The sequence below is a fragment of the Akebia trifoliata genome, chromosome 1 (assembly GCF_017979445.1).
Source record: "Akebia trifoliata isolate Shusen 1 chromosome 1, ASM1797944v1, whole genome shotgun sequence".
Lineage (NCBI taxonomy): Eukaryota > Viridiplantae > Streptophyta > Magnoliopsida > Ranunculales > Lardizabalaceae > Akebia > Akebia trifoliata.
This window is the reverse complement of record NC_141375.1, coordinates 30,084,853-30,149,736: the sequence shown is the minus strand read 5'-3', so window position 1 is coordinate 30,149,736 and position 64,884 is coordinate 30,084,853. Positions and strand designations below refer to the sequence as shown.

Below are 64,884 nucleotides of genomic sequence, written 5' to 3'. Positions count from 1 at the left end.
GATATTCGTACGGGTTCGTGAATATTTTCATTTAACTTTCATGAAAAAGCACATTTGCCTGTATCATTCGTAACACCCTTTTGTTTCACACCAGTTGTGGATTCAAAAAGCAACTCACTTTAGGTTTTCTTAGTCTTCTAAATGCTAATTACTGATTTCTTTACTGTATAAAACTTTCTTCATCCCATCTTTTGAACTCATTCATTTACCGTTCATCAGTCTCTTGGACTACAAAATGAAAAATCTTCCAATTCAATCTCAACGTCGTGGGTTCAAGACCTTATCAATAAAAAATGAAGGAAATTTTTTTTAACAATTTGTATTAATGGAGGAATAAGAGCAACTCTAATACAAATAGGCATATCTGTTAAGCTTTTTATTGTGGAGAATGATTTTGCCCATTCAAAGAATCTTCATTCCAACCGTAATATTCAAAATGACCCTCTACAAATTCAACTATAGTAAAGTGTTTCACAACTGTAATCGTTTTTTTTACTGTCAACAAATATAGAGAAAGAGAGAGAGAGAGAGAGAGAGAGAGAGAGAAATTTACTATTGTCTCTCCCACTCTCTCAAAATATTTCAAACTAGAGAACTAAAGTCCGAGTGTGTTGGAGTGCTTTTGAGTGATTCGGACTATATAAAGTGACAGTTGGGAGAAGATACATAGCCCAAACCCTAGTGTGTTGGAATTGCTCTGAGACCTTGATTGGATTCTGTAAGATATAAGCAATAAATTTTCTACAACATTTAATATATTCTTAATAATGATGAGATGTATTTTTATATTAGTGTGACCCACTAATTAAAAATGAGTCGTGATAATATGAGGCCTTACTCTCACATATGCCCTCATCACATAATCGTAGATCATTTGCCTTGAGATTTACAAGAAAATATTTATAATTATACGTATCTTGAGGTAAATGATCTCTGATTTTGTGATGGGGGGCATATGTCAGAGGGGAGTCAAAAAAATCATTATTCTTTAAAAATTCATGTGAGAAAATAAAAATAAACTTGAAATGAAATGACCTTTAATTCAAAATTTTACATTTTAAAATTAAAGAGATTAATATTGTATTATAACTATGGGTCTTGGAACCATAGATTGTTGGTTGACATATTGCAGTTAATGGCCACAATCTACTAAAAAGTTTAAATTTAATAATATTTTTAAAATTTTATATTAAAATATCATCATGATGACCGGTCTACTAAAAATAACAATGGTTAAGTAGTGAAATATTGTACATCACGGTGCATTATAAAACAAATGACACCAAAGACAATGATGTTCCCTTCATCACTTGTTATTATACTGTATTAGGTATTAATATTTGTTTCCATTTTTTTAAAGAGGATAACTAGGGTACTCTATTCCCTTTGGGGATACTGTAATATCATCTTCTCAAGGCCATGAGTCATGATCAAGATCTAAAATCCCATTTTGATACCCAAAAAAAAAAAAAATTTATGAGAAAAATCGAGAGAAGACTTCGATTAATATTTTCTTGAAACATTTAATATCTTAGGACTATTGTTTTGTTCTTATATCAATCATAATAGAAATATTTCGAAACAACACGAAACTTTGAATCATAGTTATGATCTTTGAAATTAAACACCGACCAAATCAAATCATGGGGTCCATCCAACAATTTGACGTATGACACTCCCAAGTATTCGCCAAGGAGGATATTATGTTTTCTCTTTTCTTAAGAAATTATATTGCGAAACCAAAAAATTTAAATACTCCGAAAGAAGAAGTTAAAATGTGATTTTTAAGGTACAGATAATTGTTCTATTTTATAAGTATCCCTAAGAAATTCTTCAATTTGGAGTTTTACTCAAGTAAAGCAAGTTCTCATATAAGTGCCAGTTAGCTTAGTTGGTAAGGTTATGAGCGGAGTCGGGATTTTCTTTATGCTAGGGCAACTAAAATCCTTGTCAAGGGCAATAGCGAAGAAATTTATTTTTCTCTACTATTACTAATCACATTAATATATAAAGTGATTATAGTTTATAAAAATTCTTGTAAGGGTAAGTGCACCCACCGTAAATCCGCTCTTGGGTAAAGTCTCTTTGGTGATGATATCATAGACCTGGATTTAATTTTTCATTAATGATCTCGATAAAAAGGAGGAAAAAAAATCTCTTATTTCTCCCAGACATATACTCTTATTTGATGGGTTATATACAATTTTATTTACTGTGTTACAAAAGTAAATTCTCATTTTTCAAAAGGGAGTTATTATTGACACACCAATTTCTTTATAAATCATCAAAGAATTGCATATAATTGGTGTGACATTAGTAAAAGTTGGTGTGGAACTCTCTCTTTTAAAATCTAAGATTTACTGTCTTCCTTTCTCTCACGTGTGCATCTGCATTGATGTGAGGTCACTGATTTTCAACCGTTGGATTCTCAGATTCTTGATTGGGTCTATAAATCTTCACAGCCAAACAAACCAAAGGCAAATAACGGGGGTTAGTGAGATGAATGCGACTTGAGCCAAAGACATGAGGCCAAGCACATAACCATCTTTCTCTTTAATAATTGCCAACAATGTTTAAAAGAGAACTCCTCTATCTTTTCACGAAATTACATAAAGAACCCTCCCAAGTCTCTGTTTTAAAAAGTTGTTCCTCTGACCAAATTGCCCTTGAATTTGTTCAAAATTTATAATCCTGTTTGGTAGCTAGTGAGTATATAGGGCTGTAAATGGGCTCTGATCCAAATGTTACCGAATTGGTACGGATCTGATAAGAAATTTATTAGACTCGAATCCGATCCAGACCTATACGAATATATTATTTTGAGTAGATACCTGACCTCGATATTATATCTATTGTTTTGGATCAAAACCAAAAAAAAATTAATATTTTTGAATCAGTCCAAATTCAAGTTTATTCGAGTTGACATCCTTAAATGGGTCAAATAATGTGCACCACAAAATAATCTTTTTACCAGTCTTGGACAAATCATCAAGTTGTGTTCGAATTGACTTGAACAAATCTATTAGGCTGGGTCAAAATTTTGTTTACTGCACAAAAATAAATTTTAGAATAATACTGAAGAATGCAGATGTGACAAGGGTGTAGAATTGCAAATAATTTTTCTTGTGTATCTTAAAGAAAAAGATATATGATTCTATGTCTTTGTCACGTCAATCACGTATGATTTACTGTATGCATTCATCACGACTCATTTTAGAAAGCTGAAGAGTTTTGTTTGACTTGACTAATTCAATCTAGTCAAGTCAAAATAGCATTGCGTGTCAAAATCAAAAGATATTGAAAAGATGACACAAAATTTTAAATGTAATCAAGTAAGTCCATTTGATAGATGACACACAAATATGATCAACATTAGCCACCCATAGAGTTGAACACCTAGTGATGTTTAATTAAACTTTCAATTTTATTTTTATTTTTATTTTTTTCTTATGTTTTATTCAATTATCTATGAGTATTTAATGACTTCAGTAACTTGATCCTGGTGGGATTTAAACTTAGGTCTCTGATATCATCACCCAAAAAATTTACCATCTAAACTGCACTTGCAACTAAACTTCTTATAATAATGGCGTCATCATCTTCATTGTCACTGGTGCTTTATTAATGGGATTGATTTTTTATTTTTTTTGCTTTAGTGCAACTTGCCATCCCACTCGGCATGTGTACAACATTGAATAGTCACCTTTTAGTAGAAGGGCATATAGAATTTTGAAGGTATAACCTAGAGAGCAAACTCAGCCAGCTTTACTAACTCAGCTAACCCTTGGTGATTGAATGTTATTGGATATATATTATGTTGATAGTAGGTATAAAATTATGTCAAATCTTTTCACAAGGATTTAAAATACCTATTGTGTTATTGCATGCGGAAAAATATATTATTTCAAGGTAAAAAATGAATAGGGTATTTTGAGCAAAATTATAATTGACAATAATAATTGAAGTCGCATCCTTGAATGACACTTTGATAATGAGCTCGGATTTGAAGTGAAAATTTTTCATTATTATCAAATAATTTTACTTGATGCTAGACCGACATATCATTTGTCTTATCCCAAATAATGTTACAGAGAAAACTTACATTGTATGGATTGTAATAAAAATTAGGCCAATTTTTTTTCATATAGAGACAAACTTGGTTATATCTCTACTTGGTGCAAAATACCCCCGTGTTAATCAACTTGATTCATTTGATGTTGGACGTCATCATCATCCTTAATGACTTTTCTCAAATAACCATTTAAATTTTATATCAAATTAAAGTTTTCCTGTGCCTACATCATCTTTGGGATTAAGGGGGTAAATGAGAAAAAATAATAAAGTTGTATAGATATTATTGAAAAAACGGTAGAAGAGAAAGTAAATAAATTTGGAAAGATATTATTGGAAAAAGAGAAGAAGATGAAAGATAATAAAATTGGAGGGGTATTATTGAAAATGGGTAGAATAGAAAAAGGCAATAAAGTTAAATGAGTATTCTCGGAAAAGGAATGAGAAAAATAGTATGTTGAAATTATTCCTTGAGACTTGGGAAGAGATTAAATATCAACCCTTACTTATGAAGAGATAAACATTGGGAAGTGAATCGTTGTATTTTATTAAATAGATTAGAGTTCGCCTGTGCCTACGATACGAGCATCCTCTTTGGGGATTAAGAGGGTAAAAAAGAAAAAAATATAAAATTAAAGAGGTATTATTGAAAAATCATTTAGATTAAAGGGGTAAAAAAGAAAAGATAGAAAAATTAGAAGGGTATCATTGAAAAAGGGGAGGAGTGGGATAAATGGAAAATAAATGTTAAAGGTGTAAAAGAGGACAAATAGTAAAGTTAGAGGGGTATTATTGAATAAGGTAGGGGTGGAGGAGGAGAGGCAATAAAGTTGAAGAGATGGGAGAAAAGCAATAGTGGGGGTTACTATTGTTGGATGAGACGTTTATCTCCCACAAGTAGATTCCACTATTGTGTTTTGTAATATAAATTAGAGTTTGTTTGTGCCGCACGGACTAACATCCTCTTTGGGGTTTAAGGGGATTAAAGAAGAAAATTAATAAAATTAGAATGCTATTATTAAAAAATCTTTGAAGTTGAATGTGTAAAAGAGTAAAGATAGTAAAGTTAAATGGGTATTGTTGAAAAAAAATAAAAAAAGAAATGAGGTGGGTGAAGAAGATATTAAAGACAATAGAGTTGAAAGTGGAGGAAAAAAGTAATAGTGAGGTCATTGTAATTGGATGAAACGTTTATCTCTCACAAGTGAGCTTTATCGTTGTGTTTTATTATATAGGTTAGTTCATTATAAAGTATCATTGAAAGTATAAAAGTTGTGATAAATCTAATTCCTCTAATGTAACATCATTATTTTTGGCAAAATTACAAAAAATTCAAGAGCATGTGTTAATGCTTAGGATTTTACCCCCATGGAGTCGGCTCGACACTAAAATTAACATGGGTTTTCTCCCTTTAGTCATGTGTCCAAAATTCAATGGCTTGGTGACTTACCCTATTGAACGTTGAAAAACTTCCATGGGGTTGGGATATGCGCTATAAGGACTATTTCCATCCCAAAAATTGTGGGAAAACCTTATGAGGGTATAAAGCTAAAGCCAACTAAATGGTTAATTTTTTTCATAAAAAGAATAGTTATATGAATTTAAAGAAAGGGTATAAAGGTAAATTCGTATCATACCCGATGAGCAGATATACCCATTTTAATAAAAAAACAAATGAATACGAGAATGGGTATATGGCCCTTTTGATAAATATTTAAAAAAGTGGTTGACTAGGCCAGAAATTTTGGCAAAATAATAGACCCGTTTTGGAAAAAAAAAAAAAAAAAAACTAAAATCAACATAGGCAATAATACAATCAGTAGCTATACAGCTACTTGATACTTTGGGAAGAATCAGAATTCGCACAAATTCCCCTAGTGTTGTCAAATCAAATCAACGGTGATAAGAAGTGGGACCTAACGGCATGTGCTGGTCCTCGAAGTACTGGACCATATCGTAAGGCACGGAAAAGTGAGGGGTAAAGGGACATAAATGTAATATATAAGAAAGCAATGGGCATTCTTGCACATTAAATTTCATTAATTCACACTAAGGACTCTACCTTTTCTTCTTATTCAAATTGCCGCCCCCACTTGTTCTTCTATCTTTTAATTAATAATTAATTAATTAATTTTTTTGTGTTAGTTTTTCGTCACTCTGTAAGTTAAATTCTCGTTTAAGCGACCAAAAGGTGCGGAAGAGAGAGAGAGGGTTTTTATTTGCAGTGCGAGAGGACTTTTACTTCTCTGTCTCTCCGTGTTCGTTATGTTGAAGGGGAGTTTTGTTAGAGAGATTAAAAAGAGGAGATAATTAGGGTTTGCGGAGAAAATTATCAGAATCAATTAAGCATCATCAGCACGATGTCTAGGGTTTCTTGGTCATTGCAGATCTTCGATCGAGGTAATAATGTAAGTTAAAATCTTCTATTTCTGTCTGATCTGCATCTCTTGGCGCGCATCTCCATTCCTCCAAATCCAATCTCGAAAACCTTGAAAACTTACTTCTTTCAATTTGTTTTGTGAGGTATCAAGTTGAATTATGAGCATTTGAATCCATTTCATGCGAATTTTTTTATTTTTCTTCTCTCGATTTGTGGAATTGGTCGAAGGGATGGAGTTCTGATTAGGGTTTTTGGATGATTACAAGTGTTTCATCTTCCATGGATTCATTTTGGTAAATTGGGAGAATGAGTGAGGTCTGAGATGTTTCAAAGGGGAAGCTTTGATTCTGAATTATATTGGAAGGGAAGATCTTGAAACCACAGATTATCGAGAGGGTCTAGGGTTTGTAACTATGATCAGACAATTTCTTGGAAAGCTACCTCGTAAACCCTCATCCAAATCGGTGCCCAACGGTACCAGCAATAACAACGATGGAGGGGTTGCCGTTGCCCCACCATCTATATATCCGACTCAAGGACCGAACACCACTGTTTCTGGTCTTAACAACTCCAAGGGCACTTCAGCCCCCACGAAAGGTTCGAATTCGGGTTCCGGTGCTTCCCGTTCCAACAATGTGTCTTCCGTCCCACACTCATCTGGTACAAACAAATCGAATCAAGGGAAGAAATCTGCAGCTATTGCTTCCCAAACAGTCCCAATATTGACTTCTACTGCCTACGAGGCACTCCCCAGCTTTCGTGACGTTCCAAGCTCCGAAAAGCAAAATCTATTTATACGAAAGCTGAACATGTGTTGCATTGTGTTTGACTTCAACGATCCCTCAAAGAACCTCAAAGAGAAAGATATAAAGCGACAGACTTTGCTTGATCTTGTTGACTATATTACAACGGTCACCTCCAAGTTCAGTGAGATAGTAATGCAGGAGATTACAAAGATGGTAGCGGCCAACTTGTTCCGTACATTTCCATCCTCGAACCATGATAACAAGTTGCAAGAGGCCTATGACCCTGAAGAGGAGGAACCCACAATGGAACCAGCATGGCCCCACCTTCAGATAGTCTATGAGTTCCTCCTAAGGTTCGTTGCTTCTTCCGAGACGGATGCCAAGCTGGCGAAGAGATACATTGACCATTCGTTCGTTTTACGGTTGCTTGACCTTTTTGATTCTGAGGACCAAAGGGAGAGGGAGTACCTGAAGACAATACTTCACCGTATTTATGGGAAATTCATGGTTCACCGTCCATTCATCAGGAAGGCCATCAACAACATCTTCTACCGTTTCATATTTGAGACGGAGAAGCACAGTGGGATTGCGGAATTACTTGAGATTTTGGGAAGTATAATCAATGGGTTTGCTCTGCCACTGAAAGAAGAGCACAAGCTTTTCCTTGTACGGGCTTTGATACCACTTCACAAGCCTAAATGTGTATCGGTATACCATCAACAGCTTTCTTATTGTATTACTCAGTTTGTGGAAAAAGACTTTAAGCTAGCGGATACGGTTATTAGAGGCCTTTTAAAGTATTGGCCCATAACTAATAGTTCAAAGGAGGTTATGTTCCTTGGTGAGCTGGAGGAAGTTCTAGAAGCTACTCAGGCAGCGGAATTCCAGCGCTGCATGGTGCCTTTGTTTCGCCAGATTGGACGTTGCCTCAATAGCTCACATTTCCAGGTATTTACTCATATTTTGTTATTTGTTTATATGGTTTCAAGTCACAGGTTTAGGGTTCCCTGACCCATATTTGTTATTTTTCATTCATTTGGTCTTGTAAGTTATTTATATTAAATCTTGACACTTTATGATCATGCAGGTTGGAGTTTCTTAGACAGTTCTTACATACAAAATTGTGGTTACTAGTATTGATTAATCTGAATGCTTGTGGATTTCTTGTAGGCAATGTTGTTAAATAGCACATGCGACCAGCACTTGCAGTTCGCATATGTGATTTCTCACATCGCATAGAGGTGGCATATGCTGCAGAAAAGAAAAAAATAAATTTATTACCATTGGACAGTATACCATTGCACACAAAAATATGCCATTGTATATGCTACTTTTTTAATGACTGTTGGATAGCATGCCATCGCATACTTGTCAGATAACATATTTTTGGATATGTGATGGTAGCATATGCGATCACATATTCGGATATGCAACCGCATTTGATAACACTGCTTGTAGGACAGAAAATAGTTTCTTTAATCACATACTTCCCATTTGATATGCTTCATTTTACTAATTAGGTCTAAGTCTGATGATGCTTTGTGTGATCTTGTGTACGTTTCTGCCCTTGATTTCAAGCTTGTAAGATGGAGGATGTGATCTTTTTGATGATTGTAAATGATTAATTCGTAGGACCAATCAAGGTAACTGAGGTCAGATCATTAATTTGAAGTGTACAATTCCTTTTCAGTACGATAGGCACTTTAAATCTAATTATTTTGTTGTTCCCTAGACCCGTTGTTTTATTTGCTTCCCTTGCAGAATTTTCTGTCTATGGCCAAACTTGTTCATGTCTTGCTGGTCAAAGCCTTAGCTGCATTGGTGGTAAGCCCAAAACAAGGGGCGCTTGGTAAGGGTCGAAAAATCTTGTATAATGCCTTGATTTCCAATGAATGCATTGATTCAAGAAGCCAATAAGGGGTGATAGGGGTTGTCTAAGTTGGACTTGGAAAAGGCTTATGACCATGTTAATTGAGACTTTTTTAGATACTTGATGATCAAGATAGGTTTTAGATAGAGATAGATAGGCTGTATTATAAAGTTGTGACCTTGGTAAATGAGATTTCGTCATCGTCCAAGAGATTTGAGGCAAGTGGGGACTTTTGGGAAGGGCGATGGTAAATGGGGACCTAATGGGATTTAGGATGGGCATGGATGATCCAATGATATTACTTATTCATTTCACAAATGATGCATTAGTTTTTCTTGACACTTTGATTGAGCAAATGCATTTTTTCAAAGATATTGTGTGTTTAGTGTTTTTTGAAATGGTCTCAGATCTAGCTACCAACTTGCATAAGACCAATGATGTGGATAGCCTTGCCGATGGTTATCTCAATGCCTATGATCAAATTAAGATGTGTTGAAGAAAGAAATCAGCAGCATTGACTGAGTCAAATCAGTTTGATCGAGTCAACTCAATCCAATCTTTGACTAGTCCTCACGACCTAGTCCATCTTCTTTTAGGACTCTCTCTGTTATCGAGTTTCTATTTTTAAGTTGTTTAAGTAGTCCTAGTTAGTTTGTATTTCAATTTTAGGAAGTTTCTAATTTGTTTTATGTTTTTATTTTTTTCTAAATTCGTTTTTATTCTTTGGGTTATAATTAGAAGTGCTTTTAGATTTCCAAATTGAGTTCTAATAGGTTTTGAAGGTGATTAATATGTTATAGATATATTAGAAAGTTACTTTTTAGTATTTTAGAAAGTTTCTAAGTTGTTATGAGGGAGTTGTCTGTATAAGGGGCTCCAATAAACAAATTCAGTAGTTAGTTTTTTTGAAGATTGATTAATAAAATAAAGGAAGAGATTTTTTCTCCGTTTTTTTTAGCATAAGATCCTGATATTGGTTATAAATTTTTGTGTTTGCGATTGATTTCCATCAATCTCAAACCCAGATTGAAGTTTCTAGTCTGTTTTGTTCAACAAAGAGATTCTTCATTGCTCCTAGTTCTTGGGATTCCATCGTAGAACCTGATTTTTATCATAAACTATAGATTTGTGTGTTCTACCCTACCTCAACTAAGATATTTGGTGTGGGCTTTATTTCTAACGTAGAAATCTTGGTAGCGATATCATATGCAAGTGGGTACTATACTGGCTTTATATCTGGGTCTTTCCCATGGGGTGTCATCTTGGTGAAAAATTATAATGATTTTGCCATCGAAAGACCAAGTCATCAACTAAATGCATGGAAAATGTTCTTTTCTAAAAAGGGAAGATAACATTGATTAGAAGCACTTTTGTTAGCATTTTGATCTGTTCCTTATTTTTATTCACAATTACTAGAAGTATGGAGTTAGACTGGCTAACTTTATGTGGAACTTTCTTTGGTGCGATAAGACAAGCAAGTGTAAGTTCACTTAATCAAGTGGAAGGCCATATGTCGACCCAAAGAACAAGGGAGTTTGAGTATTCAGCGATTCAAAAAGATGAATGTCATGTTGTTGAGTAAATGGTTGTGGAGGTTCAAGGTGGAACATCAGTGTTCGTGGAGAAGGGTCATCAAGGATAATTAGGGTTGAGAAAATCTCGGTTGGGAAATTGGAAAGGTGCGTCTAAAAAATGAATGTGAAGTGTGGAAAATCATTATTAAGATTCTTCTAGAATTCCCCAAAAGGATATCATTTAGGGTTGGATTGGGAAACAAAGTTCATTATTAGGAGGATAGGTGATGCAGGGTGTCACCCTTGCAGGAGCAGTTTCCCAATCTATACTCAATTTCATCATGAAAGCATGTACCTATTGAAAGATTCCTGATATAGAATGGGGGAAGACTATCTTGGATTTTTAGTTTTAGATGACATTTCAATGAATCTAAGTTCCAATGGGACAATGACTAGTTAATTTGGATATGCACGTGGCCTGTATGTGTGCTGGGCGTGTCTAATTGCTATTTAAAAGAGCACACATTTTATGCTAGTGGTTTTGATTCAATCAAGTTAGTTTGTGTATGTTCCAGTTTATTTTATTGTGCTGATTAATCACCACAATCAAGTTTTGAGACTATTTGACTACACAAGTTCCTCCTCTTGTGCACCATCTGTGCTATCTTCGATTATTATTGATGGAGAATCAGTGGATTTGCAAAACTTCCAGGTTCACCCTGGCATTGGTGGTTTTGAAGGACTGTACACAGGGCTGAGGATAGGCTTTCAGGTTAAATTGCTTGGGAAAGGCAGCCCGGAAGTACTGTATACAATTTGATTGAATGAGCTGAAACGTATGATGCAGGTACTGGGCCTGTTGCAATGCAACTTCAAGATCATGAGTGTTCAAGTCGAGCTTACCCCACCTAAAGAAAACAAGAAATGTGGTAGTCTCACTGCAAAAGTTCCATTATTATGGAGTTCACCACATGATAAGATTGATGGTCACATGGTCAAATTAGGGGTGTCTTACCTCAAAAACCAGCAAATAAGAAAATAACATATATTTTCATTGTGCTCAGATTATGTAAATGGATACTCCATTTGTTTAAGAATCTTCATGTCAGAAACCATGTCATACTTACTTTTTGGACACACTTCTACAGGCGAATCTCAAATTTAATTAAATTTTTTTCTCTTCTATAATTGCATATTGTTATGGTATTTATCTTTTATCAGTTTATATATACATTCTTTTTATATTGTATGCCAGTTAAGTCAATAGTGCTTTCTCTCTTCCATTATTTTGGAACAATTTTTACTTTCAATCCCATTTCTAGAACTGAAACTAAAAATCCCAACCATGGATTGAAGTAGTACTGTGAAGTATACTTGAAGGACAGAAATATGCATCATGGGTAGAATATTTCTACTAGTCTATGTTTTCAATTGAAAGAAAATTGAGAGATCCTAACTGAGTTGATAGTAAATCCAGAACTGATGCAGCTTTGAAATTGTATTCATGTCTAAATAGCCTTCTCATTGCCAAGTTGACTTTTTATTCTCATTATTTGGTGAACATATTATGATATATTATGACAGGTAGCCGAGCGTACATTGTTCCTTTGGAACAACGATCACATTCGGAACCTTATTACTCAGAACCAGAGAGTAATACTGCCCATAATCTTCCCAGCTTTGGAGAGGAACACCCGGAGCCATTGGAACCAAGCAGTCCAGAGCCTGACGTTGAATGTGAGGAAAATATTCTCAGATGCTGACCAAGAGCTCTTTGAGGAGTGCTTGATCACATACCAAGAAGACGAGGCCAATGAGAAAGAGATGCAGGAGAAGCGAGAATCAACCTGGAAGCGCTTGGAAGATGTTGCAGCCTCCAAGGCTGTTAGCAATGAGGGTGTACTAGTCTCCCGGTTCACGTCCTCCCTTTCCATGGGTGGTAGCTCAAGTCCACGAGCTACTGCTGGTAGTTGAGTGATGGTGCGGTCGGACCACATTGTCTGAATTATTCTTGTTCGATACTGGCTGTGACCCAAGGGAAGAGTTTCGGGACTGGTGGGCCCCACCTCCCCTCGGTTTCTTTTTTTAATATTTTACATGACCACAGTTGTAGAATGCGAGGAGGAAGGTGAGGAGTTCGGTGACTCTTTTGAGGTCGGTATCTTTTTTGTTGTTTCTTTCCCTTTTATATTTTCCTTTCAGCCATGGAAGTGTAATTTGTGTGTATTATAAAGAATTTGGTTAGTGGTGGTGGTGGTGTTTCTGATGATATAATCTTTATTTTGTGTAGTGACACAAGAAATTTGTTCCTTTTATGTGCTTTTGCTCCCAATATCTGAAGTTTTCATTTGTTTACATGTAAGTCCTTAATCTTGTACACACCTTTTGCCATCTAAATGTGTAGGTCCTCTGTAATGAACGCAGTGACATGAAGAGGAGTTTAATGAGACTGAATGGTTCTGATTGTAGATGAAGTTGGCCATGTATTCATTTCACTAACTCAGAGACTAGTGATCTCTATAGTACCATTAACAATATATATATTTTCATTTTCCCTTCGTAAATACATATTATCATGAATGGAAGAATACATTTTGAAACAAAATCAAAACTGACGATAACTTGGTTAAGGTGGGGAGACAGACAGGAGTTGAAGGAGGGGGTTCCATACTATTACCCCACCAGAATCTACTCAAAATCTATTTGATGCTCAATTTCAATGACAGACCATGAATGGTTTCTCTTCCACTTATTTGCAGCTAGAGTCCAGACATAACGAGGAGCGCATAGAAACCAATCATCAAGCCCTAAATAGCAAATTTTACTGTGGAGGAATGACTCAATTTTTGTTAATTTATTCAGAAACCCAGTAGAGAATGATATTGTTTTACTGTTTCCGAGTAAGAAAGATACAAAATAGCAACCGTACTAATAATGGAATGGTGGATGGAGGAGCACGGAATGTGGAGCTGAACTTCACTAACTACTCTCTCAAGCACCCTCTCTCTTTTTCCTCTTTCTTTGTATATTTCTCTATCTTTTTCTTTTGATGGATAACATATGGTCTCTCACATCAATAGAGACATTCCTTGCACCAACGGAACGAAACTTAAAGAGGCTTGATAGTCATAGTGTTCCCGTTTGCCATTCTTTTGCGTAGTTTGGATCTTTCTGTCATACTCAACCCATGTTTGAGATCAAAAATATGATATTCGCTCTCTTGGTCCCATATTTTTTTGTGAGAATAAGAATGGGATGATGGTGTATGAAATCATTCTTATTTATGGGCAACATGGTTCTTATCTCATTACGAAACCTATTTAATAGGAACTCTTAGTTTCCCACATTAATAAGAAAGATTTATGGAATATATGTCAAAAATTGAATGCAATTAAAATGAACACTAAGATTACAACCGTGTCATCATCATCACAGATAGTTTAGATCAATATTGACAACAACCAAGTGAAGAATGTAAATTTAGAAATCACGTCAAAATAGTAAGGTCAACATTGTCTTAGTGGTAACTTCTACTACGTCCTCTCCTCCATCCAAATCTGCATTGGAAATGGTTATCTGATGAATTGATACAATTACGTAATTACTTGTATAGCCCAAGATCACATTTAAAAAGAAAAAAATCATACTATACAAAAAATACCACTATTATGCTAAGTACGATAGACGTTCATCATCATCTTTTTTTTTTGTTCGATCGGCTAAAACAAAGAGTGGTGCAACACGAGGACTTTCCAGGAAGTTACCCATTCTAATACTATTCTCACCCAAGCAAAATGTAAGAATGAATTAAAACAAAAATTGAAATTTTTATTGTTGCTATCGTTATCATCACCATTTCATAATCATAAAAGAAAAAAAAAGGACATTTATTAAAGGCTGAACAAGGATATAAAAATAATTTCAGCGGGCATTAAACAAATTATGCCATACGACCAGAGTTTTCATAATTATTTTTTAAAAATATGACTAGTTCAACAATTTTTTCATACGCATTTTACCAAGTCCTCGCCCAAAAGAGACCATATTCTTACCATATATTATTTAATAAGGATCTTAGGATGAAAAATCGTACTACGTAGAAAGGCTAGATATCATCAGTCATGCTGATTTTTGTTGGATCAAAAATTTAAAAGTTCAATGATACCTCAAAAGTTTTAAATGTCTGTTACGATTTCTTAATAAATGAACCATTTTGTAGTTAGAAAACTGTAGTCCAACATCGTTCCTAGAGTGGATCCCTAGTATTTTGGCTCAAATACGAGGCTTTTAATAAATAGGGTGAGGCCACACATTCATTCTAATATTTGCATCTCATTTCACATTTCATATTTTATCTCTATTCTAATCACTTGCACTTGAAAATGGATGGGTCCACTGATGCACTTGTACAACATAGTTCAAATGTATCTCTCACGAGTTGTCGACTGGACTGGACTGGACTCGATGGGCATTTGAGTCAAGTCAAGTTTTAAAATTATGGTACAAATGGATTTAAACTCAGTACCTCCACTCAACAATACAAACTATTCTAAAACTTCTAACCCCATCAAAAGTGATTTATAGCTTAACAGTTAAAAATGATAGTCTATTATTGTAAACCACTTTGGATGGAGTTAAAAGTTTTAGAATCGGCTGATTTTTTTGTGAGAATGATCTCTTCACCATAAAGATCATCTTCACAAAACATCATCCCAATCTGAAATTTCTAACCCTATCAAAAGTGATTCACCATTGTGGACTGTCAATCTTTTATCGTTAATTTATAAATCACTTTTGATGGGATTAGAAGTTTAAGATTGGACAGATTTTTTGTGAGGATGATCTTTAAACTTTGGAGGTCAAATTTTGGTTGTCCCTTGATCCCGATCCTATTTTATCTTACATATCATCACCCATATCTCATATACCACCATAATCAACCTTGAAGCTAGAAGTAGAAGCTTGTACATTAATAAATAAAGAGAGCTACTATTGCCACACCAATTCCTATATAAATCACCCAAAAAATTGCACACAATTAGTGTGGCAATGACAACTCTCTAAATAAATAGTAACACTTGCATTTAGAGTGGGTAAGAATACATTTGAAATGGCAAAGAACAAAAAATGGACTTTATACATAACTGAATGAGAGAACATGATTTGATTGACAAGCCATGTAAGAGACATGAACCCTAATAGGGTATTTATAAGGATTACATCAACCAAGACATGAAAACTAGAATAATTTATAAATATTCTATTTTATCAATATTCTTAGTGTAGAATATCCTAATTGATATTGCTACAAATATTATTTTCTATCACTACCTTCTTTTTGTGATAAGATACATTGATAATGATACAATGTATCTCATGCCTCATATTCTCTTACACCTAAATATATTTTGGAGCAAGGATTTGAGAAAATGAATTTTTCTCTTCCAAACATTATCTTCGCATACAATTTTTAGAATTCATTATTGTCGTTGTCATCAATATCTTAATCATTATCTAAATAATGAGGTTGACACCATGAATCTGATTTTACCATTTGAACTCTATCTTGAGATGCAAAAAAATAATTATGGAGAAAGGTTTTGGAGCTTAGAGATTTCAGAATAACTAGAACCAAGAATGAGTATATAGAATGTAAATATAATATTGACAGCTTTGGAGACAAATATCAAGTAAAAATTGACGGTCTAGAAATATTCCAAAATGATCATTTTCATTACCTTGGATCTATTATAATTTATATGTAAGAACAAAGAGATTGAGAAAAATATTGGTCATAGAATCACAATAGGGTGATTAAAGTAGAGTTGTACTTGTGGAGTGTTATATGATTGATGCATGTTAATCATATTAAAAGAAAAAATTTATAAGATAGAAAATGTATAAGTAGCTCCGATAGGCGATAACCCCAAGGGTTAGCCTAGTGGCAAGCCGAGACTTGATAAGCTCCTCAGGAAGGGTATTCAAGTGTTTGAAATCCGACGAAACAATGAATGCCTTGAGGCAACCCTCCAGGGTCTGGTTGACCCTTGACTCAACCAATTGCATGTAAAACTTTTCAAGGGGGTAGTGAGTGTGACCATGAGATCAATCTCACCTGAAGGATGTGGGATACTCATGATAAGCACACACACAAAAAAAAAAATCCCAATAGATGATAAATTAAGGAAAGCCAATTGAGACAATTTGAAAACCTTCAATAATTAACTGATTGCAATTCAAGTTAGAAAGACCACACTAGTTGAATGTCGTAAAAGAGTTAAGAGAGGGAAGACTCGAAAGAAGTTGAATTGAGAGAGAAAGTAAAAGGGTATGCGAAGACCTACAAAAAAATTGAATGGAGGGACTGGGTTCGCTTAGCCAACCTCAAATCCTTGAGATAATACTTTGATAATGTTGACGATGACGATGAAGATGACGTATGATGGATGATGAACTCTATCTTGAGCCATATATATCTTTAGCCAATGCAATATTCATATTATTTATGACTATACTAAGTTCTATCCAGCTGTATGAAGTTAATATAAAAATTAAATGCTACATGCAGTCAATTTCTTTTTTTTTTTCTTTCAAAAAATAAATAAAAAACAATATGCCCTAACTGGGAAAAAAAATTTGCTCACAGAAATCTGGGATCCACCAATCACATGTACCCATGTGTATTGAATGGCAGTTGTAATTTATAAAACTACCCTTTTAGTTACCCTAAATGGGACTCAATTGGGTGTTATTGCTCCCACATTTTCTGCCAGTGTGCCACGTGTACATACATATGGTCCACAAAACCAAGCACCCTTAATCATCCCCAGCAAAACCATTCCTCTCAAGATATTTATATATCATAGTTCATAAATGCATATTAAGGGCATGATGGTCCCAAATGCTGAGAAATGTCTATAAGACCAAGTTACATTCATCGAGATACGCACACGATTACTAACAAATGATACAAGTGGACAGATAAATTGAGTACTTCCTTCTCTAACGTTTCATCCAAAGTATCAATGAAACAGTGGAGAGATCAGCTTCACTGGAGAAACGTACACACACGCTTATGTATAAATGCTGATGGACCTTGAAGAAAATGATTCCAGTGCACATTGTGGACCACTTTCTTCCTTGGCCTACACATCCCTATACTCTTATTATGAAATCCTCTTGAATTTAATGAGTTTCCAACTTGGAACTCTAGAGGGAACACAGTGCGCTCCCCCCAAGCTGATTCCATGGTTTGAGAAGCCAACTCAGGTTTCTAACTCGGATAGGTCGACTCACCACGTCTTGAGTCGATGCTCTTGGTGCATAAATATAGCAAATTAAGTGGGCATGGTGAATGAGAGAGTGCAAGAAAAATTAATTAGAAAACTTACAATTCATTTTCTTGGTGGTTTGTAAAAAAGAAACAAGTGCTTCGAATCATTGTTATTTGACTTGAACCTGTTATACATTAAAAAAAAAAAAAAAAAAGTGGAGATGTTTCGAATTGTTTATTGACACATGAGAAAATCAAGGAAAATCTCTGAAATAATTTCAATATTAGACTTTGGACACATATGATAGTTCTGATTTGAATCTATTTAAAAAGAAGAATTTTCATGTCATGCAAGCCTGCTCAAATTCCCTTGTTTAGTTATCTTTATTCATTTTATTTTTAATCATTTTGGTTATTAGTTAGGTTGCCCATCGCGTTTCTTTAATCATTTTAGTGTCAAGAAATGGAGTAATAAATCTCACATATGACCAAAAAATCATTCCATGTCAAGAACATAATTCATGAAATCATGATTAGCTTCTTTTAATTATCTATTATAATATTTTTTTTATTGATTAGTGAATCTAGCCCATGTTCATCGTGAATGATTCTTGGGTACTAACTAAAGGTTCTAAGGTTTGATCCTTATCGAACTAGAAACTCATCCATGATAACATCAAATCCTTCAAATTTGGAATAAGATTTAATGACACAAAAGATAAAAAATTATGTTAGGAGATGAGAAAGCTTTTATAGTACCTGTCAACTTGATCTAATATATAATATCCCAAATTAGGATCCCAAGAGTTCTATATAATTTAATATATGTGTAAGTCATATATCTCTATAAAACTTATACAACTGTAACATGTAAATGTAAAAGAAAAAAATTCATGATTAACTACAATAATGATACAAAGAAACTTGGATCTAACTCATACATGGGGTACTTTTACTATTGCACTTACCTTCTGTACAACATCTCTCTCTATCTCTATAAACCGAATTCTCGCCACAACGATGATCTTTGTAAACTATGGCTAATTGTGCAATGGATTTGATCCCGTGGGAACCTTTCTTTTCTCCGACTCGAAATCCCTCGAGTCTCCATCGGTGATAGGAGCGGTCACTGGCCGGTGAAAGACTTGTTGGTTTCCGGTATCCGATTGATGGACGAAAGCTTTCCGAGAGGCGTGAAGCCTAGGAGGAATGGCAAGGAGTAAGAAAGCAAGAAGAAGACATATATGAAAGCGATTCATATCTGCAACAATGTGTCTTGAGAAAGAGGGAGAGATGGGAAAAATACAACAAAAGTTGTTTATGTAGAGGGGAAGGTGCAGAAGGCTTTATGGCTAGAGTTTTGGGGGGTCCAAGGCTTTTATTCTGAAAACTATAGAGAAAGAAACAATATGATGTTTACGTGGACACAGAAAGTTGGATGTCTTGGTCTTGATGCCCATATGACTAAGAAGGGAATCTCTTTTTTCAACCGTAGGATAAGGATCTTGTTAGTGATGTAGCTGTCAAACATTCAAGATTTTACCTTGTGAGTCAAATATTGATCACTGGCTTTGAATTATGTGTTGGTCTTGGCTTACTTACCCACCTTGGTTTGAGGGTTCTTTTGATCATTTCTTCAACATATGGTGGGATGAGGTAAACTGGAAACCTGTTTCAATCCTTCTTTTATTTGTTATGTATTTAATTAAAAAAAGAAAAAAAAAATACTTACTTTTTGTTTCTTTCCAATTAAAAGACAAAACCCTAATTCTATTTCCTTGGAAACTATACCTCGAAAAATCTAAATGGGGGCTCTGATTTGATTTTACTTGTCTTTTTAACATGAAAAGGCATCAAAGTCTTTTGGAGTAAAAGTAGTTCAGTTATTTTATTTTTGGATGATTTAGACATATCCCTCATCGATTCGAGATACCCTATACTTTCAAACCTGTATTTTCTTAAAGATTAATAAAATAATCTAAATTATTGCTCTTATCTTCAATCTCTAATCATAATGCTTTTTTTTTTTTTTTTTTTTAATAAAAAAATTCTATCAACTATATATGATTTCTTCAATTGTAAATCTAAAATCTAAATTAATTTTAACCTAATCAACCTCATCTTGAATATATCATTTTCAATCTCGTAAAAACTTCTTGATTATTCTATCCGAAAGTCCATTGTCTCCTACTCCATGAATCTTATTTGTGAGGTTTCAAGTTGACATAATTTTAAAATTAAAGCTAGTAGATGGATTTTTTTATTTTTTATTTTTTATTCTATAGGTTGAAGAATCAATTCTCAAGAAAAATTTAAAATATTTTTAAACCAAGAAAAAAAATTGTTCACATAAAAATTAATTTGGGATTTCACATGATCCCAAATCGACAAATCACATGAACATGCCTGCTTGTAGTGAGGGCATGCCCAAATTACAAAATCACCATCGTTAGGTTTTGTGTGATCGATTATTTGGGATTATGTGAATTCTAGATTGATGATTTCATGAATTTGTTTTCTCCTAAATCATAATCTCATAAAAATTATTAATTTTTATTTTAAATTTAGAGAATGTGATTTAAGTTCATGTTTTAACCAGTTGCCTGTTACCCTCTATTCCACGTGTCAAAATATGTTTGCGTGTTTGAGGAATGACTCAATCAAGCTGATGTCGCAATATTTAGTGTAAAATTATAGTTGGAAGGCCGGCCGCCGGCTTGACGTTGCAAGTCAACTGGCGGTGACCTAAGAAATAGAGAAAAACTTATGTGAAAACTTGAAGATTAAACAGCCGCAAATTACAATTATAAAAAGGAAAATGGCGGAATTAACCTTTGACTTAGAAACAACGTGTTTGTCCCTGAATGTGTGCCGACTGCCGACCCCACCAACTATTAGGTTCATTAATAGGGGTATTTTAGTCATATATTAAGGTCAAATTCAGATGCTAACGTACTGAATTGAACGTGTAGAAGCTAGAGACCCAGTCCATTTTCCATTTTTTTAATAAAAATAATTAAATATTATAAAAATAATAATAATAATAAATAATTGAAAAAAGTCAAAAGATCACTTTAGTCGTCTCATGAGATGCCAGAGACGGTTTTTTGTTTTACTTATCTTTGAGTTTTCATTACGCGATCCAATGTGATGATGATCATCACCGTCTATTGGAGGAAAATTTTGATGTTGTTTAGTGGTATCAAAAGTTTGATAGAATGCAATAATTTTACTTTCTATGAGTTTAACCTCTCGTTCCTTTACTTTGAGATTAATGATATTGTTGAGCTCTGGTTAATTAAAAAAGAATCTTTAAATGTTTTTTGATAATTAAGTTAGTAAAATTTTTGATAAAATAAAAATACAATGTGAGGATTGTAAATATTTTTCTTTAACTGATGTGACAATATGACTGATCGTATTGTGACTCTTTCAATCGTTAACATATTTTTGGAGTGGACAATTATTTTGAAGGACATGTGCGATTTTTCTTAAATTTGGGCTCACCATAATTATATGATGTGAAAGTACGTGTAGGTGGGCCTATTACTTTCTCTAATTCTTTTTCGAACTTATATTCCCCCTTGTGATGAGAGATGATTCAATAGTCTTAATGTCCTCCATTTTTGAGTATATGGTTGAGTCAAAAGTTTCGTAAGAATTCGTTTGAAACCTCGAGATGAGTTTTTTTTTTAATAATCGACACCCCACTTTTCATGGTATGTGATCATCAATCTTGACCTTCAGCTAAATCTTAAGGAATCAATTGAATTGGGTGTCTAACAATACAATTTCCATACCCAAACATAGTAAATATGATGTAATAATAACACATAAAACATTGGCCCCACACAAGTGTCATTCGTGACCATCGATTGAATGAAGGAGATCTCGTTTGTACTGCATGTGGATACAACAGATAGTTACACCATCAATTTCTCGATTGGTGGTTTGGGTCCGCTCCTCTTTAATGACGTTGTAACGCTTAAAATAACAGACTTCTGATGTTTTTGTTTTGTTTACTTTATTATGGTGCATAAAATTATTTTATTAAAATAATGGTCTTAATATGTAACAGTCGTTATTAATTTTTGGATTCGGATCGGGTTGATTTGGAACCTTATCAGATCCCAATATTTGGACTCAAGCTATATTGATGAGAGCTTCTATTAACACACCAATTTTTACTCATAACACATATCTATATGTAGACAACATGAATTCAAATCTCATTAGAGGTCAAGATGGCTCATTTGAGTCATCTCGATATCGTCCATGAACAAGACAGATAGACAAGGCATCGTGAAATGAATGAGAGGAATCAGACAAGATTTTGAGAATCTCATCGGAGACAATTGATATTTTGTATAGATTAATTAAATTAATTAATTTTTTAGAATTTTAAATACATATAATTTAATTAAAATATCATTTTATAACTAAACATCTTCTAATCTATATTATTTTATATAAAAATATTATAATTATTGTCATATAAATACATATGAATAAATAATTATAAATCAAGTTAAATAATTTATCTTGTCTAAGACAAGTTGACTTGTCTGAGATAACTCGGTTTCTTCCATGAGCGAGATAGACGTCAAATTGAGTTTTGAAAGTATGGTAGATAATCGATTAATTTAAAAAGGATTAGTGTGTTGTAAGAAAATGTTGGTGTGCGAATAGAATCTCTTAAATTGATATAATTGATTACACACTCTCTCTCTCCCTCTTGTTCTCATACTGAGTTGACACGTTAGACTGATGCGAAAATGGAGTCAACTCGAGAGAGTCAATGCGGTAAGAGTAGTGGATTCCTTCAAAGAACAAATGATGGCCAAATTGGATGTGAATGTGATAGGGGTGGGTACGTGTAACAATTGAAGAGGATGCTTGATTTCCCCATTGTGACCATCAAAGTTTGACATTCCTTTGCACTTGTGTCAACCACCAAACACTTTTCTTTCTTACATTACCTCTCTCTCTCTCTCTCTCTCTCTCATGGGTTCTACATTGCAGTACTAGAACCTTAATTGTAGAAGAATGTAGACAAAAAGAGTTGACATACAGCACACACACACACATACGCGTGCTGTATGTCAACTCTTTATGTCTACATTCTTCTACAATTAAGGTTCTAGTACTGCAATGTAGAACCCATGATCGATGACTCATGTGGACCCACCTAATGTGATTAAGCCCATTTTAAGATTGGTGATTGAAATCCTTTGTAGGCTCCATATGTTGATCTGATCATCTTGAGATCGAGTGGAGTGGAGGTGACTTGCACACAAAGTTTGGTCCATAATCGAACATCATGAGTGTTAAAGAAATTCGTAGACTAATATAGAGAGGTAGTGGAACAGAAAAGAGCACTTGAAGACTAGAGACCCACCACTTACAAGACTCTTCAAAGAGAGGAGCGTTACTCACTTTTCCCTATATAACTTTTGAAAAAAACTGAAGTATTAGTGGATAACTAGGGCGAAGCACCGTGAGTGTTGGGTGTGACATCGACACCATTAGAGCTGATAGGCATCTTTGACATTGTGTGGTGTTCTTTTATTTTTATTCTCTCTCTCTCTCTCTCTCTCTCTCTCTCTCTACATATATGTATAAGAGGGTAATAAAATCGGCTATGATTTGTTAAGGTGAATGTTGGGCACTTGGAAAATGTCATGTTAACATATCAAACATGGCAAAGAGAAAGATGTTGAAATGAATGAGTTAAAAGACTAGAAAAGATAAAATTAGAAATGAACGAATTCAAAATATCTATATATATATATGTAGAAGTAGCTTCATCAATGGGTGATAAACTTAGAGAAAAGTCAATTTAGATGATTTAGGCATATTCTACGAAGATCGATTATAATATATTGTGTAAATGTCTTGTATTCCGTTGGTGGTACATTTGTAGGAGACGTAACCCTTGGCCCAAATTTTTTAGGGTTACGAAAAAGATAATTTTATAATATTTTTTTAGGATTTTCTATTTTGTGAGATAGATGTGTTTTAGCAACTCTCAATTTTATATAAATAAAGATCTTTAAAATTGTAAAACTTGAGAGAAGATAGGAATTGTTTTTTATCTAATTAGTGGACGTAGGCACACAACTGAACTATGTAAATCCTTGTGTTTTGTGTGTCTTTTGTTCTTTTTGTTATTTCAATTCTTTCACAAAACCCTACTTAAAAGAAATATTCAAATTGGATATTGTAAAGGAATGAGAAAAGTAAACCAAAAGAGCTTGAATGGAGATAATGAAATCAAATATGAACTCACTCCAAATAACAAAGGAGTTGGCTTTGGATGGAGTGGAATGGAGGAGCATGATTCATTGAGTCAATTCGAAATACATGAAATAAGAACTTGTTGTTGTTATGTTGAAAGCGTCAGGATGCTACCCAAACAAATTAAATATAAAAAACAAATTATAGGATGATAGAAGACTAATTATGCCTTGTGGAGTTGAATGTTGGACAGTCAAGAAAGAGTATGTGCATACACAAAGTGTAAGAGGAATATTGAAGGATATGTGAGTGGAAAAACTATAAAAATAAATAAAATGACTGTTTAAAAAAAATTTGTAGGAAAAATCCAAACGGATGATGATCTAAAAAAAATGTTAATTCAAGATAGAATGGTCATATGTAACAAAAGTTGATTAGAGCCCCAACTAGAAAGAATGTATAAGATGATGATTGTCGGAAGATAAAAATGAATGTTGATTGAGAAATCAAGAGCAGATTGAATTAAATGTACTAGAATTAAGAGAAAACATAACTTTAGACAAAATTGAATGGAGGACAAAGAAGTAAGTTACCCCACCCCATATTTTCGAGATAGAACTTTGAAACCCGTCGAGTTGCCATCCAACTAGTGCAAATGAAGTAATGTGCCTACATCCTCGTGAAGGGCTTTTCTTTGTGCAATGTCCGATTTCATCGTCATCACCGAAGTCTTATCTTAAAAGATTTAAGTTTATAATTGATTCCAATTTTTATTCCTACATTCCAAAATCTGTTCATAATCACGTCTTTTATATTAGAAGTATGCAAAGGATCATGGTATACATGTGGCAAAGAATGAGGAAGTGACTCCCACCATTCAATTTGTGTCATCTAAGAATATTTTGAGGTACAATTCGCCCAAATTGCATTTTGAGTGTTCTTTTGTTGTTGGCTTGCACACACATTTCCCAACCAGTCACATGTGCCCGAGAGCATCCTTTGTATAATCTGGTGGGTAAGAAAAGTCGATAATATGACTCGCCAGATATTCCATGATGTGACAAGTTCGGAGGCTTAGATATGTACAATTTGGGATACATGATTACACTTCCCCATTAAAAAAAAAAGTGTATCCTAAGGGAGCCATGTTTCTCGAAGCGTGCAGATTTACGATTCCTGAACTTGTCCATGTCAGGGAGTCCATTGATTATGCCACCTGATGAGTCATATCATCAGTACTTGCTAAGAATTTGTTGGATCCAACAATTTGGTGTGAGTTGGGCCATTAAAAATACATTCAAAAAGGCCAAGTGTTATAATTTAGTGGGCGGATTGACCTTAAGCGTTTGTGTGCCTACCCCTTTGGTCAACTTAGACACTAAAAATAGATCTGATTGATGACTTTTAGATGTTGATTTGATAAACCAAGAAAACGTAAAACCAATGGCAAGAAATCAACAATAATAATAATAAATTTCTTGAATCCAACATCTGAGAAGTGATCATGAGTGATGTTGATTTTTTGGTGAGTAGATCCTCAAAGAGGTAGTGGGTCAAACATTCAATAAATTGGTAGGTAAAATATAAATTTCAATAAATATTTGATTCTCTTTTTTTAGTTCCACCCGACACTTTTGCGACATGTTAATCAAAACATTATTAAATTATTTTTACTATTTTAATATATTCAGGAAAAACGAAAAAGAGGGCGGGATCAAGGATAGTTCCATTATGTGTCACATTCATCAACCATTTTTACAGTTAACTTGATTCTATAGAAATCTAGGACCTGTTTGAAAGATAGAGTTGGACTCCAACTTCTAATCCCATTTTGTCATTTGCATCCTAAATTTTCAGGAGTGGTAAACTCTTAGAATCCCTAATTCTTGAATTAGAAAGCACCCAATCTCCTTAACCACACGAGCTGATCATCCGTACTCCCATAACCTTGCCTTCCAAACAGGTACTTAATGGTACTTTTTTTTATATCTGTTTTTATGTTTATTGGTTGCCGTCCTTGCAACGAACTTTAAAGTTTAAACGATAATTGTACCAAACTTAGAGAAATGATGGTTTCTTTTATCATTCAACACGATTTGTGGTCATACCTCATTTTCAAGCGGTCTAATCTTGTTTGTGCTACTAATTGCATTGCAACATTTTCTACTCAACTTTAAGAAAACTTTTTAATTTGATTTCAATTGAGAGTCTAATCACCAATGGTCATAAAATACACTTATTTGTTTGCCTTCAAGTCTTATAAATGCTGGATTTAGTCTTCTAGACAAATGGAAGAAAAGATATGCTAACAAGGGTTGGTATGTCCCACTTCCAGTGGATCCCACAACTAAATTCAAAAACAACTTGATTGAATGATTTCAGTCATCTCAACCCCAATGAAAATTAATCAATAATGAATGTTACAGATTTAATTGACGTATAAGTTGTAATGTAGACGTATTAATCTGAATTGCACATACACTCACGACATCTGGGGTGCCTGTATACACTTCTTGCAACAGGTCTCTCTTGAACCTGCTTACTCTCCTTGACCGCCTTTCTCACTCTCTGCTCGAACTCACTCCATTCTATCGTGGAATTCTTCAGGAAGATGCTTGCAAGACGGCGCTTGTTTGGTCTTATTGTTGGCATTTTCCCTCCACCAAAGTAAATACGATAACCTGTTACAAGTGATGACAACTGGCTACCGGAGTCTGTCATGGCAAATGCATCGGCAGCAGCACAGCCTATGAAGTCCAGTGCTGCTAACTGCAGAAGAAATCAAATCACTCGACTTCAACATCAATTTTATTTTATTTTATTTTTCTGTTCCTAAGCAAGCAAATGGTATTAATAGATGACAAATGGTACAAGAATAAACTGGAATACAAACGAAATTTGAAGAGAATACTCGGTTTAAACCTAGTTGTTTCATTATCAAAATGGTGAGAGGATTGTGATTTTCCCACTTTTCAATTTTGAGATGGGGAAGCTGAGATACAGCCATGAATCACTGTTGCAGACATGGGTTATAACCACAACCAAAAATGGCCAGGTGATAAAGAAGAAACTGAAGGATACACCTATCTCCAACTCTTTAAATCATTAAAGAGTTTTACCAATCAAGGGAAAGGGCAAAATATGAAACACTGGTTCACAATTAGGGTGGTTGAGACATTGGCCTCCACATTTTGGTAAATATTTGAGACAGCCCATGTTTTCAAACTGATGACATACCCCCTTGAACAGTCTACTCTGGAATACTAACAGAAAATTACCTAAACACCCGTGTCTTCAACCTCTAGCGAAAGCCCCTAGATTTTTCTCTTTCGTCGGATTTAACTTCTTGAGTGTAGTTTTCCACCTTTTTTTTCCCTGATGACGGGGGTGTCTGAACTTACATCCAACTAGGGGGACTGGAAGAGCCAGGGTTGGAGCCAAGGCATATGGGTCCCTCCCCCAGGCACGTGTAACGCCTGCACATCACACGCACCGGGTAAGTGAGGGGTTCGCCCTCATGGGTTTTTCACCCTTGTTTTCAACTTTAAGGTTTTATCTCCTTCAACCTTCAAACCTCAAGAACAAGATCAGATTTTGGGGAAGGAACTAAAAGATGACGGATTCTTGGGTGGAAAAATCAAGGATTTCTAAAAGTGATCTGTTGGGTTATGTCTTCTATTCTTGTATATGGAGAGTTGTCGTAGATTCAACCCGGATTTTTTTATGATCCGTTAATGACCCGCATAACCCATTTAATTGGATTTGGATCCTACCCATTTAACCTCTTTGTAACCCTAAGTATATAAAGGGTAAGAGATGAAACCCTAGAGGCAAAGAGAAATTTGTCACCCAGTTCTTCTTTGGTTAATATAGTGAAATCGCCATTTTTGCTCGTGGACGTAGGTTCGATGTTTTGACCGAACCACGTATATCTTGTCTTGTGAGATTCTTGTGTTCTTGTTGATTTATACTTCGAATCTTAAGGTTTTTTTTAACTTGATTGAAAGCAGCTGAAAACAAAGTTGACAATGAGAATGAATTGGTTCAAATAATTCATCCAAGAGGTTGAAGATCACTGATTTTTGGGAGAAGACTATAAAGTATTTTTGGCTAGAGGATGCAGACTTGATGAGGACATTTAGGTCGTTGTTCAAAAGTCTTCAGCGGAGACCACGGTGGGTGGGGTGTGGGGGAGGGAATGATCAGTTTGAGAACAGAGGGGTATGTGAAACATTCACCAAAATATGGGAGGAGCAAGTCTAAATCATCTTTACTATTGCTCTTAGCTGGGTATGAGGATCCCAATTGGGTAAATGTAGCTGTTGCAGAAACAAAACCATACTAAAAGAAAAGAAATAACCTGTGATGAGTAGTTCATAAATGGTTCGATTTCTGACGATGAAAGTAGGTTCTCTTTAGTAACCAAATTAGGATACAAGCTAGTCAAAGCTGCCAATCTAGACTTCCCTCCGTAGATATGTGCACCTGCCAGATATATGCGAGTCTTACGATTGAAACCAAGAGCGGATAGCATAAGTACCGCTTCTTCAGGTGTTAGTGGACATTTGCCTTCATCCCGCAGTGCCGCAGCAGAAGGTAACCTGCAAAGAATTAAATGATTTCCTTGGAAGATAAAAGCACAAGTACAAGATGTCAAAAAATAAAAATGAAGGAAAATATGGAAAATGGCTTTTATTATTTATGAGCTTTCTGGAATCACTAGTTGCATACTTAGTGGTCTTCTTGAGATGCGTCAGTGCAGGGAAATGGATTGTACGAAATGCTTCCAACTCTTCCCTTTCTTCTTCACCACCACCAAAATAACACATGGAATGAGCTGCCATGTCAATTTCAAACCTCAGGTGTAGAGCTAAATATCTGGATTTTTTTGCTGGACGATCTGCTTTTCCTTCCATATTAGATTCCAAAGAAAATGGACCAATCAGATAAGGATCCAATGGTCCCTGACGAGGAGTATGTTGTCGCATCCTCTGAATAAGCAAAGCACCAGTTTCTTGTATTTTGGGAATAAATCGCAATGCATGAAAGTTACATCTGCATCGGAGTCTCTAGATGAAGTCACTCAATTAGGAAGTGAAAATAGAAACAAAGATAAAACGAAGACAAACTGTGTAGAGGACAGAAACTAGAAAGCCAAAGAGTAACATCAGATAGAAACTGGCTTGTGATCAAAGGACCAAGTGATTGCCAGATCAATGTACCTGCAACTGAAATGGTATTGGGTCAAAGGCCAAGCGATTTCCAAATCCAACAAAATGGACAACTCTGTTTTGAAGTAGGATGGGAAGAACGTGTTTCAAATAAATACTTGGCTTGGACTCTTTGATGATGTCTACATCAGTAACCTGGCAAGAATTATACTAGTTAATGCCAACACGAATACAAGTTAAAATAAGACAGAACTAAATAAAAAAATACAAGTTAAAATATTTCTGGCAATTATTTTTCATAAATTACATGTGAGCCACAAAAGAAGGCATAGGAAGAAGATACTCACAACACTACCGATTGCCTCCAAATCTAACGACTGCAGTTCCACAGGAAGTTCCTTCACTATGCGGATATCAGGTTTCAAGTAGTTGATGAAATGGTCTTCTTGATAGATATCACTGAATTGGCTAACAAATTGTAGAATTTGATATTGTCACTTTTCTATCTCTAAAATGCAGACAAGAGATAAAACTAGCATAACATTAATAACTTGCTAACACAACTAATTCACCAAACAAAATCATTTCATGAAAAGATACCCAACAGTGTGAAATTAAAATAAGTCATACGGTTAAGATGATAAGTGTATTAGACCCATGTAACGTGTGGCCCATTGACCTCCACGATTTCAGTTTCCAAATTGCACAAGGATTCTATAAAATAATAGAATATCAATATTAATAGAATCCCAATATAATTAGAACTCTATATTCTTTAAAGATTAGTAGAAGACCTTGATGGATAGGAAACCTAATAAAAAAAATGATTCTAAGCCCTCAACCTTCATCTATAAAAGGGGATTGGCTAACTCATATTGAGCACGTTGACCACATAAAGATTTGTGGAAAAACATCAAAATAAGAGAAGTGATATCCATCAATCACTAACCCAACCAATCTACATAGAGAGAAGGGAAAATGTGAGCCTAGCAATAAAAGGGATCAAATTCGATTGAGATTTCGAAGGCTACGAGGAAAGTGGATTGAAGTACGTACCTCCAGACACATTGAATCAAAGATTAAATTGCGATGGCACAAGGTAAGTAACCATACCCTGTTTTGATTTAACATGAATATGTATGTTTGAGATATGTGTTGATTAGTTTCTATTGGGACAATGAAAGTCATATTAAATATTGAATGTTTAAATTTTACAACAAAGTGAAAAACTATTTAAAGTGTACCAATCCCTTAGCTGGAGTCATATTAATCCATCAAGGAAAAGATGGATTACAAGCATTTCTATTATTTGATCTAGGCTTAACACATCAACATGGAACTTCTTGGGTAGAAAAACAATATGTGTCACCAAACAGTGAAAATTACATAGATACACAAAGCTAAGAGTAAGTAGTCCACCTACTAACCTATATATCAATGACAAGAAGAACACATTGAGGCAAGGAACATCCAGAAAAACCCATGTCAAGAGTAATCAATGATTCAAACTTGAGCATAGAATCAATTCTTGTGGAAGTGTCTAAAACGATTATGCTAAGTGAACACAATTCACCAGCTTTTTTGGAAATTACACCTTTTGAGCCTACTCATTAGCAGACACATTGTACTTGATTCAGCAAAATAAAAATTATTGAATTAACATAAAAGATAACCAAGTATTAATGCAAATTTATGCAAAACATTTATGGTCAAGAATGTCCCTATAAAAAAATCCTTAATTTCACCATTTTTAATAAGGAGTATCCAATAACATTGTTCCATAATGTGAAAAAAAAAAAAAATTAGGCTCCAACCTCTAGCCAACTTCCTAATGTAGTCCATCATATTAACTTTCGCCAAGAGCACCTCCTCCACACACTACCCGCCCATTTCCTAGCATTCGATGAGCCACTTTCAACCTCCACAAGACCTTTCCTTATCCTTAAAATTTGAAAATTTTCCACTTCATTAGAATCCAGTAGGCATAAAGTACTGAAATATGTTTGAGATAGTTTGGTATATGCAAGCAAACAAGACCATTAACAGTACCAATAAGGAATGATTTGGTGGAAGTTGATGGCCCTAAAAGATTAAGATGAAGATCAAAACTGATATGGATGGACCATGGAGGTAGTAAGAAAAGATATAAAGGAACGTGCCTTGACTGAAGATACAGTTCAGGATGGAGTGACATGGAGAAATAGGATTCATGTTGCCAACCCTATTAATTGAGATAAGGTCTAGATGATGATGAGACAAACTACTTTTTATGAATGAGGTGATCAACTCAAACCTAGTCCATGTTTGAAGTACCTACTATCAATTATTAGTTACCATAACTAATGTAGTGCAATATTAGTCCAAAGGCATTACATTGGTCACAATCCAGTATAGTGGAACTTTAGCTTATTTTGGTGATCAAGATTTACAGTTTTCACAGATTCATTTCACTCTATAGAACCCATTAACATCATTGATAAAAGCCACATACTCAAGTATAGATATTAAAGAAAAAATAGAAGAATATCTCCAATCACAAAAATGAACATAAAGAAACAGATAAGAACTGAAGAGAATGTTACCTTACATCTTTCCAAACACTGCTAAACAAAAAATTTGGAACAACTAGCGTTGAATTAAGTAATCGAGCAACAGCAACAGCATTACAGACCTGTTACCAAGCATAATAACTCAACATTTGCAATAAGAATGATCTCAAGAATCACCCAACAAACTAAGTTGGGACTTAGGACAAGGTTGAAAATTTACACATTGTAAAATCAAGAAAGTTCTTTCAGAAGCATTACTTACAGCTACTCGTTGCTGATTTATGCCACCATTTGCGCTTACAAGAATGTATCCATTATTTCCTTCTACAATACAAAGTTTCACAAATAAAGCCATTTGGGGATCAACAAAAGTAAGACATAAGGTGCTATCTAAAACTAGGATGATTTAAGTGTGTTACCGCTAGGTTCCCAGTTGCGTTGGTCAGCACAAGGAGTCCAAGCGGAAGCAAGGATCAAGGGCTCCTCCCATAAATCTTTGGGCTCATGCTTTCCCTCTCCCTGATTGTCAACACGTCACAAAGAAATATTCAATCGTATTCTATGCATACTGAAACTTATGAGATTGAGCTTCATATCCAAAGCCTACCTCTGCTAACGCATGGGCAGCCAAAGCCAACATTCTAGCAAATATAACTCTTTGGGGCCTTTTCCCTCTAGCAAACTTTCTCCATTCTCTCTGAAATATAACGAAAATAAGAAGTAAATAATCACCTTATTAGTGCCCTCTCTAGTATGCAGCAATGTTCAAATTAATTTATAACATATGCAAATACAAAAGAAGCATCACTTCTATCAAACCCATTGAGTAAAAGAATCGCTTCTGTGTTTTTTTTATAAAGATGAGTACAATTTGGCAAGGTGAGATGTAATTATGAAAATGGTTTTCCATTCTACTACAATGGAGTTAAATGGATCATTCTGCCACTCAGTAATCTATGATATAAAAAGGGTATCCTTAAATGTTTCCAGCAATTTTACATCCATCCATTCGAGCTGAAATCTTTCTTCTGTTTCTGCCATCCAATTCAATCACAGATTCACAGTAGAGGCTCTTAAAGTTTATATTCTTATCGTCAATAACGCTTACTAGCTTACATAAACAGTAGGAACAATTCATTGTAAGTAATTTTAAACCTTTAATTCTAATTCCTAAGTCATTTACTTAATAGGCCAAGAATTGTAGTCATGTATTGTTCTTCCACTTAGTTGAAGAATCGAAACTAATATAAGTGGTGACTATGAGAAAGATAGGATTTTTTAAATCCAAATATAATTAAATAAACATAATTCGTACCCGAACCGATGAAGAATTCCCATCTGAGAATCCGTCCTTGGAACGGAGACCAAAATCTTGAAGCCTCCAAAGCATCCACCAATTCATCAAGAAAAAGACCGCAACTAACCCAATTACAGCCACAAAACTCCTTATTCGATTCCTTCGATACCACACTCTTCCTGCCTTCCTCTTCCCCCAATTTTGCTGCAACAACATCTGCTGTTGTTTCTGCTTCGATAAAAACCGAAAGAAATCGAAACCAAGCCATGGATTCGAACTCGAATTCAAAGGAGAAGAAGATCTTCGAGAGTTAGAGAATCTGGAAGGGAAGAGTGATCCGTGGTTCGATCCGAAACCGAAATCTCGGAACGAAGCGGGACTTCTTGGTGAACCTTGTCTGCTTCTTGGAGTGGTAGAGTGGGATCTCGCGTGGAAAGAACTTGACCAAGCGTTGCTGCTCTCGGATCGATCTGGAACCCTAATTTGTGGAATATTAGGTAACCGAGAAGCTTCTCCTTCTTCTTTTTGTAATTCATCTTGGTCTGGTCTGTCACGAGCTTCAACCAACATGTCTGAGATGTCAGTGGCGACAGACGCCATGGTTGAGCTTCTCGAGCTCTTTTAGTTTCAGTTAAATGAGAGAGACGGAAGCGCAACTGAATTTTGTAATTAATGCGAAATACAAGGGTGGACTGTCGGAGATCGCACAGTAACTGAATTCTTTTTGTCTTAAAATATTTTTAGACGAAAAACGCGTTAGGCGATGATTTGTCACTTTATCTATGTGGAACGACAATCTATTTGTTTGCCACGAATCTAGAGGATGTTAATCTTATGTCCGAGACCAAAATGTCGAAATGCGTCACGGATCGAATACTCAATGGATTATATCCGGATCAAAGCGGGTCAATTAGAATCAATCTGATAAGGATCGGATCAGATACAGAACCCATCTGATAAGCATTGGATCGAACTCTTATCAGAGCTCAATATTAGGATCCATACCTTGTCCATAACAGTTGGATCAAACCCGATCTGATATACAAGATCTAAGTAAATTTATATATAAAATGAAATTGCAATTTAATTGATGTACTTATCACATTTTATCTGATTGGGGTTGATCCAAAATGAATCCAATATGTAATCAAATCAAAATGTATCTGATTGGATCCTCATTGGAATCTAAATCCTTGATCCAGATTCACATTTATTAAAATAGAATGGATTTTGGATCTGATCCGATTGATTGACAGCCCTAGTAGGAACCACGGTACGCCCCATCAATAGCATGAGTTAATTTTTCTTCCTTTCTAAAAGAAAATTGTTGTCAGCAGTGTTCCCATGGTTTTAAACTCGTTTTGACGTCTCGTCTCATCCATGACTGAGACCGAATGGATGAGTTTTCTGAAATGTTTTAGGGACAGTGTCCCCACGGTTTTAAACTCGTTTTGACGTCTTGTCTGATCCATAAACGAGACCGAATCATCCCAAACGAGTTTTATGATATGTTTGAGTAGTTTCATTCATCCGATACGTTTGACTTGTCTATCCATTTTGTTGGTGGACGATACCAAATCACATAGGACGAGTAGTCTCAGACGAAATTTAAAACCATGTTCCTTGAATGTCAAATGGCGCTTAACATATATATATACATGATTCTTCAACTCATAAATATAGGATTAAAAGTTTTAGAATTACCTGGTTTTTAATAAAGATGATCTCCTTTTAGTCACAGAGATTGAGGAGATCATCCTCACCAAAAATCAGCCCAATCCGTAAATTTTAGTTCACATAGGACAAAACACGTTTTAGTTTTAGATATATGAGTATATATATGTCACTTGTATTTTGCATTCTACTAATCTAGCAAAACTTTCCCACGTGACCGACTCGTCTTAATCAGGCGACCGTTTAGCTCTTAGTGAAAGAAACGTGTTTTGTTCCCATTTGATTCTGCATATTTAGCGTGGGCAGGAAACAGATCACACGCAGTATAAGTGAACGAGATGGTGTGGGCCCCACCAAACCCAAAGCATTACCATTTGATGGGTCTCCTCTTATATCGAACCTGACACACACCAACCCGTTCGAGATTAGGAGTTAGGAACAAAATTTTCACTACTGGAATGCGTACCCTATAAGAGTCGTGCTGGAGTAACATTGAAATATTACATCGATTCTGACGTTCTGATCTGGCATTGGATGCTTTTCATCTTGATACAAGTTCAAAGCATCTATGGTTATATGTGCCTCACCACATCAGAATGTCATTTTAATGTTACTTCAGCATTATCCTTCCTTCCTCTGTAAATACATACATAGTTACGTACACTTTTCTATGGAAGCTTGTCACAGATGTTGTTATGGAACATAATAACTACAATGATCCAGATCTGATCTTCAATCCTCCTCCTCTCATGTCCTTATTTTGCATTCTCTTACACAAAATTGCAAATGGCGTAAGTATGAAGACCCCACCATAGAGCTCAGAGACCTTACAGCGATATGTCGACCGCTTCATGATCCGGAACCCTGTAAAAGTACCCAGAATCATCGCTTCCACGCCTTTTAACTATGCTTGCCCTTTGCATTAATCGGACCAATGCTTGCACAACTTCTGACATAGGAGGCCGAAACTCTGGCTCCGGCTACATAAACCCATCAACACAATCAGATTAGACATTTTAATTTTAGTATATGAGAAGTATCTCAAGAACTCTAGTCGTAAATATAAGACTTAACCACACAAATAATAAGATGAACTTTTACGTAGGCCTTACATAGTAGGGTGATGGACTAAACCTTCAATACTAAATTGAACTGCCATTGTTCAAAATATGTAATGTAACACTTGCCACATCATGTATGTCTACCAGAAACAGCTGGAGCATATATGCTCATGTACAAATAGTAGAAATAAGTAGTACAAGAAGATGGATGGAATCTCATTTAAAGAAAATCAATAACAAATTTTCAGATTTAAGGTGCTGAAAAACAAAAAAATTCTTTATAAGCATTGGCAAAATATATACCTGAACGCATAGGGCAATGATGTCAGCAAAACGAGAAAGAGACTTTGCAGGGTACATTCCATTTAGTGTGGGATCTACCATTTTAGCTAAGGAATCAATATCATGAAGCTGGGGAGTAGCCCATCGGACGAGGGACTGTTCTGATCTTATCCTTGAACTGGAGGGAGGTGGGAATAAAAGAGAAACAGACAGAGAAAGTAACATTAAGACACAGAAGGATTAAATCAATGCAAACAAGAGATTGAGATTATAAGGCAATGATGGGCTAACCTGTCCAGTGGTTTCCGACCCGTTAACATCTCTAACATCACAACTCCAAAGCTGTACACATCACTCTTTACAGTGTAAATTCCAGACATGGCAAATTCGGGAGCACTATAACCAAATGAACCAACCATCTGAGTCGAAACCTGTCAATCACGAATTGGAGCACAAAGAGTAATGAATACAGCAAAAACTATATGGGGAAGTCCTGGGTAATATAAACAAAACTTGTCTCATCATCATCATCACCAAAGACTTATCCCAAATTTTGGGGTCTGCTGACCAAATTATGTTCTCTGTCATGATTTCAAAACTCGTTTTGACATCTTGTCCATGAACGAGACAAACCACTTGATTAGGTTTACAATAATTTATTTACATGTATGTAAATTATAATTTTTAATATAATAAGATAGATTAGAAGATGTTTAGTCATAAAATCATGTTTTATTTATATAATAAATATTTAAAATCTAAAAAAATGAATTTATTTAATCAAAATCTACAAAATCCCAGTTGACTCGGCCAAGTTTTACTGTCTCGGCTCGTCCAAGTCATCTTGTTTATCTCACGAGATGGTGTGAAAGCTGAGACACAGTGCATATCCATCTCGTTGCTTAACAATACCGAGATGACTCGGGCAAATCATGTTGGACAAGATTTAAAACCATGTCCTCTAGTTAATTGTCTAGAGCCGTACTTGTCTACTAGAACCCAAATATATCATTTGCTGGGAACACAAATTCAGCAGGCTATATAAAAAAATTCATATCATTAGAGTGATCCTAAACCTCTGGTATTTTGATTTTCCACCTAACAATTTACCTCATAACCATCTATGAATTTGGTCAGAAATTTAGGATCGCTCAGCGGATGCGATCTCATATCACACTTCACACCTATTCAGTGATGAGTACATGCGAGTCAACCAAATCAACATGGTGGCATGAAGGCACATTTACCTGCCGTTCAGTGCTTGGTGTTAGTGCAGCTAGTCCACAGTCTGACAAGTGGGGGTTAAGCTCCTCATCAAGTAAAATGTTTGCCGACTTGAAGTTTCTATGTACAACAGAAGGCAAGCACACTTCATGCAAATACCTGAACAGAGAGAGCCAACCTTTACACAGGAATTATCAGAGCAAAAATCAAATTAGGCATTATGCACACCATAACAAACTTACTCTAGAGCCCTAGCAGTGCCAAGTGCTACCCGAACACGAGCATTCCATGTTAGCTTCATGCTACTATCTTCAGAAAAATGCAACATGTCGTGCAGAGTTCCACCTTCAATATACTCGTAAACCAGGAGGCGCTGCCCATGCTCAGCACAATAACCTACCAGTGTAACAATATTTGGGTGCCGCAAGCGTGAAATATTTGAAACAGCTTCAAGAAAATTATCGTCCTCCTGTAATGAAAGTGCTGCACTGTCGATCTTCTTAACAGCCAGAATCTGTAGATAACACGACACTGACCAGTTATTTATTACAGTTATATATACATACATAATGATGATAATCCAGGATAAAGAACACTATATGGACAAAGTAAAGAGAAACTGAATAAGTAACCTAGCTTATCTTATATCTCACAAATCTGACCACTAGATTAGATGGATCTAAAACCATGAAGAAGCAAGAAAGAATGAGGTGGACAGGGAAGCATGGAAACAGCAACAGACACCTTCCTGAATTCTTTTTTGGTTGGTAATCTGAATCCAACAGGTCATGCCCAATCTGAAGATTAGAGCTCTGTCCAGTTGTGAAATGGCACAAACACCAATCCCCAAGTTGGCATATTAAATAAACTCACGCAATAAGCATTCCAGGAGAACCAACTTGATTGAGATTAGAGCTATAGAAACCATTGTTTACATTTCCAGTAAGGGAAGCTAGAAAACCAATTCATAGTATTTAGCTCCCATGTATATCATCTTGGTTAAAATGTATGCCAACACATCAACTTGGCAACTTCAAAAACATTGATATAGAAGAAACATAATCAACTGTTCTAGAAAAAAAAATAGCAAACACAGGTGAGAGACCGGGGAAGTGTTAGAAAGCATGAGAAGAAAATTTTAAATGTTTCTTTTCAAGTGTTATCATCCTTCCCGTGTTTGCCTCCCCAAGAAACCCAAAAAAAAATGTTCCTTTGAGTTTCACAGAAACTTGCCTTCCAATTGGAAACCAGTTTCCGAGAAACTATTCTTCAACCGATTTTAGAGGATGGTAAAATATAGTAAGAAATGATGTTTACGGGAACATTTTCAACCTGTTTCCATGAAGGATGAAGGACCTACTATGGCCAAGGGTATTAATTGCATTGCAGTGATTTTTAATGGCTGAAAAAGCTGGAATTCATTTTACTTTGTTGGCCTTAGCAAGAACATCCTTGGCCATAGCACATCCCTTTCCATAACAATGAAAAATGGTTTAATGGAAATGGAGCTGATCTCTTTATCGTCAAATATTGTTTGTCATATTCCTTTTCTGTTAAAGAGGTTTGCCTGCAATTTATTCCAGGAATGGAATACATGTTTTGAAGAAAATGGTGATTTTATCGGGCTCAGTCCAAGAACATCAAGGAATGAAAATCTTTATCACCTTTCCATTAGGATACTCTGCTCGGTAAACACGACCAAGCGAACCTTCACCAACAAGAGATTCCTGACTAAAGCTGTTTGTTGCCGTTTGAAGTGAAGCAATAGTGTAGGAAGAAGCAGTTATGGGGGTTTTTGGTCTCCTTCCTGAACCGTTTTTCCCATATACCCTCTCATCCATCATTTTTTCTGCAGGTGGGGGCCTTAGATCTGTTACGGAAGCAATACTTTTGATCCTTTGCTCTTGCATCTCTGAGTTGACAACTACAAAAAACGGTAGAATCATATGTAAAATGCCAGGATACTTGAAATGGGAACCTTTGTCATCCATGAATCACAAATTCATAAATAAATTGTACAATTTAGGGGCATAATGATGTGCAAGGTAATTATGAAGGTGAAAACTAGCCTGGTAAAATCTATGGGTTTAGCAAGAAACAAAACAAAAAAATGGTGCAACAAAGAAAACAAAGATAGCACAGGACACACAGAATTTACATGCTTTGACAGTGTGCCTACTCCACAGTTGAGATTTGAATCCAATCACTATATTCTTGAGAAACATTACAGCCCAAAGGATCTCTAGCCACCACACTGTAAACAGGCTAAAACTTTTTCTCTATTTTAAACCCCAATCCCCTACCCCAAGAGAGCCCAAATAAGAAATGTCTAAAATACCCCTATTCGGTCAGGTTGGCTTTCAAATCAGGGCATGGATTGAATCACATATAATCGGCCCCTGCCCATCAGAAGGTGCAACCAAAATAGTTCCCACATTAATCTGTAGAATACGAGGCAATTATAACAAGAATGTAATAGACCTGGGTTCAATACCCGCCATCACCGAGTTGCTAACCTCATTAATAACACGCTTATCAATATATAAAAATGCAGGTACCGATATTTATGAATCAATAAACTAAATATAATTTATATCTGAGACTGAGAGGTTGAAATTCGTTGTTCAAAATATATAATTTGTTGAGGTTTATCATCTTCAATGAACCTGCCAACTATACTGTGGCATGACTGGAGGTTCATCCTCTAAATTGTTCACTCGATGAGCCATCTCTTGAGGGGCATAACCTAAAAATGAACATTTGGACTCTTCTAACAACCATTTGTTTGAAATTGTTTCCCGAACATTAGTCTTATTTTCCTAGAATCCAAGTTTAAGCTCCTGATCAGAAAGTTAAGAACCTCCAATTAGTCGTTCTTTTCTTTTTTTCTTGATGTGCTCAATGTTCTGTTGTGGCAAAACAACTAGATGGGCAAACTAGTGAATTGGTGGGGCAACTACCTTAGGAGGCTAGGATTCCTTGACGATGAGATCGTGGACAACAAATATGTCAAACTGTGCAGCAATGACATAGCAGATACAAGTATTTTGGCCATGTCAACTTGAAATGTATATGCATGTTAACATGTCCTGACACTTCACACACACACACACACACACACACATTTATGTTCATTAAGTTAATGATATTTCACATAATCATATTTCTAGTATGTGGGATCTCAAACTAATTTTAGCAGGGAAAAATGTCAAATGTGTTTGTAATTGAATTAACAGTAAAAAAAAAACCTACCCCTTCAGAATGTAAGATAAAAAAACAAGGGAATATACAAGAAGAAAATTAAGATTATGACAAACTGAATTGAGTAAAACTACCTTTTTCGTCACCAACCGAAAGAGCTCCTAAAGAACGTCTTGAGCTACTTCCCTTCTTATGTTTATCCTTTGAAAACTTTCGAAGGCAAAAAACAAAAGCAAGCATTGCACACAGCATCACCAATATTGAACCGAGAACTACGCCTATTATAGGGACTACTGCCAACCCTTTTTTATTTTGACGATCAGAACTTGAACCTCCCTGGGTAGTGTTTGTATGTGGTCCAGTATGATTATTATGGGATGTACCAAGAGGAGGTGAGACATATGGAGGCGGAGGAGGAGCAGGTCCATTGTCAAATGAATTTCCATCATATCTGTTGTATGGTACCATTAAGTAAAGAAAAATGTACAAGCTGAATATATGTAGACAAAAAAAAATAAGGAATACTTGATAGTGCCATGTTTACAGCTTACTTAAGGTTTGGGATTGAATGGAACTCCTGCGGAATCCAGCCATTGAAATGGTTTTGTGCAATATTTCTGTGGAAATTTAGGATGTCAAGTTGACATAAAGAGGTGGAAACTAAAACTTTGACAAAAATGAAGGAACTTACAGATCAGTTAAAGGCAGATCAGCAAGAGCATTAACTGAACCTGTTAATTGATTGTTTTGCAAATAGCTGCCAGAAATTAATAAATTGTGAATACTTACAAACACAGCACACACAAGAATGCAAGAAATTCACTAAAAATATATTACAAACAAAACATACTCACAGGCTAGAAAGGTTTGACAAGTAGCTAATGGAATATGGGAGATCTCCAGAGAAGTTGTTGAAAGACAGATCCCTGCTTTCAAGAAAAAATATCAAATGCCACACATAATATTCAAGAGCTCTGAAAACTAGATGAGCAGTCACACAATGATGAGGCTCTTTTTCATGCACCTTCGCAAACAAGTAATCTTTACCAGGGAGTATATATGGCTATTTTAAAAGAATTGCTCCAGCAAAGCTTCCCATACTTTCGGATTAGGGTATAAAGCCTTTTTTTAATGTCAGAAATATGTGTATATGTATCTCATATTCATGGCCTCCAAATGATTTGTTTCCTCATATTGTTAAATAATTTTTCTTAAAGAAATGTATCACCAATCAAATGCCCTAAAGCCAACCGATCTTGGAACAAGTGAATAACTGATTTTTTCCAAGTTGATTTATGTGTATTGGATAAAGTATTCCCTGTAGTTAAATCTGTCTTAACCGTGTAGAGCTATGTATAAGTACGTGCTTCAATGTACAGGACAACTGAGTTTCTTACTCCTTGTATGGTACCCCTTATTAAGGATACTTCATTTTCACCCAACCGTAGGTACACCAAAAGAGTTGGTAGAGGACCAACTGAACCTTCAGAAACTGTTTCATTTTTCTACATTTCTATTTTTTATATAAATATAAGATCTATTACCTAAAAAAGAGAGGAGAACAGGACGAGAAGACGACCCCCCCCCCCCCCCCCCCAAAACAACACAAACACACAAATGTATTTGGAGAATCAAATGCCGTGATCTAATAATGAACCATTCTGATTAGTTGAAAAAACCACACCAAAAAAAAAAAAAAACAGACACACAATACACAATACAGAATACGCCCAAAACCCCAATGCTATGATCTCGTTGTGAATGGTAACATGAATATTGTAAGGACAATATCATATTTTCATTACTTCTTTATGTCCTTTTATACATTTTCGTTTTGCTTATTTACTTACTAATCTTTATTGAGTCATGTAAGGGAAACTATGGTCCATCAATATTTCAGTGCCCGGTTCTTCTCCTTCTCTCTTTTTCTTCATCTTCTTCTAGTTTATCTCTTTTAAAACCATAAGTCTACACCAAACACATTTATTAAAACCCTAAATTCTTCTTAAAGTTTCCACTTGGTATTAGAATACGCAAATCACACCAAGGACTGAGAGAGATTTTGACAACTGTTGACATCAGCAAGCCGTACGACTGACTAGAGCAAACATAAGATCATGTTAGTCCAGTAAATTTGAATATTGTTATGATTTCCTCTCGGGTTTCTGACTATGTGTTCACTCTCAGGGTATTTTGAGAAGAAAGTACTACTTTTTAAATGTAAACAACCTTTATTAGGTTAGTTGATGCCTTTTGAGGGCTAGTCGAAGCTGATTTGTGTAGATCGGTAATAATAGTATACATTTAATGGTGTTTGGGACACAATTCCTTGACTTCTACAATGTGTAGAGTTGTTTTTTTTTTCCTATTATGGTGGTGATTTATCAAAACATTAATCACTAGTAATAATGCAGAAGTTAATCCTTCACATCTGAATCATTCTAGGACCGTTGGTGTGGGAAATGTCTCACCTGACCAATATTTATTTTCTCTAATGACTATGTTATGCGTCCTTTATTTTCTTCTGAGACTATTGCAGTCAAATGAGTTTGGTGATCTATCTATAACATAAACAAAATGGAAAATAAATTGTTTGATTAGGAACAAATATTAAATTTCAATTTTGGTATCTGTTTCGGTTAGCTTGGAAATTAATACATTTTTTTGTCAATGATGGAAATGTTGTGGAAGTGATGAAAATATTAAGGAAATTTATAATTAAACTACGGAAAATGATAAAGTAGGCGTTAAAAAGCATCATTGAGTCATCAAAATACAATAAACAACCATATGGAGTACGGAAATGAAGATCAACAATGTTCCGCTATCTATATGCACAAGTATTTGAGAGCACGATGATGGAAAACAATAGTACTCTACATGGATATGAAAATAATAATGTCGCATTAACTACATAGTACATACTCAGTAAAATATTTGCTTAAATGGAGAAACTATTGAGTACTTCATTTATGTGTTATTATATTTTCTATTTTTGAATATGCATAAATAAATAAATTATGCATCTAACTAATTAAAATATGGATGATCGTGTGCATGCTTATATGAACATACTTAAATACATCAACATGAGAAGATATAGATATTTGAATAATCATAATCATTTATACATATAAATGAATATTATGTGCACATATTTTATTAGTAAACATTATTATTATAAGTAATTTATAATTTTATTATTATTTATTGTTGAATATTTCGTTCAAATAGAATATTTTCATTTTGAAGTTTACTACTCATCAAAATATTTTCACCTAAAATTTGATTATTTGGGCCAAAACTTGATATTCACCAAAATACTTTGTGCCGGTTGGAATATTAACAAAAAGAAACTATTGCTTAGTTTCATGTCAAACCTTGTGGAAATGAAAATATTTCGGTATATTTCATGGAAATATGTTGAAATTTAACACTGATTGGGGAAAATTTTGGGAAATTCATGCAGATTTTCCTTTCTAACTAGAAGGAGACACAAACCCAATATTTTCCCCAAAGACCAGAATGCCATACTTGAATAGTATCACATTGAGCATGTCAATTGTAATACCATCAGTCTAACTTAGAAAGGAGCCACCACAATCATTAGGTTATGTCGATCAGCTAAGATATATAGGGCAGAACTTGACCTAAGAGTCATTCAGTAATGTGATTTTGTAGTCCAAGGTTATAATCAGCATGTTTCAGAATCAATGAATTAAATTGGAATAACAAAACCAAAAGAAAAGAAAGACTAAGTGTTCAATCATAAGATCTTACAAGGTCAAAAGATGCACAAGATTCTTGAAAACATCTCCAATCGACTGGGAAAGAGAGTTGTGACTAACATTCCTACAATCAAGGATTTAAAGTTAAACCATTTAGTAGGATCTACAAAATCAATCCAAGTGTACAATTCTTCAATAGCACTCAAGATAAGCCACTTACAAATAATTGAGCGAAACCATGTTAGAAATTGAATAAGGAAGATCCCCACTTAAGTTGTTGCTTGCAAGATTTCTGCATTGTAAAATGGAGAATCATTTGCAGTTTTACGATGAACAGCTCATAAGCAAATTAAATAACAATTAAAGAGATTAAACATACAAGCTTGTAAGGTTCGGTGGTAATTGATACGTAATTGAATCGTGAATGTTGTTGTCGCTTAAATCCCTAACAAGTAGAAAAGAAAAATAACGAAGAACAATCAAATTTGTGAAAAATTTATAATCTCGATTTGCTGAACACATGAAAGCAAATAGAATGTGAGCTTGTTTACAGTGTTCTCAACCACAAGAGGTTCGCCATCAAGTATCCCATGGTCCCACTGAGTCCCAACCCAGGAACCTTGCTGTTGCAGAAGCAGAATCAAATTTCAAATAGAAAAAAATTATGTATTAAAGATATAAAAAAATGTAAACGATTAGATTCAAATAAAATGAAATTCTTCCAAAAATATGTAAAATACATCGAAACGACGACGGATCCCTCACAAGTAATCCCCTTCCATGATTCGCCACATGGATCCCCGCCACTCGATTTCCATCCCGTTAGTTGAGGAGGACTGTTTAATGAGCTATATATAACCTGTAGAGCTTGAACTACAAACCAACAAAAAAAACAGCTAAATCACATAAAAGGATCAAAAGAGTAAATTTGATGCTCAAGGTCTAGATATACAAAGTTGACCTAAACTGAAAACTCTCACTGAAATCTGAACCAAAACTTTGAGACTTTAACTAAGAAATGTCATCAATCTTTCGGATCGAACACAATTAATATAATCAATTGGACCTAGAGAGAACTAAAAAAACTGATCTTTCGTTGAAGAAATTACCGTCGGATGGATCGGTTGAAGCGAGAACGAAAGGCGAAGTGAGTAGAATCGCTATTGCGACATAGGCAACAGTGAAAGTGGCGAACAAAGGAGGTATATAAAGTGAGCTTGGTGTGTTCTGCGCCATTGTTACTTTCAGAGTTAAAGCTCTATGGTTTCAACAGGTACTCTAGATCGCCATAAAAATGCAGAGGAGAAGATAAGACTGAGACCTTGCACTTCTCCGGTTCTCACCATTAAATGGGAGAAAAGAAGAGATTCAAACCTTATAGAGATGAAGAGAGAGATGTCGGCATGATAAGGAAACAGCAATAAAAGACAGAAAATCAAACAGAGAAGAAAAGAAAGTTCGAAGTTGACAAGCAAAGAATGGGACCTCGTCTCCCATCTCCTCTCTCTCTCCTCCTTGAACATGAACTCCTGGACTCGTGAAAAGGAGGAGCATTTAACGTAGCGGGATGAAGATACTAAGATGCCCATTAAAAGGGTATCTATTTTCGAGAAAGCCATTGTGATTTACATTCATGAGTTAGGGTTAGTGGTAGGCAGATTGGAGGTAGGGGTACAACTTTTATTAAGATATTCCGACCTGCATGGTTGGTAAATTTTTGTCTTCTTTAGTTGTGGGAGTTGGTACTCCTTTGTCCTTTTTATTACTTTTTTTTATAAAAAAACTACTTAAAAAGACCCGAAAGAGAGATTTTGTTCTAAGTAATCGGTGATCTCATAATAGTCTATTTACTAAATTTTTCTTTTCTTACCTGGTCACCTCATCTCACATGTATAATGTCTTTAAAATATTCAAATTATTATTTTCTCATTTTTTTTTACGTATTTAGATTTTTCAACTATGATTGTGATTATTTTTTATCATATTAATTATTTTTAACAATCTTCAATCATGAATAATGAGTAAAAAATGATATTCTCTTACTTTCGAGCATTTAGAAGATTTTTTTTATTTCAATATTTTATTAAAAAATAAAATTTAAATTTTAAATTTTAAAATTTATAATGATTACATTGAAATTTTTTATTTGTAATTATGATTTATGCATTTTGTGTATTTCAAGAAAATTTATTAAGTATCAAAATTGAAAAAACAAAGGAAAAAAAATCTAATTCACATTATAGCGTCGAGTTCACCATTTTTATTGTCTAGTTCAACATTTAATTATTTAATGTCAAACTCACTACGTAATGTCGACTTCAACACTTTTTAATTCTTTAATTCACCATTTAATTATTGTGGAATTTGATAGTTTTTTTCTTATAAAAATATTGTCAAACTTGATAATAATTAAATGTTGAATTCGACTTAAAATGCATACAAATGATAACTTAATCATAAAAAATAAAAATAAAAATTTGAATCTCAACTTTGTTCGTTCATTTTTCTTAATTAATGAAATATTAAAATTTAAAAAAATGTGTTCAAATATTCAAAAGTAAGAGAATATCATTTTTTATTCATCATTTATGATCAAAGATAGTTAGAAATGATCAACAATTGTCATTGGAAAACCTAATGATATGAAGTAGATGATAAAAAGGTAATTGAGATATTTCAAAGACATTATTAATTCACGTGAGATGAGGTCTAGGGATTATTAAGAGAGGAAAAATTTATTAAATGGGTTATTAAGAGATTGTCCAAAATTTAGAGATTATTTAGAAAGAAATCTCTTTATCAGGGCCTTTTAAGTAATTTTTCCTCTCTTACTTTGACTTTTGTCTTGAGTTGTACCTAGGTTGACAATGACCTTAGCTCAAATGATTATTTAGGATATGGGTCTGGCAGGCTTTTACCTGACCCATACATAATGAAATGGATCAGGTTAGATTAAGGATTACCCGGCCACAGGGTCATAAATAACCTCAAGATTGGACCTCACATTGGATACGACGTGAAAGTGTACGGAAAACATAAACTCTTTCCTTGAGATATAAGTGAAAATGCATTGGTATGTCAAGATGTGCGATATGAGATTCAATCTTGAGGTCACTTCAGCACTATACAATCTTAAAAAATAATGGAAAATGTTGAACTAACATTAAAATTTACATCAATTCTCACATCGCTCACGGGGATATATGTATGAAACTATTGATGCTTTTCATCGAGATACAAGGGAAAAGCATATATGTTTAATGTGCACCTCCACATCAACAATGTGAGAATTGATGTACATTTCAATGTTACACCAGCACGACTATAAAATAAATAAGGAAAATGCCTTCCTTTGATGTTGTGCTTGGTACTGCACTGACATTGCAATGTGTAGATGACCATAGATTTTTTTGCTTTATATCTTAAGGAAAAAATTTAAGGACTCCTTGCACACTGTCACATCAGTGAATCGTTGAGCGAAGTGTCAAAAAAATTCAATTAAGAACAACTCGATAAATAAACATAATAAGTACATTTTAGAGCAAAAGTTAATAGATTAACAAACTACATGGATATTCACATAATATTTTAATGACTATATTGGATATTCCCATATATTGCACGAAGTTCGTTTCAATGGAATATGAATTTCTCTGGAAATAATCATGGGGTAATGAATTCTGATACAAAATAATATGTCCTTTGATTATTTGTTAAAAAACATAAAATAAAAAAATAAAAAGTTGGATATTAGTTTTGGGGATGGGGTTTAGTGTGAGAGAATAACAATCCGAGATGGAATAATCATTTCATCTAATATCAATTAGTAGCTATTTTTCTTCTTGAGTCTTATTTATCAAACCAACTAAATTTTAAGACAATATGCACATAAGGAGTTGATTAATTTTAAGGGTAATTTAGTAAATTCCCTCTACAAAATTTGTGATATTAGGTTTACCTATCCCAAACAAAAAGCAAGATTAGGTTTACCCCTGACCTAAAGTCAGTGTCATTTTTTAAATGAATTGACGGTGAAAATTTTGATTTTTTAATTCTAATTTAATAATTTAAGTTTTGAAGGGTATTTAAAAATTAAAGAAAAAAACAAATATTTTAATTCATCAAAAAAGGGATATGGACTTTCAGTCAACAACAAAAAATTAAGCACTGATAAGTCAATTGGCAAATGTGACAGTCTCTTATTATCAGTGAGCTTGATTTTACAAATATAATTTGAGGACTAGAAATTTTACAACATTGCATCAAAAGATGGATACAAATTTTGAACCCCATGTAGCATGAAAATCAACCATGTCACCTCATTAGCTAATCAACAAGGACAAAAAAGGAAACATTGTAAACTAACCAAACTATGAATGATAGATTAACATGAAAAGCTAGAAAAAAAGGGGGCCATGTAGTTTACATGGTGCAACAAGAGAATGAGAGAGATGGGTTGAAGAAGCTAACGTGTACTGTAATATTAGAACTTCAAGACTTCTGAGGAGGCTCAATTTTCGGAGGGGCTGAAGGAAAAGGTGTAGGTGGTAATGGAGGCAAAGAGAAAGGGAAGGGAGGGAGTGGAAGTGCGTAACTACACATTCCATAGAAGCAAAGACTCCCAAAAGTACAAATGTTCCAACACTTGCCACAGTGGAATGGGTTTACCCTCGTGTCTATGCACAACCCTCTACAACATTGCCAAGTGAATGGGCACCTAATGCCACAAAACCCACAGTTATTCACATCGGATGTCACGTCAATGCAACGGTTCCTACAACACCAATTCTTGAAGGGTGGAAATCTCTGTCCCTTGTTACAAATCCATGGTCGTTCCCGACACCCTATCACCCTTGGGTTCTTCACTCTATTGAGCCATGGAGAAGCTGGTGGACCCAATGTTTTGCTTTGTTCCACCCCTTCATGTATAGGAACTCCTTTCACTATCATTAGTAGCATTAAAATGGTGACCCGAGCACCTAAACCGTACATTGTTTTCAAGATGAGGCAAGTGTAGGAGGATTTCTAATTCCTACATGTCACAAGACACTAATTAGAGAGGAATGAGGAGGTGGTTGTGATAAATATTGGGGAATACTCTCTCTCTCTCATTCTTTGGAAAAGCACATAAGGTGTAAAGGTGATTGAGTTCATGTTTTTCTTACATTTACTACTTATTAGTACTCGTGTTATGTAGTAATGGCAATTACAATTGACGTGAGAGAGAGAGAGTAGTTGTTTTATAAGTCCACAATTTAAGCAAGTGTAACGGGCATTGCCTTTTGAAATCGGCATTCATTTGGTTTTCACGATAAACAACAGGTCAAGCTTGGTGATTGCGTCCTTAACAAGTGATGTTCAATTGTTCATACTTCATACTGGGCAGTGCCACTGTTTTAACAACCGGACCAAACCGGTGGTCCAATCAGATTTCGTAATTAAATTAATGGGTTTGGTTTGTGAATCACCAACATTTTTTTTAGTCATTTTTGCAAAAGTAAATTAAAGTGATTTACATGGGAAGAAAATAACATAAATATATAATTAATTAATTTTAATAAATGTAAATATCCAACCCAAATCAAACCGGTTTCAGCCTGCAAGTGGACACATTTGATAAATTTTCAGCTCTAAATACAGCTTCAATTTAAGGGGGAAAAAAAAATACAAAAATTGACAAATCCATATTCACAGGGATTTGTTGTTCTAAGGAATACTTTGAAATATTTTCCCATCTTAGCTGTTTGTTCACAAGCACACTGAAGGGTCAGTGGGGCCGAAAGAGTTTTGACATGTGCACTTAAACAAGGATTGATCCAGGCCCTTTATCTTAACTGTTTGATTTGATCTTAGAATTATGCTGAATTGACCTCAAGATTGTACCTCATATCACAGATCCTGACGTGAAAGTGTGTAAGAACCATAGATGCTTTTCATTGAGATACAAGTCAAGATAAAGGCAATGAGTTAACACAGATGAGGGAGATGTATGAGTGACATGAGCATGAAACATAAAATTGTAAATTAAGGCATTCAAGAAAATGTAAAAGGTCAATAGGAAATAAATTAAGAAAAACGATTGAGATGATTGAACACATTCAATAATTGGTGAGTAATTGGAAAGAATGTACAAGTTAAAGGTTCTAAAAGACTGAGAAGGGCCCATAAAAATGTTGATTGAGATATTGAAAGCTGTCATGACCACACTTTCAATTAGAGAAGACATTGCTTTGGACAGAATTGAATCAAGGAACAAGATTCATTTGGCCAACCCCAAATGTTGGGATAAGACTTTCGATCATGACGGAGATAGTGATACTCGAGAAACAAAATTTACTTCAAATTGTCAAGATTCTGATTACTAAAGATCCCAAAAAGGGACCCAAAAGAAGAAAAAAAAAAAAACAGACGAAAGGAAACCAAGCTGTAATTGCTACCCAATTACTTAAAAGGAAAATGCCGCAGTAACATTGAAATTGACATCATTTGGGACATTGTTGTCGTGAATGTGTCTATAGAACCATAGATGCTTTTCATCGAGATACAAGTGAGAAGAATCTATGGTTCTGTGCACACCAATGTGTCCCAAACGATGTCAATTTCAGTGTTAATCCAGCACGAGTCTTACTTAAATGATAACCATACGTGCTGATAAAAATGAATGACGTCTGAAATACAATCAGGGAACCAAAAAGGCTAAAGCATTAGCTTAAAACATAGTATAAATTCATAAAACATTAAGAACAACGTCTACCTTCTCAGAGCATTTTTTTTTTTTTTTTTTTTTTGAAGTCATTCTTCTTTCTTTTCCTCGTTTGGATTACCGTAACGGCGGTAGAACTTGGCAATCTGGCCTTCGCTTTGGGACCTTTGATGCCTAGCTCTAAAATGGTAAACTTTACCAACATTGTGTATTTTGGTCATCATAACATGCATCAGCCTCCCACTCTGAGTAACATAAGATATCCATTGCATTTGAGGATGCAACCCTTTCCTCATCTTCCTACTACACAGAAAAACAAGAAAGAGGCTTGTCAATTGAAGTACTCAATTTTCGCTCTGTAAACAGAAAATTGGGTTTAGTGCACAACATACCATAATAGAAACCACAGAAGTCCAATTCAACTTAGATGAAAGTCAAATTGAAGCTTAGATCTTCGGGCATAAGGAATTTGAAACTAAAGAAACTAAATAGAGTAACCTATAAAAAAAATAAAAAAATAAAACTAATAGAGTACACTGGCATATAAAATAATAGTTTTTGGGTCATTCTTGGAGGCACAAAGTTTCTATCTTAAGCCTCCAAAGGGAAAAAAAAATCAAATCAAATCAAATAAATAAAGTAGAAATCCATGTTGAATCAAAGTTTATACTGATGGTACTTGGAAAATATAAAGGACGCGTCATGCATAAGTATTACTCCACGGATGAGGGGATACAATAAAAACCAAAATAAACCAAGATGCCCATGCACCTAGACATACTGTAGTATGGGCAAACAATAAACATCACCACAACATTTTTTAGCTCTTATGCACATAAAATAATAATAAAACAAAATACTTTGACGATGTATTTCTTGACTAACTTTATTTTTGTCTCAACCATTCCCTGAATTTGAACCATAGAAGTCTTCAAACAAGTGTCCAAATCATCTTGTAGGAGTGGAAGAACTTCAGCTTCAATAAATCTATCTCAAGTTGAACCACTTGATTGACTTAATCGGCACGCCATTGCCGTATTAATGTTCTCCTAAATTTTCAAGATCTTTAAAACATAACCATAATGAAACTGGTCACCGTCATTATCTTGGGCCTACTCTGCATTTTTTGCTAAACCATGTGACGGAGTGGATCATCTACCTTACATGCTACCGATCAAAAAAAAATCTACCTTACATGTTCTAGCATCATTCCTGCTTTGTTTCTGATATTAACCGAGGATTATTTAGCTATTTCAGGTAAAGTAGCCAAGCAAGAAGAATTGAATTACTCCTGTGAACTTAATAACAAATATGAAGAGCTCATTTTACAAGCCAATATACAAGCTTTCTAAAAGTGAACACGTCACCGTGTGGACCCATGACAAAAATTAATTCAGGATTCAAGTCTTTCAGGAGTAAATCCATTACAATCATTGCCTTTTCAACTAAATCTTTCAATGAAACGGGTAGAATCTCAACTACAATCATGTCTTGAACTAAATTATTTTTTGTTTATAGGATGTATTGAACTAAAGCTTTTAATGAAAAAGGCACTTTCCAATCTCCATAACTGTAAAACTGAATCTATAGCCAGCCTCACAAAAATTTCCATAAAGATAGCAGTATATGTGTGTCTATTATCCGCATAAGAAGCCAATCCACACAAGCTTACACAGATAACTTGCCTTCAAGAACTAAAATCCCTTCAGTTTGTGGCTGTAACATTAACATTCACAATTAACAACTGAATTCCCTTAAATTTAAAGACATATTTAGGGACTGAGATTCAGTTGAGGAGGTAGCATTTGTTGTTCCCAACCATCATCTAAATATGATCAAAATAACATATTGTACATGCATATTAACTACAATTGTATAAAAGTAGTAGCAACAGAATCTCCTTTCAAAATGCGTTATTTTACCAAAGAAATTTGTCTTGGATGTTTACTACCGTTTCTTGACGTAGTTATCAACTTTTAGAAATTCTGATGAGTTTTACGTATATAATCCTAATTAATTACCAACTATTACTGGGAATGGATCCAAAACAAAGAGCATAAACAAGCTAACTAATTTCAATGGTTTCACAAAGAGCTTACCAAACTGAGTAAAACAGGTTCATAAATAAAACCAAACTAGCCCAAATAAAAAAATAACCCCCAAAGCATCTACAGAAAGCTTCATTCACACAGAGCACATAATGAAACAAAGAAAGGGGGGAGGGGAAGAGAGAGAAAACTAAGGTGAAAACAGAACAAAAACCATTCAAACTTTAGGAATTCTAACAAATAATCAAGTAACATAAACGAAATTACAAATCAAACTAATGGTTAAGGCTAATGAGTAGAAAAAACTTGAATCACAGACCAAGCTCATAGAGTAAGTAAGAGATTAAAAAGAGAAGAAACAAGTGTTTTTTTAGGAAATTGGATTCAGAGAAAATGCGGAAAGAGTTGGTGGAATTGTGTTAGCCAAGAGCCAAAACCATATATGAATGAAATCTATCGATTAGAACCAGTTCAAATGACAACAAATGGCCATTTTGTGAAAATCGAAGAGATGTAGATGGTGGAAAACATTTTTGATGAAGAAGTGATAGAAGAGAGAAACAATACAAGCTAGGATTCGAAATGAAAACTCTAGAAACTATATAAAAAATCAACAAAATGGAGAGAATTAAAAGAAAAATCATACCCTTAGGAAGCTACAGAATTGGAGAAGGCGATCATTTCTTTCTCTTAAGACCGGTTCTATTGATAGATCGACTGGTGGATGCGAAATTGGCAATACTAGCATTGCCCTGTAAACCATGGTTCCAAATCTCATTTGACACCAAGATGACTTGTCTGAATCATCTTGGTATCCACTAGTGAGACAAATTTACACATCTCAGGTTTCACATCATCTCATGATACAAATGAGACAACTCGAACAATATTTTAAATATCAGCCAAGCCACCAAATCACGGCCGAATAAACTGGGATTTTGTATTTTTTTAATAAAATAACTATTTGTTACAATTTAAATATTTATTAATTAAATAACAACTGATTTTGTGTTGTAGCTAATGATCCTATGGTCTCTTATTCTATAAAAAAATATATATATTACAACTATTTATATGTAAATATAATTTAAAAAATAAGTGTAAACCAAGTTAAATGGTTTATCTTGTATGAAATAATTCGGTCTCGTCCATTAAAGAGACAAGACGTCAAACCGAGATTTGAAACCATGCTGTAAAATGCAAGATTAAGCTTACCTTTTTATTGAAAGTCAATGTCCCTTATTGTATTAAGGGTGAAAATTTGCTTTCATTCAAATTTTGATTTAATAATTTAAGTTTTTGAAGGTCATTTTCAAAATTCAAAGCCAAAATTTTACCGTTAATTCATCAATAAAAAGGTTGACTTTGATCAAGATAAACACCTAATATTGCCAATTTTACAAGGGACTTTACTAAGGTGTTGTTTGATAACGTTGTGAGCTTCTACGACTATATTTTTTTGGTCAGACTTCTTGCATAATTGACACCTATTTTTTTCCTAAAGTCCTTTATAGAATGTTGTAACCAGCTTTATCGAGAACATTAGCAAGTCTCCTACCCTTCTTAACCAAATCAAAGATAATTTCCATCCACACATTATGTTGGTGGGGTGTCTAATTAGATTTTGGTCCCCTTTCATAGTTCTCCATCTGACAATAATATGACATACCTTAACATCAATCTTACATTGAAAACAAATATAAAAAGAATAGAATGAAAACAAGCATGCTATCAAAACTAATATATATATATATAGAGAGAGAGAGAGAGAGACAGCGAGACAGAGAGAGGCACAATTTGATTTCTACTGGATATAGTAGAAACATGATATACCCTTGGCATTGTAGGAATAGTCTCCACACTTAAGAAGCAAGTGCTCCTCATAAACCAAAACCCATGTCCATTGTTCAGCTCCAAAGCAGTCCAATCAGAAGCATAAATAAATTGAATACACATAAAACTACTAAGGGCCATAGTGAAAAAGACAGGATTGGGGAATAATTCGGCAAGAGAAAGCTTTAAAAAAAAGTCAGTAAAAAGCGGGAAAACATCAGATAAATTAAAAAGTAAAGATAATTGTTTTAAGTACCAAATTTTTTAAAAAATATATGTATTTTATATATTAAATAAAAAATAATACTTTAAAAATGCTAGGAACAAAAAATCCATGATTTTTGAAAATTTCGGGATTAAATCGTGATTTTTTGAAAAATAAAAGTCTTTTTTTTCAAAAGTTAGTAATTTTATAAAAATATCGTGATTTAATCGCAACATTTTCAAAATTTGCAGATTTTTGTCACTATGTTTACACGCAAAATCCAAAAATTAATTGATGTTGCCATAACAAGTTTCTTATTTTTCCCCTCTGCACATCTGTTTACAACACCCAAAAAAAAAACTCTTTTTACCCAAAAAAAATTAAAGAATAATTAAAACAATAAGGAAACAAGGAGGGTTTTTCCCACTTCTCTTTAATTTAAAGATTCAAGATACATAGGAAGTGTGTGAAAAGATCATGGAAAATGCAACCATGTATTCATACGTTGAAGGGTTCTTCGAGTAAACAAAGAAACCCTAGAAATGTCAACAATCTTCTTCGAAATATAGAGAGAAGAAACCAAAAAAAAAAAAACTAACCTCAGAAAGATGCTCGATCGTAGCTTCAACAGTGATTACTCGAAAAGTTGAAGGGGAGAGCTGCACACTGGTTCGTTGAAGGTGAAAAGGCGAGAGGGGTTAGGGATTTTGATACTTGTATAAAAGGGGTAGAATCGGTATTATATAAATCAAGTTTTCCATAGAGCTACTATTGCCACATCAACTTTTACCGATGCCACACTAATTGTGTGCAATCCTTCAATGTAGGGGTGCAACTTTGTCCAGTTCGAACCGAGAACTGAACCAAACCATAGCTTTGCTTTGGTTCGGTTTAGAACAAATTGCGGTTCAATTCCGGATTACGAAAATGGAGAATCGATCAATTTAGTTTGGTTCTCGAATCAAGCTTGTATAGAATTGAATCCCTATGCAACAAATAAATATATATGCATATAATAATTATAATGAATTATTTTAAGAGTTAGGACATAGATTAATGATATTTTATGAGTAAATTAATGACTTTTTATGGATAAATTTGTAATTTATTGTATGAAATTTTATCGTTATTTTTTCATTAAAAACTATTACTTACAATTTATAGAATATTGGCAATCTGTAGAATTTAACCAAACTAAACCGACTATAATTCAGTTTGGGTTGGTTTGGTTCCAATGGAATTTGATTTAGTTATGGTTCTTATTTAGTCAAAACCGAATTAAGTTGCACCCCTACTTTGGTATGTGCTTGGATCGGACTCTGTGTAGTGTACTAGAAGTACTATTCAGCTTATTTGGATAAGATGATTGTGAATAAGTCGGGGTTTGGAAATAGGTTGACAAAGGAAAATTCGGTAAAATTGAAAAACATCAGGAAAAAAATGAGCTAGGTTAGGGCTATATAATCATGCCTACTAGTGGGTGCTTTCATATTAAATCATCTAAAATGATAAATCAAGAACTCCCCTGTTGATATCATTTATGCATCCATCCATAACAAGGAACCACGGATCCACAACATATTAAAGGTTTATATTATTTAAAATGTGAAAAAGACCACGATCATGTGTCCAAATTAGGATTCATTAACACATCAAATCAATGTCATTCTCATTTGCATCCTCATTATTTTACGCATTATTTGTGATTTAATCATTAAGTTCGTGACTTAATCGCAAAATGTACAAAAGTCGTGTATTATTAAGAAAAAATCGTGATAAAAATCACATTTTAATCGCGACTTTTTCATTAAATTGGAGACTTTTGTGACTATGGATAAGATATCAAAGAGGAGTTAACTCTTGCGCAAAAGAGCTTTTCACCCCCATCCAAAAATGGCTTTAAACCTAAAATGCCCTCAACAATTACACATTTTCCACTCCCATTGGAACACAACATCAAAAACCTTTTTTTTTTCTCTCTCATGCACTATGTTTCTTTAGCTTTTTTTTCATGAATCAGTCCGAGAGAAAACGAACCCCACTACTCGAACCTGTTTGCAACGAATGACAAATGACTTCTGAAGATGCCAAGGACTATAGGATTGCAATAATTTCTCATACAAACCATGTTATCCCCAATTTCCCTGAACCCTACTTCAATTGAACACTTTTTGCTTTCTTATCAACATGATTCTTCACTTAGAGACTAAAACAATTTTCCCTTTAGAACATTTCAGAATTTTCCATTTGTGTATTTATCTCTATTTGAAGCCAAAAATCCATATTTTCTATTTTGTTTGAGATATGGGTTTCGCCATTTGAAGCTGAAAAGGAGGTTTCTATTTTGATTTTTCAATTTAAAGTTAAAAAAATAATTTTTTTTGTTATTTTTTCATTTGGGTACGAGTCTAGCTAACCTTACTAAGTTAGTAAGGATTTCGTCAATACTATGGGTCCTTGGACGTCAATACTATGGGTCCTTGGACTTAACTTGTGGCATCCAAAATCATGATCTGATGCTTCAAGATTGTGGGTGACAAAATTCTATGAACTTTGAAAGAAAGAAAAAGTTATCTTTCAAAGTTGAATTTTAATTTTAAATTGAGGAGTTAGGTGGAAGTTGGATATCAATCTATTTTCAAAACCTTGGATCAAGCCCAAAGGAGATATTTATTTTAAATTTTTTCTTGGATAAGAGTTTTTCTATGAAATCTATAGTGTCGTGGTGTTGGATTGCTAATGTGGTAATCCATTGGAGCAAAACATCTCATACTAAGGGATGTTTTACTCCAGTGAAAAATTTGTTATTTGATGTTGAAAAAGAAGATTTACATATGAGTTTTCAAATTAAAGTTAAAATGAACAGATTTTTCATTTTGGGTATTTTCATTTGCAATTGAAAAGTCATATTTTCGATCGGGATATTTCATGGATGTTATTCTCGAGTTTCTATTCAAAGTATTTTTTTTTTTCATTAATTGAAGGTATAATATAATATTATTGGGAAAAAACAATAACAAGTTGAAAATAAGTGTGTTATGATATCTTTCAGAAGGCAAGATGATTCTCAAACGCAATTGTAGGATAGAAGTATTTCTTGCAGTACTTCACAGAGTTGATTTTCAAACATATATTCTATTCTAGAGTACTTCTCCAACTCATCCACAGAGTACTTCAGCTCCAACTCTTTGATAGAGTACTTTTAAATCTAGTATCCACATAGGTCATTGGTAATTTATATAAGAATTTGTGTGGCATTAGTAAAAGTTGGTATGGCAATAACAATTCTCTGTCACGTACGATAGGGTGTCCCGTTTTTATTCTTTAAGGAACCAAGGGTGGATTTAGAGTGGGGGCACTTGCCCCCACAAGAATTTTCAAAGTCTGTAGGGGATAAAAAAAATCAGTCACTATTTTCCCTACAATTTTTTTTTCCTCTTAAGTGTTGTTTGTTAAAATGAAAAAAATAAGTGCTGAATAGCATTAAGAGCCAAATTTAAATGCTGAAGAAGTTATTTGTTTAAATGCAGAATCATGTTTATTACATATTGTTGAAATTGGTAAATTATCTTTTTTTTACCATTACAATCATATTGTACATTATTTGCATGTTTCAAATACCTATTTCTTATTAAACACAATAAAATATATTATTTCTTATAAAATTAAAATACAATTCATTTTTAAATAATAAGTAATACTTAAAATTTTAATTTATAAATAATAATTTTTATTTTTAAAAGCCCATAATGTCATACAAGTCACCAAATTTTGAAATCAACATTGAAAGAACTTAATTTGGGATTAATAATTTCGATGGAAATGAACGATGTATAATTATAAAAGCACCTAAAGAATTAATAAGGTAACCCATACCATAGCCAAATTTTTTTGTCTTATATGGGTTAAAGTTTTTAAAATGAACCAATTTTTTGTGAGGATAATCTATATGATCCAGAAATCATACTCACAAAAAATCAATCTATTCTGAAATTTCTAACCACATCAAAACTAGTTTAAAAAAAAATGGATGATTTACGATTTTTGAACTTGTTTTGATGGGGTTAGAAATTTCAAGATGGGCTGATTTTTGGTGAGGATGATTTCCTCAAAAAATCAACTCATTTCAAAACTTTTAACTCATATAAGACAAAACAATTTAGCCATGGTGTGGATTTATTAATTTGTGGGGTGTCTATAGACTTATCCATGGGGTATAAGAGGTAATATATCATTTTAAGTATAAGGGCATACTTGTCATTGCCCAAAAAAACAAAGGTATACTTGTCTGTGCTAAAAAAAAAGTGTTTATCACTTCATCACTTTCTTTCAACATCAAAATAGTATTAAATTTTTTTTCACTTATTTTCAATAATAAGAACTAAAAATATGAAGTAAATAAATGTACTATTTTGACAAAAAATACTAATTTTTTTTTTCTGTGTCAAAATAATACTGAATTGTTTTTCACTTATTTTCAGCAATAAGAACTGAAAATATGGAGTAAATAAACGTACTATTTTGACAAGTACTGAATTTTTTTTCAACAATAAATGTTGAAAAATAAGGCAAACATGTACACCTAACACAAAAATAGTTTCCCCCTCAATTATTTATTGGGAAATGTTTAGCACAAAACATTTTGGCAAAACATGAGTTAGAAGTTTTGGAATTGACTGATATTTGGTGAGAATGATCTCTATAGTGAGGAGATCATCATCACCAAAAATTAGTCCATTGCAAAACTTCTAACCCTATCAAAAATGATTTACAAAAAATGAATGATCCACGATTTTTCAACTTGTAAATATAGGGATAGAAGTTTTGGAATGGGCTGATTTTTGATGAGGATGATCTCCATGGTGGGTGAGAAGGAGATCATCCTCACAAAAAAATCAGTTCATTCTAAAAATTTTAACCCGGACAAAAATGATTGATTAAAATATTGGTCAAAATGTTTGGCACTGAACGAGACCCTTATTTCTTTTTCACTTCTAATTGTCCCCGCACAAAATTTCTATTTTTGGTTGCCCCCGCCCCAAGGGCAAAATCCGGACTCCTCCCTTTATTGGAACGGTTTGTACGTGGCATGATAGGGATTTAAGAATGCAGATCTGACTCTAAACCAAGCCGTTTTTAATAACCCGCATCCCAATATATTACTTCTCCAATAAAAACGTGCCATGTAGGCAACGTATTTTCTTATACGAACGGGATAAAACACAAAATTGGCTAGACGTAATAAGGACGCGGGACTTTTAGTAACTTTTTATTAATCTGCCAAAGTAGATCGAGATCAAGGGAACATATCGTTGGTTTGAAAGCGCTTTTTTTAAGCTATTTTTTCATTGAATAATAGTAACCGGACACTCCCACGTGGCATACTCTCCAGAAACCCCTAACGTGGAATGTGTCAAAACCATAGATTTTTTCATCGGGATACACATCTTCAATACTCATGAAGATATGATTTTGTGTGTATCACGAGGAAAAAGTATATGGTTCTGAGATATACCACGTGAGGGGTGTGCAGGAGAGTATGCCATGTGGGAGCATCTTATCACGACTCTTTTTCATTCTCACTTCCATACAGCTTCCCAATCCTTTTTGGACTTTGACTTTTCTCACAATTATATTATAAATATAATAATATTCTCTCCTTGTTGAATCTACAACCATCTATATAGTTCCGTCCATATATATAATTTCTTGCAGAAGAATTCAAACGTTCCACTCGCTCCAGGTCGTCTCCACCATTGTTGAAGTTTCAAGAACATCGAAGAAAAAGAATGACAATCAGTGAGGAACAAGAGACGTCTACATCTCTTTGTAGTTTATTACAAGAGTTTTGTTTAAGAGAAGAAAGCGAGTCGGGACCGAGTCTAGAAGGTGTGGAGGAGATATTGGGTTACAAATTCGTCGACAAGGATCTCTTACGATTAGCGTTCGTCCATCCATCCTTCTATTATCCAACAAAGCCCTATATATCTTACGTTCGACTCGAGTTCTTGGGTGACTCGATTCTCAATACGTTGGTTGCCAAGGAGTTGTATTTCTTGTACCCCGATTCTTCTCCGGGTCAACTCACACGTCTTAAAGCAGCGAATGTTGGGAATGAAAAGCTGGCACGGGTTGCAATTAACCATGGCTTGCATCATTATTTACGACACAAAGCGCCTCACATCGATGAACAGGTAACTCAAAACATTCTTTTTAATACGAATTTGTCCATCAAATTGGGTCTACTCAATGAGTCGACTCAGGTTAAAGAATAACATGAATATTAAAAAATATATATATATACATAATTCTAGGTTACGGATGAGCTTGTAAAACTATGATGAAAATAAGTAGGATTGTTGTACGAGTAATGGACGAATCTCCCGCTCTCTACCCAAATTGATGATATAATCCTTGACTTTGGTCTTTTTTATTAGACCAATAAAAACATGTAAAATACCCCCGGAGTCGTGCTGGAGTGACCTCAATGGGAGACACCTTGACGTGGTGGCGCACACATATTCGTAGATTTGTTTTACTCATATATCGGAGAAAAACGCATTTATGGGTATGCTCTCGCCACCACATCAAGATGTTCCCTATGTCCCTTAATGAGGTCACTCTAGCATTAATCATACCGTTGTCAAAATCCATTGTCTTTGATGATTTTCTTTTTATCATAGCATATTTTTTCATAATTTTTTATTGTTTATATTATTTTAATTTCTATTTGAATGGGATCTAGAAATAACATTGATAATAAATTAAAACAAAATAAATCTAGATCATACATAGACTTTTTGTTCGTATGTCACATATTTTGGTCTCATTTGTTGCTTAATTTTTTTTTTTCTTTAGATTCATGAGTTCGAACAAGCAATTTTGGATTATCCATTGAATTCAAATGGGCTCATTGATACACCCAAATTCCTTGCGGATATCGTGGAGTCAACAATTGGAGCTGTCTTTATTGATAGTAATTTCTCTCTAGACATTGTGTGGAAGGTATATATTGTAGGAATGATTTTACATCCTTCTAATCATCTCTAATATTATTGACTATCCCACGTGGCACACTCAATCGTAACCGTAGATCTGTACGTCTTAGGATACAAAACTGCACTTCCCCATAAAGATGTGTATCCCGAGGTGTACATATCTATGATTCCCGAAACTGTCACATCAAGAGAGTCGATTGATTGTGCACGTGGGGTGGTCAGATTATCACGACTCTTATTCTTATTAAGAAAGAAAATTTTATTTTATTTCCCAAATATTTTGAAATATATTCTTAGATAAATAATTTAATAATATTGTGACTTGTGAGCAGGTATTCAAGAAAATGTTAGAACCAATCATTAGTCGAGAAACATTGGAGATACATCCAGTGACCGAGTTGTTGGAGCTTTGTCAAAAAAATGGATTGGATGTCAAATTTATGAAGGAATCGTGGAAAGAAAATACAACTATTGACGTCCTTGTTGATAATAAATTGGTGGGTAGAGCAACTTATGGGTTGAAGAAAGAAATCGCCCAAAATAGGGCTGCAAAGGTTGCCTTAGAATATCTTAAGAGCACGTTGAGCCTAAATTAAAATTTCTATGTCCAATTTACTTGCTCTCTTACAAGAATTATGTATTAAATATTATTCTACATTTTTTAATAATATATATATATATATATATATATATATATATATATATTTTAAATGATGAATAAATTTATTAGAAGGGTAAAGGGGTTACTAAAATAAGAGTACTGATTATATAACTCACCCAGTGGCATACTAAATTGACTCCTTGATGTGTACAAGTTTGGGAATCATAAATTTGTATGTCTCAAGATACACAATTCTCTTGGGGTACACTTTTTTATGAGGAAGTGCAATCATGTATCCCAAGATATATGTATCTACGATTTTCAAACTTGTCATATCAAGGAGTCAATTGAATATGCCACCTACGAACTGTTGATGGCAGTTAGTTAATTTGAGAGAGATTTGAGTTGTATCTATAATCCTACACCCCAAAAAACAAACATGGGATTGGATTTTAAACTTATGTACAAAATATAAATAAATTTTATATATTGAAAAATATGATTTACATGATTTCTCTCATTTTATCGGATCAGAACCTGACTAATTTAGAACTGATCCGATAGATTTTCAAATTTGATTCTTATTGGAAGCCAAATCAAATCATCAAAGCACAGATCAAATTTTGGGTCTGATCCAATTGATTGATATTCCTAGGATAGCCTTTTTTTTAATGATAAAAGATGTAAGAAATTAAAATTATTATTTAGAAAATGTTTGTCAATGAGTTACAAAGATTACATGGTAAAAGAATAATCTCTTTGTAATTTTGAAAATTAATCAACGTGATTATTATAAGATTGTGGGATTGCATTTTTATTGATTATTTATCAAATTGATCCTGATGTATTGTATTAACTTGAAATAGATATGTGAAGGCATTTGTGAGATCCAAATTTTGTTGTCGAATCATTTCAAAGACCTTCTCTCATTATAATAGGAAAGACAAAACATATGTAAGACTAATTTCTTTAGAGAGTTAGTATTGTCACACCAACATTTACTACTGCCATAGTAATTCTTATATAAATCACTAGAGAATTGCACATAATTGGTGTGGTGTTAGTAAAAATAAGTGTGGTGTATTATTATAAATTAGATTAATAGATGCTTACGTGCAAAATTCCATATTATTATATAAGTATAGAATGATTATTCTTAAAAATCTTTTATGTTTATATAAAAATATATTAAAATCAATTTATACTGCTTGATTCGACCAAGTGAATACAACACGATCCTTGCCAGAATGCTTTCGTAATTGAGATGACTTGCCCGAAATTTAAAACCACTAGGAATCTTGCATTTAGAAACACATTGACAATACATTAAAACAAGATAAATGTAACCTATATATAAAAAGGTTTTTAGATAAACTTGTCTTGATTCCAAAGATCAAAGAAGCCATTTTAGATTATCCAATGCACTCAAACGGGCTCATTATACACCAAAGTCGCTCCTCTATATTGTTGAACTAGAGTTCTCCTATGTCGCCATAGGCATCTTCTTCAGAGACTAAGGAAAAAAAGAGGAAAAATAATAAATTAGAAGAGTATTATTAAAAAAATATTTGAGAATAACAGGGTAAAAGAGTAAATATAATACAATAAGAGAGGTATTATTGGAAAAAGGTAAAGGTAAAGATAATAAAATTGGCGACATATGAGGAAAATAATAAAATAAATCACTATAGCTGGATCAAATGTTCATTCCTTACAAGTAGACTCTACTATTGTGTTTTATTATATAGATACTCGACTATTTCTCCATATTTCCTCTCTCAATATCTCTCTTTTTACCCATGCACAGTCACAAAATTCTCCAAATTGTTTACAAGTCGATTTGACGAATTAATAGGATTTAAACAAAAACATCATTTGTATATTCTTCCAAAGTTTCTTAATTTTGGACATTTTTTTTTAATTTGTTCAGATTAACCTAATTAGTTGGGTTAAATTAACATTCGTTAATGTCTAATGGACATGCCTAACCGTTGGAATAATAATAAATAAACTAAAGTTCTTCATTGAGTAATAGAGTTTTTTAAGTGAAATAATTAGGAATTTGTCATGCCGGACTAGTATAGTAAAAAATGAGTTTGATGCTAGTTCCTACAAATGATTTGTGGTTAACTCGACAGATCCGACCAATCCCATGATGAGATAAATGGTCAATTTGAGTGCCAAAAGTGACCAAATTAATGCATGATTAATGAATAAT

The 64,884-nt window shown here is 34.2% G+C and overlaps 5 protein-coding genes across 8 annotated transcripts; 2 read left to right on the top strand and 3 right to left on the bottom strand.

Annotated features, from left to right (window-relative positions):
- Positions 1-6,230: 6,230 nt before the first annotated feature.
- Positions 6,231-12,896, top strand: LOC147411627 (serine/threonine protein phosphatase 2A 59 kDa regulatory subunit B' gamma isoform-like). The gene is made up of 2 exons (XM_086450518.1): positions 6,231-8,145; positions 12,166-12,896. The coding sequence occupies exons 1-2, from the start codon at positions 6,865-6,867 to the stop codon at positions 12,553-12,555; spliced, it is 1,671 nt and encodes a 556-aa protein (XP_086306644.1). The 5' UTR covers positions 6,231-6,864; the 3' UTR covers positions 12,556-12,896.
- A 13,514-nt stretch (positions 12,897-26,410) lies between these two features.
- Positions 26,411-33,829, bottom strand: LOC147411626 (O-fucosyltransferase 2-like). The gene is made up of 10 exons (XM_086450477.1): positions 33,127-33,829; positions 32,419-32,508; positions 32,231-32,330; positions 32,074-32,135; positions 31,845-31,933; positions 29,610-29,730; positions 29,314-29,457; positions 28,823-29,160; positions 28,452-28,692; positions 26,411-26,860 (listed from the first exon to the last, which is right to left on the bottom strand). Exons 1-10 carry the CDS (start codon positions 33,706-33,708, stop codon positions 26,552-26,554), a joined length of 2,076 nt encoding a protein of 691 aa, XP_086306603.1. The 5' UTR covers positions 33,709-33,829; the 3' UTR covers positions 26,411-26,551.
- A 1,378-nt stretch (positions 33,830-35,207) lies between these two features.
- Positions 35,208-45,813, bottom strand: LOC147411625 (protein STRUBBELIG-RECEPTOR FAMILY 8-like). Of its 2 annotated transcripts, XM_086450465.1 has the most exons (17): positions 45,653-45,802; positions 45,388-45,556; positions 45,019-45,151; positions 44,830-44,901; positions 44,658-44,723; positions 44,499-44,570; positions 44,331-44,402; positions 41,405-41,476; positions 41,242-41,307; positions 41,102-41,167; positions 40,685-41,001; positions 39,014-39,273; positions 37,592-37,863; positions 37,373-37,508; positions 36,417-36,556; positions 36,147-36,303; positions 35,208-35,762 (listed from the first exon to the last, which is right to left on the bottom strand). In XM_086450465.1, the coding sequence occupies exons 2-17, from the start codon at positions 45,512-45,514 to the stop codon at positions 35,610-35,612; spliced, it is 2,181 nt and encodes a 726-aa protein (XP_086306591.1). In that variant the 5' UTR covers positions 45,515-45,556; positions 45,653-45,802; the 3' UTR covers positions 35,208-35,609. The 2 variants fall into 2 exon arrangements, with proteins under 2 accessions (XP_086306591.1, XP_086306583.1); XM_086450457.1 differs by having other exon boundaries at positions 45,388-45,813.
- Positions 45,814-49,276: 3,463 nt separating this feature from the next.
- On the bottom strand, positions 49,277-55,796 carry LOC147411624 (Ribosomal protein L31). Of its 3 annotated transcripts, XM_086450498.1 has the most exons (3): positions 55,667-55,796; positions 51,033-51,284; positions 49,277-50,176 (listed from the first exon to the last, which is right to left on the bottom strand). In XM_086450498.1, exon 2 carries the CDS (start codon positions 51,275-51,277, stop codon positions 51,071-51,073), a length of 207 nt encoding a protein of 68 aa, XP_086306624.1. In that variant the 5' UTR covers positions 51,278-51,284; positions 55,667-55,796; the 3' UTR covers positions 49,277-50,176; positions 51,033-51,070. The 3 variants fall into 3 exon arrangements, with proteins under 3 accessions (XP_086306624.1, XP_086306615.1, XP_086306632.1); XM_086450489.1 differs by lacking the exon at positions 49,277-50,176 and having other exon boundaries at positions 50,903-51,284; XM_086450506.1 differs by lacking the exon at positions 49,277-50,176 and having other exon boundaries at positions 50,903-51,281; positions 55,667-55,794.
- Positions 55,797-60,774: 4,978 nt separating this feature from the next.
- Positions 60,775-62,735, top strand: LOC147411623 (ribonuclease 3-like protein 3). The gene is made up of 3 exons (XM_086454516.1): positions 60,775-61,261; positions 61,926-62,072; positions 62,398-62,735. The coding sequence occupies exons 1-3, from the start codon at positions 60,857-60,859 to the stop codon at positions 62,659-62,661; spliced, it is 816 nt and encodes a 271-aa protein (XP_086310642.1). The 5' UTR covers positions 60,775-60,856; the 3' UTR covers positions 62,662-62,735.
- Positions 62,736-64,884: the final 2,149 nt, after the last annotated feature.

What these genes read in the sequence shown, in the direction of transcription:
- LOC147411626 (XM_086450477.1), bottom strand. Translation starts at nt 33,708, where the DNA reads ATGGCGTCTGTCGCCACTGACATCTCAGACATGTTGGTTGAAGCTCGT. An exon ending in TGGAGGCAATCGGTAGTGTT is followed by an intron (nt 29,458 to 29,609) that starts GTGAGTATCTTC and finishes AATTCTTGCCAG; the next exon opens with GTTACTGATGTAGACATCAT. An exon ending in CAATACCATTTCAGTTGCAG is followed by an intron (nt 29,161 to 29,313) that starts GTACATTGATCT and finishes GACTTCATCTAG; the next exon opens with AGACTCCGATGCAGATGTAA.
- LOC147411623 (XM_086454516.1), top strand. Translation starts at nt 60,857, where the DNA reads ATGACAATCAGTGAGGAACAAGAGACGTCTACATCTCTTTGTAGTTTA. An exon ending in CGCCTCACATCGATGAACAG is followed by an intron (nt 61,262 to 61,925) that starts GTAACTCAAAAC and finishes TTTTTTCTTTAG; the next exon opens with ATTCATGAGTTCGAACAAGC. An exon ending in CTCTAGACATTGTGTGGAAG is followed by an intron (nt 62,073 to 62,397) that starts GTATATATTGTA and finishes ACTTGTGAGCAG; the next exon opens with GTATTCAAGAAAATGTTAGA.
- LOC147411624 (XM_086450498.1), bottom strand. Translation starts at nt 51,277, where the DNA reads ATGAGGAAAGGGTTGCATCCTCAAATGCAATGGATATCTTATGTTACT.
- LOC147411625 (XM_086450457.1), bottom strand. Translation starts at nt 45,514, where the DNA reads ATGGCGCAGAACACACCAAGCTCACTTTATATACCTCCTTTGTTCGCC. An exon ending in CAGAGTATCCTAATGGAAAG is followed by an intron (nt 37,864 to 39,013) that starts GTGATAAAGATT and finishes TGTTATCTACAG; the next exon opens with ATTCTGGCTGTTAAGAAGAT. An exon ending in CACCAAGCACTGAACGGCAG is followed by an intron (nt 36,557 to 37,372) that starts GTAAATGTGCCT and finishes CGTGATTGACAG; the next exon opens with GTTTCGACTCAGATGGTTGG.
- LOC147411627 (XM_086450518.1), top strand. Translation starts at nt 6,865, where the DNA reads ATGATCAGACAATTTCTTGGAAAGCTACCTCGTAAACCCTCATCCAAA. An exon ending in TCAATAGCTCACATTTCCAG is followed by an intron (nt 8,146 to 12,165) that starts GTATTTACTCAT and finishes ATATTATGACAG; the next exon opens with GTAGCCGAGCGTACATTGTT.